General features: G+C 36.1%; 6 protein-coding genes and 1 long non-coding RNA gene across 15 annotated transcripts in view; 3 read left to right on the top strand and 4 right to left on the bottom strand.

Annotated features, from left to right (window-relative positions):
• The window catches only part of LOC110604723, an 8,788-nt gene extending 4,066 nt beyond the window's left edge, over positions 1 to 4,722 (bottom strand). Inside the window, exons 1-5 of one of the 3 annotated variants that reach the window (XM_021743003.2) lie at positions 4,523 to 4,722; positions 3,823 to 4,045; positions 2,875 to 2,998; positions 878 to 1,224; positions 1 to 750 (exon numbers count right to left, since the gene is read on the bottom strand). The exon at positions 1 to 750 is cut by the window's left edge and continues 994 nt beyond it. In XM_021743003.2, the coding sequence (XP_021598695.1) occupies positions 1 to 750; positions 878 to 1,224; positions 2,875 to 2,998; positions 3,823 to 4,045; positions 4,523 to 4,614 (1,536 nt within the window). In that variant the 5' untranslated portion in view covers positions 4,615 to 4,722. The remainder of the gene's footprint in view (positions 751 to 877; positions 1,225 to 2,874; positions 2,999 to 3,822; positions 4,046 to 4,522) is intronic. The other 2 variants (XM_021743001.2, XM_021743002.2) reach the window with 2 other exon arrangements.
• Positions 4,723 to 5,835: 1,113 nt separating this feature from the next.
• On the bottom strand, positions 5,836 to 11,355 carry LOC110605105 (CBL-interacting serine/threonine-protein kinase 23). Of its 2 annotated transcripts, XM_021743427.2 has the most exons (15): positions 10,447 to 11,355; positions 9,611 to 9,673; positions 9,330 to 9,401; positions 9,147 to 9,254; positions 8,949 to 9,029; positions 8,781 to 8,834; positions 8,569 to 8,694; positions 7,982 to 8,071; positions 7,759 to 7,878; positions 7,545 to 7,676; positions 7,128 to 7,244; positions 6,669 to 6,725; positions 6,507 to 6,581; positions 6,205 to 6,292; positions 5,836 to 6,061 (listed from the first exon to the last, which is right to left on the bottom strand). In XM_021743427.2, the coding sequence occupies exons 1-15, from the start codon at positions 10,630 to 10,632 to the stop codon at positions 6,039 to 6,041; spliced, it is 1,392 nt and encodes a 463-aa protein (XP_021599119.1). In that variant the 5' UTR covers positions 10,633 to 11,355; the 3' UTR covers positions 5,836 to 6,038. The 2 variants fall into 2 exon arrangements, with proteins under 2 accessions (XP_021599119.1, XP_043808508.1); XM_043952573.1 differs by lacking the exons at positions 9,611 to 9,673; positions 10,447 to 11,355 and adding an exon at positions 9,505 to 9,585.
• A 14,632-nt stretch (positions 11,356 to 25,987) lies between these two features.
• Positions 25,988 to 35,525, bottom strand: LOC110605372 (putative ALA-interacting subunit 2). 5 transcript variants are annotated; one of them, XM_021743896.2, is made up of 9 exons: positions 35,348 to 35,520; positions 33,989 to 34,170; positions 33,494 to 33,558; positions 33,331 to 33,405; positions 33,102 to 33,218; positions 32,514 to 32,584; positions 28,321 to 28,618; positions 27,301 to 27,590; positions 25,988 to 26,332 (listed from the first exon to the last, which is right to left on the bottom strand). In XM_021743896.2, exons 2-9 carry the CDS (start codon positions 34,065 to 34,067, stop codon positions 26,278 to 26,280), a joined length of 1,050 nt encoding a protein of 349 aa, XP_021599588.1. In that variant the 5' UTR covers positions 34,068 to 34,170; positions 35,348 to 35,520; the 3' UTR covers positions 25,988 to 26,277. The 5 variants fall into 5 exon arrangements, with proteins under 5 accessions (XP_021599588.1, XP_021599590.1, XP_021599591.1 ...); XM_021743898.2 differs by having other exon boundaries at positions 35,220 to 35,355; XM_021743899.2 differs by lacking the exon at positions 33,331 to 33,405 and having other exon boundaries at positions 35,348 to 35,521.
• Positions 35,526 to 36,491: 966 nt separating this feature from the next.
• Positions 36,492 to 39,065, top strand: LOC110604724 (pentatricopeptide repeat-containing protein At3g12770). The gene has a single exon (XM_021743004.2). The coding sequence runs from the start codon at positions 36,504 to 36,506 to the stop codon at positions 38,742 to 38,744; it is 2,241 nt and encodes a 746-aa protein (XP_021598696.2). The 5' UTR covers positions 36,492 to 36,503; the 3' UTR covers positions 38,745 to 39,065.
• Positions 39,066 to 39,263: 198 nt separating this feature from the next.
• LOC110605685 (p21-activated protein kinase-interacting protein 1-like) lies at positions 39,264 to 42,171 on the top strand. The gene is made up of 3 exons (XM_021744332.2): positions 39,264 to 40,001; positions 40,538 to 40,829; positions 41,812 to 42,171. Exons 1-3 carry the CDS (start codon positions 39,345 to 39,347, stop codon positions 41,886 to 41,888), a joined length of 1,026 nt encoding a protein of 341 aa, XP_021600024.1. The 5' UTR covers positions 39,264 to 39,344; the 3' UTR covers positions 41,889 to 42,171.
• A 2,593-nt stretch (positions 42,172 to 44,764) lies between these two features.
• LOC110605278 lies at positions 44,765 to 46,864 on the top strand. 2 transcript variants are annotated; one of them, XR_006349247.1, is made up of 3 exons: positions 44,765 to 44,902; positions 46,122 to 46,203; positions 46,403 to 46,864. It is a non-coding gene; the product is annotated as an uncharacterized LOC110605278 (long non-coding RNA). The 2 variants fall into 2 exon arrangements; XR_006349246.1 differs by having other exon boundaries at positions 46,122 to 46,209.
• A 249-nt stretch (positions 46,865 to 47,113) lies between these two features.
• LOC110605276 (endoplasmic reticulum oxidoreductin-1) lies at positions 47,114 to 51,670 on the bottom strand. The gene is made up of 10 exons (XM_021743719.2): positions 51,286 to 51,670; positions 50,808 to 50,930; positions 49,457 to 49,715; positions 49,246 to 49,356; positions 48,760 to 48,878; positions 48,491 to 48,595; positions 48,150 to 48,352; positions 47,770 to 47,893; positions 47,484 to 47,663; positions 47,114 to 47,415 (listed from the first exon to the last, which is right to left on the bottom strand). Exons 1-9 carry the CDS (start codon positions 51,445 to 51,447, stop codon positions 47,484 to 47,486), a joined length of 1,386 nt encoding a protein of 461 aa, XP_021599411.1. The 5' UTR covers positions 51,448 to 51,670; the 3' UTR covers positions 47,114 to 47,415.
• Between the last annotated feature and the right edge of the window lie 19,361 nt (positions 51,671 to 71,031).

Genomic DNA, 71,031 nt, shown 5'->3' with positions numbered 1-71,031 from the left:
AATGACTGTTCCCTCCACACTATCAACAGGTTGCATCATCAAATGAGGCCTGTTATCTGAGCTGCCACCTATTTCCAAGCTCCGTTTACGAGTAGGTCCGCGTGACTCATAAGAAGCAGCACGATCACCAACCTCACTGCCTGAAGGCTGACCTATAATTAAATCTCTTCCCATTTCCAAATGACGAACACTTTCAGGGATCGCTGCCTTGTCTGGCAGATAAAAAGGTAAGCTCCCTGCCATAGTAAGATTCAGATCAACTTCTGTGTTTTGCAGCAATTTACCCTTGTCTGTTGTTGCCACCTCATCACGGTCTTCTGTAGGTTCTTTCTCTGTATCATCAACAGCAACCCAACCACTTATTCCACTTGCTGCACTCACTCCACGTGTCAATGCCATTTTCTTGCTTGCATCTGGAATATCAATGTTGTTGGGAGCAAAACAAGCAGGTCGAGGAACAGTCAAGAAATCCAATATCCTCACAGTAGCACCACATAAGCTACAATCTAGTAAGGGTGACCTGGAATCACATCTCGACTCTGCTACCAGTCTATTCTTTCCAGTGTTCTTTGTGGCTGACGCAGAATGCGCTCTCTTGCTAGGACCAGGGTCATGTGAAAGATGGACTTGGGCCTGGGCAGGGCCAAAAGAACACCCATTCCGAGCTGATTGAGCTGAATGTTCTTCACAGTCTTGAACATTTAGGAGCCATCTTGGCTCCCACCCACAGAGACTTATAAGCTTTTGGGCCTGCAAAATGAATATAATGAGGAAATAATAAGACATAATTAGAAGAACATCAACATCTAGCTGATTGGTAAAGTTAAAACAAAGTCAGAACAATGACATGCAACAAAAAGAGCATAATGTATCTTACACGAGAATACAAATAGGAGGCCCCATCTCTGGAGTTTTCAAGTTCTTGTATGCCCTCTGGCTTAAAGTCCCCTTCTCCAAAAGTAAAATTCTGTGAGTAGGACAAAAATCGGTCGACCACTGGACCCCAAGAAACACGCATCTGCTCAACAGCAGATGCAGCAACAATAGGAAGAAACTGAAATTGCATGAGCCCATCACATCTGTCTTTATATCCCCCAATTAAAGCAGACTGAGGAGTTGGAGGGAACTGCACTAAGCTTTCAGGACAGCTGTTCCCCTTCCACGGACAGCTGGTTTTGTGGCCATCATCCAGCTGTCTGGCAAATACTTCACCAGCACTTTCAACTTCAAGAAGAAGAAAGGAAAAAGATTGATATAAAGATGCTAACATATGGGAACAGACATTGATCTAATAAGCAAATAAAATTTGTCTAAATAAGGAATGCATCAATTTGCCATGCAATCAACATCACAATCACAGAAAGAAAAAAAAAATCAGAACACACCACGGGCCTTAAAAAAGACAATTTAGGAAAAAAAGCATCCTTAATTGATTTTCTAAAGTGTATGCCACAACAATTTACCACTACCATTCCAAGCAATCTTATTGCAACATGAGGCTTTTATCCAAAGCTTTTTTTAAAAAAGAAGTGCTTCAAATCATGAAAAACAAGTTAACTTGCTCTGAGATTAATTTTCAGCTATAACAAATATTTAAGTGATTACTCAAAGTCAAGGTTTTAAATATAAATTGCAATCACAGTCACAGTCATGGGTATCAAAAATAGGTTGCAACAGTTAACAAAACAGCCAAGCACTATTACATAATGGCCATTATTTAAAACCATGCTCAGAATAGCAAGTGAAACAGAAATGACAATTCTCAAAATAAATGTTAATAAACCTGGAATGACCCAGTGAAGCAGCGAGTGCTAGCTGAGAGATTTGAGCCAAGAGTTCATGAGAGATCTTTGAAGTCACCACCAATTGAGCTAACTTGATATTTGTATATTCTTTTGCTCAATATATATTTGATTTCAGAATTTTCTTTATCACATTATTTCATGAAAAATAAGTTATAGTATATGAAATGCATTATAACTATTTTTATTTTTATGACAAATAAAAGGACCCAATTTTTTTATATAATACAACACTATTAATTTTAGATTTTAAATCTTAATAAAATGCCAAATGGTTTATGAAAATAAATATATTTATTCAAATTTTCTAGTATTATTTAATAATACACCTATAAAATTTAATAAAATCTATTTATTTCATATAAATTTATAATTTTACTAAAATTACACATTCAATGTATTCAAGATAATACATAACATTTAATTTCATTTTGATTGAATCTTAAACCCGTGAGTCTCTACCATTACCCATTCATAGGCAGGGCTTAATTTGAAAACCTTGATCAAGAAGATAGTTACTCATTTATAGAAGTTTTTATGCATTGGTTATAAATGTTGAGCTAAAAAGTAACAGTGTTGTTTAGAATTTAAATATTTTATATAAATTTAAAAATTCCGTTAAGATTTATGAAATCTTAATTTTTTTTAAAAAAATAAAGATTAGCTAATTAAATTTATTCTTTATATTAATAGGTATGGTATTTAATTATTTTTTAATGACCCACTGATTGAAACATCGTCCCACTGGTTGAATAAGTGAACAATCTACCTGGTCCCACAACAGCTCTAATAACTATGCTCCAAGCTCTCCTCTGCCATTCTACCTAAATTATCCCTTCATCTCTCTTCTGCATTAGACACCAAGGAAAAAAGATCTAGGCCTTTTCTTGTCAATTTATCTACTTAATCTATTTTCAAACCTTCTCTACTGTTCACAGATATATGACAGCTCCTACTTAATATCAATGTTGTGCATTATGAAGTTTATCAGACACACAGAACAATGCTGGCAAAACCAGTATGTGTTGTGACTGAGATTGAGATTTGAAGTACTGGAATTACACTAGCTAACCTTCAGTGGGCGTCCAGGATGGTAGCAAAACAAAACTCAGGCATGCACCACATGATTCGCATACAATTTTATCAATTTCAATATTCATCCAACCTCTTTGAGCACAAGCCAACGAACTAGCAATCTGTAAAAAATTAGAAAAAGGATAATCACGTGACCAGAATTTAACCATGTCTATTACTAAAAAGAGAAACTGACGCTTCAAACCAGAATAATTTAAGCTCACAACTACTTAAATCCGAAATATATATTTAATTGTGCTGTGAAATAGCAAAATCTCTTCTTTGGGAACAATGATCATACAACTCCAATGAAAGTGTTCTAAAATTGAGACTGGAGGAACTTATCATCGCTGTATAGAATACCACGAACACTTCCACTAAATAACCATTTCAGGTCTTCCAGTTATAATTCTTTTCATCCCCTTTCCACAGTGCATTTCCATTGGAAATTGGCTACTGCCATGACTCAAAACTAGTTTAGGTTCAGTTAGTTCAAACCATAACATGAAAGAGTTGAAGCACTTTCTATGTAACGAGAAGATGACTTTTGTAAGGCTACAATGAATCGCATACATTTATTGGATGCCTAGCTTAAAGCTTAGAGTTATCATTCTCGCAATTTCTCTATCATATTAAAGGCAACTGTGGTTTTTAAGCCTCCATCAAATAAATGTGAATGGACAAAATCGTTTGATCCCAGAATCTCTAGGAACTACATTTTTGTTCCTCTTTAACCAGCACCCAGCAATTACCCATTTCCTTCTTCTGAAGCACGTTTGGGTGGTAAGCATCCATGTAAATCAGATAATTAAACTACATGATGAAAAATAATTCTCAGACCACATAATTGCCTCAGATATTTACTCTTTTAGCAAGCTACAGAATTTTAAATGTCATGGAATCCCGACTTCAGTATACAACTACTGTTCATTAATTTTGGGGTTACCTTAGGCTTTCCAAACCAATTTGACGGCTTAAAAGTAGCCAACCGCCTCAATAAATCCCCCCTTTCCCATGGCCTGCATGAAGGCCTTGATGATCCAAGAACAGAACCACCAGCACTGGTGCTCAACGAGGTCCATGGTAATTGAGAGCCAACACCAGAAAGAGAGGCTGCTTTGGAAGCATGCGTATTTGCTGGGACAGCAGGCGAGGATGCCCCAGCAGAACTGGAGGAAGGCAACACGCATAAAGCATCTTACTTCATGTTCATGAGAACCAAAAAAGAAAAAAAAAAGGCATGCTTAAACGATAACATAATTGCAACTGATTCATTAGAACATTTTATCTTTCACTGCCAAAGTCTTCCATAAAACATTAAATTATAATAATCCCAATTATCTCAATAGTCACTACCCTATCAAGGTCCTGAGAAAAAAGTGAACAACAACAATCGAAAACGAAGCACAACGGCCATTATTTTGAGCTCAATGAAATTGAATGTAGCAAAACCAGAAAGCTTGAAAATTATTGTCCAAATTTTTTCCTCAGCTTTCCAAAAACCAAACATCCAAGTATCCCAAACGACGCAGAGGTAGAAACAACAAAATCAGAAAACCCTAATTTCAAAGAAGCGAAGTGATTTCAAACAGTAACAGCTACAGCCAGGAATAAGAGATCAAGAGAGAGAGAGCGAGTATATGCACCGGGGCAAGAAAGAAGGGAGACGAGTAATCTGGTACCTCGCAGCAGGAGTGGGATCCATGGTCCCTCCGGAACTGATAACTTCTTCTCTCATTGCGCTTCTTCAAAGGGAAAATTTTGGTTTTTCGGGTTTTCCCCCCGTTTCGAAGCGGAAAATTGGAGCATACGTGTCAATGGCGTCCCCCCTGCAGCGAGTATGGATTCTATCTTGCGTGGCGCGTAATACTTATGTCAGCAGTGAAACACATTTTATTTCTGGTTGAATTGAAAAGAAAAAAAACGTCGAATTTAACAGAATAATTCAATATTTTATTAATTTTAATTTAAAAAATATATATTAGTTTAATAAAAATTTTAAATTATAAAAATTAATTTTAAAAAATCAATTTCTTTAAAATAATTTATATTTTATAAAAAATTCTCTTAATTAATTTTTTTAATATTTTAAATGTTAAAAAATATGAAATAAACTGACTAAATATTTTCTTTTTCAACACTAAATATTATCATTATTATAAGTTGATACTTCAACGGTCTTTAAATTTTTTATTAAATATTTTTATTCCTAAATGTCCGTACTATAAAATACTAAATGCTCTCATAAAAGATGAGTGCATAATTATATTTGTAAAAGGATAGATTATAATTGAATTTATTAATTTTCATATTTTTAAAAACCAACTAAGTTAGTTTATAATTTTAAAAAATTAATAAATTAATCTCACCAATGAAAATATAATTAAATCACTATTATTACATTATTTATTTAATATAATTTATTGTGTGTATTTAAACTATAAAGAATAAATTATTGAAAAGTATGAAACTGTATAACTAATTTGATTGGATTTTTAAAATATAATGACTAAATAGATGGTTTAAAATGCAACTTTCACTTAATTATAATTAAAAAAAATAAATGAAAGTGTTAATAATGGTGAAATTTTGGGATCAAATAGCTATATATTTGAAATTTGATTGACGAAATATACTGAAATGAATTTTTAAAAATGGATTTTTTTTTTTTTGATAAGTTTTCAATGCTACAGGATTAACAATATCTATGGGTATCCATAATTTGGTAAATTTTTATCAATAAATTGGAAAATAAATTGAATTCTTGTTAATTTTATGCTCCCATTTTACTTTGAGACGTGGCGTCCGGATTCCAAACTAGAAATAAAAGTATGCAAATTAAATAGCAGTAGCAATCTCTGAAAACAAACTACGTAAGCCGGGATGCAATCATGCAAAAAGATCAAGGCAGGCCTTCATGGCCAACCTGTGTGTGTTTAACAGAGAGCGAGAGAGAGAGAGATAAGCTACCATACATTTATTTGTTCAAACCAAGCCAAACCGAGTCGAACTAAGGTCTCTTGTACAGGAGCAAGTTCTGGACAACAACATTTAAAACTATAACAATGTCTATGAAGTATCAACACTGCAAGCTAAGATACTGTCTTTACAAACCATTATATTTGGACTAGACAATTCAAACCACTAACAGCAGCCCACATCTCATGCCGGTACGACAGAAGAACCTGAAAGGTAGTAAAAAAAATGAATCTATTGTCCATAGACAACTACAATGAGAAGCAGCAGAAAGATTTCTTTGGCTTTCAAAAAGTTCATCATATAGATATGTGAAAGACTGCACATAAAATAACAGCTAACAGATACTAACCACTTATCTCAGGCTGTCCTTCTTCCTTTTCTTCGTCAATTGTTCTCCAAACGATATCTTTTAGTCCAGCTGACAGGTTCTTGTAGAACTGTAAGTTACGCCAATTGATTTCAGAGTTAAAGCTCATTTCATCAAAAGAAAACATGCGGGCACTCAAAAAAGAATTCCACAAGAAGGATTAGCTTCATAGGCATTCACTTGATTGATGTCAAAGTTAAGATTCTTTTATGTCTAAAATTTTCTCATCACCTACTGATGCCAAATTTAACATAGTCGCTCGACCACAACTACTTAACACGTACCTTGTGAAATTCTAGGGTGTCTCCACCAGATTTGCGAAGCTCAACCATATAAAGAGAAGGGGCCACCTCAAAGATCTGGAAGGAAAAAGAGAAACTCAATAATGAATAATGGTAATACCATAGAAAAATCATTTTCCATCACAGATAATCCTCAAGACATACTTCTGTTGCAATAGATAAATGACCCTTACGTCCAGTCTTCTCCCCTTGAAGCTTCATCTGAAATTGGGAATAGAAATGATTCAGAATTAACAAACTGCTTAGAGTTGGCCTAAAACAATAGTTGCAAAAACAGCTGAACTTCTGAAAATATTCTCATTTTCATCTTATATCAACTAACAAGCATCAAGCAAACTAAAAGTTACTAAGCACTAATTTCAACAGTACACTTTGGCCAGCAACAGACAAATAACAGTTTGTCCAGCTCACGCAAAATGGCTAAGCATTCAAAGAACTTTATTGAGTTGATCATATCCATAGCATCATTCACAATCCCAATTAGGCAGTAGCAAAGTGAAACCAATGCAGACAGGAAGAAACAGGATAGTAAGACCACTTTATTGGTAAAAGAGATGGATAATCAAACCACTAGTGAGATTGGAGAAGAGGACATAATCAAACCTTGAAGTTATTTTTCTTGACTTCAAAACCCAAAGGCGTCGCAGCTTCTTCAATTTTTGAGATTATCTCATTTGCTGAACGTTTGGATGTAAATCTAGTTTCCCGTTTCACAAGTCCCTGGTCATAACAGGAAAAATAAACTCTGATAAGTTTTTGTAATTGAGTTAGTGACTACATATGCAAACTGTACGATTCACCAAACATGGAATTATTGAAAAAAATACACTATGAGACACAATAGTTACTATTGAAAGTTCAGTCCAGCAACTGTTTCAAGATTTTAACCATGTCTACTCACAAATTATTGGTTTTTGTACTTTTTCTTTTTCTTGTTGGCAAAATTTCAGAACATTTCAAATTCCATTTATATTTATAAAAAAAAAAATGAAAAGAAAGCATTGCCTTTACAAAGTATACCATTTGCTTCTCAAAAAGACTACTGAGGTTGAGACCCTGAGATGTAGAGATCAGTTCAAATGCATTCATAGTTAAAGGCGCCACAGGCCCTATAGGAGATTCTCGCTTCTCCACAACAAGGTTCTGACAATCCTGTTCACAAAGAGAAAATCAAGGCTCAAGCACTTAGTAGGAGCAAAATAACAAAATGAACAACGGAAACATGAGATCTTACCCCTGATTCATTGAAGATAGAGTTCACATCATCAAGGCTAACTTCAGCTTGTTCAAAAGCAGGTGGCTTATATCCTTTCTTAAACCACTCATTTTCAATAACCTCAGCAATAGTAATACGCTGTTGAATACCATTAGCATACAAAGTAAATTTACAGGTGCCTGATGCAGAGATGCATTCTTTTCCATACACATACACAAAAGAATGCAAGAGAGGAACATACCGTCGAAGGATTTGGATCCAGGATTCTTTTGATGAGTTTTTTTGCACTTGAGGAAAACCATGGAGGACATGTGAAGTCTGCCTTAAATATCTGTAATCACATAGGAAACATATAATAAATTAAAGCATACGAGTAACAGACGTGCAACAGTATACTAGGTTGCCATTTCCTGACCATGAATAGTTCCTATTTTACAACACCTGATATGAACCTGCTAACTACTCTCCAATCTCACATATATTCAACAGCTGGTAAGAATTTGATAACAAAGTAACTGTACAAGTGATCAACAGAACTAGCTTGTGATTGGCTCATTTGGAAGCTCTCGGTCTCGAGTTAATTTGTACATTTAATGAGCTTGCTTCAGAAGAACTTTTAAACGAATATTTTCGAAGCAAAACTTCTGTCTATGCACACCAAATTTAGTTAAATTAGAGTTTTCGAAGTAGACATCATCAAGTGAAGAGTTTGCTCTTGCTTTAAGGCTAGGATAAACACTAGAAATTTTTTACATCCTTTGTTTGACTAGAATAAAAATCTTGTGTTCCCGACAACCTAAAGTTATAAGGAAGGATGGAACTAGTCACCTTTTTATAGAGAGCCACAAGGTTGGATTCTTCAAAAGGCAAGTAACCAGCCATTAAGACAAAAAGAATCACACCGCATGACCATAAATCAGCCTTTGCACCATCATAGCCTTTATTATTGATAACCTAGATAAGTGAAGCGCCTAATAATCAGAAAAGAGAACGAAGCCTAGATAAGGCAAGAAAGATGATTCACAATAAAACTAGCATACCTCAGGAGCAACATAATTTGGAGTTCCACATGTTGTGTGAAGTAACCCGTCATCCTAAATCACAAATGGAAAAGGAATGATAATGAATCTTTCCAATAAAATATTCAGAAGTTACATAATGAATGAATCAATGGTGAAGTATCCCAGTCATGAATTCATTACACTTACTCGAACTTGCTGAGGTAGTGCACTTAATCCAAAATCTGAAACTTTAAGAACTCCACTAGCATCCAGTAACAGATTTTCAGGCTGTAATTGAAAACCACGTTAACATTCTAATCTTACATAACAAAAAGACTCTGAAACCCTGCTGAAAAAATTCAGAGGGTGAAAGGCGAAAACCAGCAGGAAAGTAAAATCTTCCACCTTTAGGTCTCTATGGTACACGCCTCTGCTATGACAGTAATCCACAGCATTGATAAGCTGCTGAAAATACTTTCTTGCTTCATCCTCTTTCAACCTCCCTTTGCTTGCCTAACTCGAGGAAACAGCCAAAAATCAGAACAAGGCATAAGAGTTGGAAGTAATTCTTCGGACATATCCACTTACAATTTTATCAAAAAGTTCACCACCAGTAACAAATTCCAAAACGATATATATTTTTGTCTTGCTTGCCATCACCTACAACAGAAATATCTCTGGAAGTCAATTACATAACCATAGAACTGACAATGTCAACATGTGCATAAGTAGCGAACATTAAAAATAATAAAGAATTGCAAACCTCAGTGAAAATGTAAGAGGAAGATCAGCTAAATCAGAATCTAAGCTACTACATCAAATAACAAAGGTTGAAAACAATTAAAAATTTGTAAAAACAGACTTCAAACCTCATACATGCGTATCACATTTGGGTGTCTAATTAGTTTCATGGTCGAAATTTCACGTTTAATCTGCAAAGAGAAAACAAGAAAAAAAAAATCTGACATTAGCTAAAACAGCAGTTAAGCTAATCGCCAAACATATGAGATATCATTAGTATGATGTGTAACCATCAACACCCAGAAATATTTTCATTTGGTTAACAAGCTGAAGTTGATCTTTTTTTACTCTCTACTGTATTTTACAGTATCAAAAAAGATACAGCAGTTATTTCCTTTTTCTGAGTATTTGATGTCACAGTACTACTGTACTAGGTAGCTTAACCAAAATAGTTACCAAAAAAAATTATTTGTCCTCTGACGAAGCAAATTGATGGGACAAATTTAGACTGTCAAAAAAGAGGACAAATTCAAACTTAAATTTTTAAGTTTCCTTTTCCTTCGGTGGAGTTGAGAAATAATAATTGAATAAAATAATACAAAAAATAATGCAGAAACATCAAGCTTACCGTTTACCTAACAGGAAATAAATAAATAAATAAAACAGTAACAAAAGACTAGTCTTCTAAATTAATAAACTACCCTCCATGATTGCAAACCGACGATTCTACCTCGTCAAGTCGACTTTGCCCCTTTTTCTTTTCTTTTCTTTCTTTTTTTTTATCCTCTTCCCTAACTCATTTTCTCGATAACCAAACAGCAAGTCAGCAGCCAATAAACAACAGCTCCAAATAGACAATCGTCCAAAAGAAAAGGCAAAAATCATAGGATCCAACGAAATTAATGGGTAAGCTAAGAACAAAAACCATTCAAAAAACAAGATACAGAATACAATTAATTGATACCTGACCGATCATTTTATGCTTGAGAACTTTTTCTTTATCGAGAATCTTAATGGCAACATTCTCTCCGGTCTCTGTATTCCTAGCAAACTTCACCTTGGCGAATGACCCTTCTCCGATGGTCCTTCCTAGCTCGTACCTCCCGACGCGCGTCCTACTGCCGGTCGCAGCACTCCCTCGAGAAGCCATTTTCCACCCCTCTCTCGAAGTTTTTGAGTGTGTGCAAGATTCCAAATTCTCTCAGTCACTCTTACTTGCCCTATCTAAGTCTGGAATCCCCTCAGATTGAAGATTCCAAATCGCAAAATGCAAATCCACCGTCTTCCTCTATCAGTCCCCAAAGATCGTATATCAAAACCTCTTCTTTTTGCAGGGTTGCCACACCTGAGACTTTGCCACCCTCATCTTGTTCGAATTAAAGCGAAAACGACAACTAAATATATAAAGTAAAATCTGCAGTTCCTACGAGGATCAAGCTTCAAACAAAGAGAAAAATAGAATCTTTTAAATCTCGAGAATCAAGGGGAATATGTCGAGGCATAGAGGGAAGCAAAAATCAACGGTTGGATCAGACAAGAACCCCATTAAGTCGGATAAATCAACGGACTTGTTTAAAAAAACGAAATCTTTCTAGGATCGATTTTCAAATAGAAAAGACACGCTGCTTTTTCATGCCAGCAACTGTCATATGGCACTCTTGTTCTGAGTCTGTGTTGTTTTTTTTTTTTCTCAAGGAGGAAAATTTGTTGAAAGAAAATGATAGAGCAGAAGAGGTCTCGCGAAAGATTGGAGCTTTGGAGGAAAGAAATGTAAGACGTGAATCTGAAATCTAAGAGATGAATCTATGGAGTAGAAATGAGCAGGGGTTGTTGGAAAGAGGCGTTTTTTTTTTATAATACGATTATTGCAATGATTTCTGATTCGTTGCTATCTGAGGAAGGTTTTATTTGGTGCTTATTACATGGTACGGCGGTTATTTATGTATTGTACTATTCGTTTATTCTTTTTAATATTGAGATTATGGCAATAGAAAATTATTATTTAATATTTTTTAAAAAATATTAAATAAATTTTTACAGTTTTAAAAATTCAATTAATAGCATTAGTAATATTTATTTATATTAATGGTAACATTCTTGAAAATAATATTTTAATTTAATTTTTTAAAATATAGATCTATTTAATATATTTTTAAAAAATATAAAAATTAACTTATTAATTTCACAATATTACAATACTTAGTAATTTTTTACTATAAAAGAATCTTTAAAAAAACAAATTATCCATACTCGATATATATGAAGTTAATATAATATAAATACGCAAATTTTTATTTATTTTTTGTACTAAGTTGACAGAGACTTGAAAATGAATATTTTCTTTTATTAAATTTATTTTATAAATCCCACGTCAATATCGACACAATTGATTGTAGAGATAAGAGAGGGGGCTCCAAGCGAATCAAATTACTCGGTAACGTTTGAGAATTTAGTTTGTTTTCTAAATAATTCAAACGGCCAATTTAAAATTTTGTTAATATTTAAGTCATTAGATTTCATTTATTTAGTATAGATTTATTAATACGTTCGTTTAATTGAATTTATTTGGTGTTAAAGTTATTGTTTTTAGATCTAAAAGTTCATTAAATTTATAAAATAAGTCGAGCAATAATCATTTAATATTTAAATTTAATTTCACTTATTTAAAATTTATAATTACAGTTTCAAATTTTAACAATCGTTTAGAACTGTGTAGTACTTGATTTGAATATTTTTAAATTAAATTAACTTTTAGAATTATTCAATATTATGTGAATACGAATAATTTGATGAGTTAAGATTATATAAGCAAACAACGAATATGCCGTATTTAATCAGAATTCTCACTATAAACTCGATGAATAAAAACTGAATACGAAAATTTATGAATAGGCTACTTATTTTATTTTATGAATAAAATAATAATTATATATTATTATCGATTTGACTATTATAATTATTTCCATCTTCTTTATAGACAAGAGACGATCTACAAAAAATGAAGGCACTCAAAATTTATGTGAATCTATCGTAATTAATTGGACTCAATTCATTTTTTTTTTTTACTCTTTAAAATATAAATATTTTAACCGAACAAAACATGATTTTATAAATATTTAACTTAAATTTAATGCAAATTTAAAAAAATTTAATAAATTAAATCTAAACATTTTAAAATTCAATTAAACTTGATTTAGCTAGTCCGATGACTATTAACTTGATTTGATTACTCCTAACCTCAAAGCAACTATTCATTGGAAGTCCAACTCTAAAAGGTGATAAGAACTAAAAGAAATTTTAACTTTTATTTTATTTGATTTTAAATATATTTTTAATTACTTAATACATATATAAGTATTGTCTATTAATAAAAATTAAAAAAAAAAAAAAAGAGAGAGTGGAGGAAATAGAAAGGAAGGGAAAGTAAAATTGTGGACTAATTGGTGAAGTCTATTAAGGCATAGGAGCATTTATTCGAGACGGGATTGAATAGTCACCATCTTCTCTTCTCTTCTCTTCTTTGGCCAATTCCTGACTTACGTATCAAGGAGAATTCTTGTTTTCTTTGGGAAATGGGGTTGCTTTCTCTACTGCTAAATTAATTGAAACACGTTTTTTCAAATTATTATTTCATTCACACTCCAAATTTATTGATTTTAGGTGTTGAAAAATATTCAATCTTGAATACCATTCAACTTAACTGATTGAGATGTTTACCTTACTCCTTATCACTAATTAGTCAGTTCCGTATTATTTTGTCTGTTTATACAATAAAATTCATTAATTAATTTTTAATTTTAAAAAATATTTATTTAATTTATAAATTATTTGTGGTGATCGCTGGATTTTCTCACCCCGATCTAAGGTCAGACCCATTAAAACAATCCATAATCTGAAGGCTTCTAAGTCTCCTCCAAGAGTCAGGTTCAGCCCGCTCAGCTAGGGGTGTGCATCGGTTGGTTCGGTTCGGTATCGAATCGAACCGGCCAAAACCGATTTAACTGAATTGTTTCAAAATGTAAATCGAATCGAACCAAATAAGACAGAAAACCGAATCGAACCGAACTGGTTCGGTTCGGTTCGAAACCGATTTTTGAGCTTTTTTTCTAATTTCATTGAATTATATCTAACCAATTGAACTCTCCAAAATCCGAAACTGTTACTGCTCACCCTCTATTTCTTTTGTTTTTTTTTTTTGAATTTTCTAATTGGAAGAAGAAAAAGTAGTCCTGCAAAACACAATGCTTTCAGTATAGTAATTAAATCCACAACAGTCTTTCAAATTCACAAATAGAAACTAAGTAGAAACTAAATTAGACTTCAAATGTTTGATTGTACTCAACAATCTAAGGAGCAGTAATTAAAAAAAAAAAATTAAAAAAAGGGGGCTCCGTGGAAGGTTAAAGAAGCAGTAACATCTCCAAACATCATGTTCAACCAACAATAAGTTAGATCTAATTCAGCCAATAATATTGAATAAATTAATAGCTCAGTAAACCAACAACCAAAAGATTTAATAATAATCAGCAAAACAACAAGATTCTCTGGATAAATTAAAAGCCAAGGTAATCAATTTAACTGTGAATGGGAAAAAAAAAAGGTTTTATATACATAATAAGCATAATCTCGGTGTAAAGATTAAAGAACACATGAATTAGAATTCTAGTTTGACCTCAAAATGGAATTTCCATCGCTTTCCTCAATTTTCTCGGGAACCAAATAGAGATAGAAACATGCGCCAGGGTTATAGTGAAAAAATAAGCTGAGCTAAAACCTAAGAGCATATATTACCTCTCCGCAACAAATCTTATCAAAGATCCAACCTTGACAAGCGACCCACCCTTTCACAAAATCAATTGGCTGCGGGACTGAAGCGGCAAAGGATGGAGAGAAGAGACTGGCTTTGGCGAGTGGGTGGCAGGGTGGGTGGCCGGTGGGTGGCTGTGGGACTGGCGACTGGGGTGGGTGGCTGTGGCTACGGGACTGAAGAGAGATGAAGACGCGACGGATGGAGATTAGGGAGATTAGGGATTTGGTTTGAGAGAGATGAAGGTATCGATGCGGTGCCGCGTGAAGAAGGACGTGGGATGGGAAGTGAACTTAATTGATTATAAAACGCTGCGTTTAAGATTAAATTCGGTCGGTTCGGTTCGACCGAACTATTTTGATTCCAAAACCGAACCGACCAATCCGAATTTTTAAAAAATTAAAACCGAACCGAACCGATTTTATTTTAAAACCGAACCAAATTATTAAATTAAATCGGTTCGGTCGGTTATTTCGGTGCAAACCGAACAGTGCTCACCCCTACGCTCAGCTCAAAGACCAGGCTCCAGTCAGATTTTTCGATCAGGCCGGCCCAACTCTTTCGGTCCAATAAATAGATCTTCTCTGGGTCTAGTCTTAATCTTACCTTTCGGTCCAGCTCGGAACCAAGAAGGAATTCAGCTCATTCGCCTTGTGGGACCACTCACATGCGTGCTCGGAGAGAATCAGGGGCCGTTATACATGGAGTAGCGATCTGATTTTCTCGTACGTCCATATCAACGTGACAGGGACAGATGGTCCAATGACGTACATTCTGTTACACGTCACTAGCGGACAAAAGAAAACATATAAAAGGAGAAATACTCTCCTCTAACTCCAAGCCTTTTCTAATTTTACAGAACTCAGTGTAAAATCCTATTTTCTATATATCAGATCATCCATTTGCATTTTTCAGTATTAGACAATTCACATAATTTTTCAAAAACTTTTAATCAAACCGCGTTGATGAAAATTATAAAATCAAACTGATTGGGTTTATTTTTTGAATAAAACAGTGAATGTGCTGAATCCTAACTGGATAAGTTAAATAAATGGAAATAATGGATGTTCAAGTCTTCAACATGACATAAGCCTCTCATGGATGAGATGGGTGACACGAAGGAAAATAAATAAATAAATAAATCTCAATAATTGACAATAAAAAATAATAATTTATTACTCAACATTAAAAGCCACAAGTAAACGCTTGAGCAGCTTATAAAAAGAAAAGTAAACACAATATCAAAATTTATAATAAAATAAAAAAGTCGGTGAAGGTGCCGGACTTCTGAACCCTTTGGAATAATATATTAAATTATTAATTATCTATTAAATTAAAAAATATTTAAATTTGATCATTTATAAAATTCAAAATTGTAATAGAAGATTCTATATTTAATATAGTTTGAAAAGTTCTACAGATATAATTATGAATAATTATGGCAGAATATGAAAAATATACAGACATAATCTGATAGATGATGATCAGATTGTATTATCTTCCTTAAACTCGACACCTGTGTAACCACCAATAATCATTGTCATTAGTCATGAGAGAATATTATTTAATCAAGACTTACTGCTTTTGTCTTTTAGGATGATAATGTTATTTTTAATTTCAAGATTACAATAATTGAATTTTTTCAATAATTTCATAATTTCAATAATTTTAAAATGAGGTAATAAAGTTTTCTGTAGCTTAAAAAGAAAATTTAACCGACATTGATTTTGCACTCTTTCAATTTTCCTTGGAACATGCCTAGTTGTCGATATTGTACGAGGTGGAGATTGGAACAGTTGAATTGGGCCAGAGCCTAAGCCTTTAAACTGTTTGGGCCCAAGTAAACTAAGGAGTCTTCCCAAATAAATTACTATTTTCCTTTCTTTTCTTTTCTTTTTTTCTTTTCTAAAAATTTATAAAAAAATTATTTTGGAAGATTTATAATTTATTATTGAGTATTGATATTATTAGTAGGGCAGTTATTATATTTTTAAAAATCTATTAAAACATTCTTATTTTTTCTCTCCGTTAATAAAATAATATTTTCATCTATTTCTACAGTAAAAAATATAGCAAAAAATTAAATTACCCTTTTTTCTCATCCTCCTTCTTCTTTGTCAATTCTTTCATTCTCTACTTTTTTTTCTTTAGTTCTTTTTTTTTTTCTTTTTCTTCTTTAATTTTTCTTTTTATTATTTTTTTTTAAGAAGGAGAAGGAGGCTATTCTTCTTTTTCTTTAACATCATCATCATTATCTTTTTATTTTTCTTCTCCTTTTTTTTCTTATTTAGGAAGAGAATGAAAGACTATTTCGTTGATAAAAAAAAATGATGATAACATTTTAATAGATATGAGAAAAAATAAAGATATTTTAGTAAATTTCTGTAAATGTAGGGACTGATTTGTTAATAATAACAATATCAAAAACTAAATAAAAATATTTTATTTGAGGGCAAAATTGAATTTTAAAAATTTTCTCTCTCATCATTTATCTATTTTTAATGAAAAAAGGAAAGAAAGACTATTTCGTTAATATAGAAAAAAAATAAAAACGTTTTAATGGATTTTTAAAATTATAGGAACTGACTTGTTAATAATGATAATATTTAGAGATTAAATAATAAATCTCCAAATAATTTTTTAAGGTTAATTGTATCATGCAAGTATGGGATATTCAAATTTGTTTTTCAAACCCTAGTTGTGTTGTTTCTATTTGCATGGAGGAAGATTTTTCTCCATGTCTTGTGTGGACATTTGCTTAGTCACTGGAAACTTGTCGGAAATCACTAGTTCACAACGCAACGTGGTCTGTAGGTTGCCTACTACCATCAAGCATCCCCAGTCATCAGTGGATAATGGTTGGTCATCGGCAAGATTATAAAACCAGAAAACATAATAGGTTTATTTTGGTTAAATGTTCCATTTCACCATTGTATCGGAAAGTTCAATTTCAACCATTTTTCACTTTTTATCCATATTAATCTATAAATATCCTCAATTTAGCCAAAAATTGAAAATTTTGAATTAAATATCTTCATTTACGTCAAAAGAATAAGATATTCAATTTTTAAATTTTAGAGTTAAAATTTTAATTTATTGATTTGATCTAAATCAAGAAGTTCAAAATTTTATTTTCTTTATTTTTAGTCTAAATTGAATCTAACTCAAAATTTCTCAATTAATTTAGACAAAAACTTAAATATGGGATAAGTTAAATTTTTTAAATAATAAAGCAGCGATATTGAGTATTAATCTAATATATTTTTTAAATTCTCGTGTAGTATCTTTATTTATAAGAAAAGAATTCAAATTAAATTTTTATAAAATTATGTATGAATTTATTTAAAAAAAACAAAATCTTGTAAGTTAAAAAAAATCAATTCTTTCATTCTAAATAAAAAATATGATAAAAAAATTAAAATTAAATTGAATTCCTATAACAATTTTGATTCCAAACAAGAGAATACAATTCCAAACAAGGGTAAATGTATTCTGCAACCAAATCTTCTGCCAAACAAATGAAGCTGAAAGAAACAATTTTGGCAGAGGTGGTGGGCGAGAATTGATGGTGCAAATGGATGGTGGTTAGGATTGTAGCACTAGCCACTAGGGGTAGTATTATAGGCAGTGGTTATGGCAGCTATGGCGCAGCGGCAATGGAATGGGTTGGGGGGGGGGGGGGGGGGGCAGTGAGGTGGTTGGCCTACGGTGGCGGTGCTGATAATGGTGGCTTGGTGATGCTTTGCAATAGTATCATTCAATAATTGATCTCTTATAGTTACCTGATAGAGAATGCATCAAAGCTGAAATTTGAAAACTTTACGCTCATCATTCAACTGGGTAGATGTGAAAACCAAATTATTTCAAAATCTCAACTAGCTAGCTTGATGATTATTACTGAAAATTTTTTATTATGTACAACATTGAAATTACAGACTCTTCTGTTGCTCTGTTACTAAATATGAGCAACTCTTGGTCATCAAAACCAATTCCCAATCCACTCCCTCAACTGAAAAACAACAAAAGGGGAGAGAATTAAAGACCCAAAAACAGAAAATTAAAAGCAAAAAAGCTTCCTTCAATTCTTCAACAAGGAATTCCAAGAAAGTTCTCAGTTTTCAAAGATTGAAAAAGATCTCTGAACCCCTTTAGGAAAGTACTTGGAGTTAGAGGCGGCGGCGGCAGCAGCAGCAGTAGCAGCAGCACTAGAATTAGCTGAAGAAGAAGCAAGAGATTTGCCTGGGCTAACATCTCTCTCCTCTTCATTAATTGTATCCATCATCTTTGATGCTCTATGCCTCATTACAGTAATGTATTGTGGTGGTGCAACCTCTAGAATAAACTTTGCTAAGCGTGAAGTAGCCATTGTTTTCAATTCTTCGGCAGGCTGAAGAGCTTAACAAGAGAACAAAAGCTGAGCAAAGGCTTGGTTTGAGATGTGAATGAACTGAAGCTATGGGTAAGATTTATAAGGAGATGCTCAGGCTAAAATTGAGTCACTGGTCCAAATCAAAAGAGGGCTAATTGAAATTTAGCATTATCAGTTACTGCCGCAACCCACTTTTAATATTAATTGCAGAGGCTTGACACTTCTATGATAATTTCCAAAGATAGCTTCGTCGTGGGTCCTTGTTTCTGGCATGTGTCACACCTTGTATGGAAAATTGGATTATCTCAAAAGATATGGTTTTTGTTGTGATTGATTGATTCCAAATTTGCGCTTTTCTTCGTTGAAGAAGGAGCAGCCTGTTGCTTGCCATCTGTCTGTTTATTTATTGTGATAGAAATGAGAAGCTCTTGTAATTTTTCTGATTACTTGCTTCGGAGGGAGACATGTTCTCACATGAGGTCTGATTTGAACAGTGAAGCTTAGCCGGAAATTTCTTCATAAACTTTCTTGTCTTTTCAGGGAAGAAAAGGCCATCTTTGGCTGCCTGGGATTCTGAATTCATGCATTGGTGGGATATATATTCACCATAGATATTAACTTTATATATTAAATAACATATATTTTAGATTTTATGGCAGATTTGAACCGGATCTAATATTGCGACGAGGGCGAAAAGTCTTATCATAAAATTCGAACAAAAATTTCATTGTTTAAAAATTAATTTTATATTTTAATTATTTTTTAAATATTTTTATAATTTCACATATTAAATTTTTTTTTCTATTATAAATAATATTTTCTTAGATATTTATAATATTTTTCAATTTTTTCAAGAGTTTCAATAAAATTTTTCGGCTTGTGATCTTTCACTTCTATTATTTCATTTTAACCAAATGTTATTAATTAAAACACCCGATAAAATCTGATCAGTTCTATATTATTAAATTTCACTTAAGTTTAATTTTATATCATTTAGGGTGAGGCTTGTGGAGAGTTTGATCATTAACTATTTGCATCTAATCTATATATTCGTTTATGAATTTTTAGTTAAATATACACAAATTTCTTTGTCAAATGATATCAAGTTTATATTAAATGCAACCTAATATTTAATATTGATTTCTTTTCGTTTTATGTTTGGAAATTAGAAATTTATAAAATTTTAATTCAATTGATTTTTGAAATAGTTCTTGCATTTAGAAATATTATAAATAAGACAATATAATACTTTTAAATTAAAAATTTATTTTTAGAAAAATAAAAATATGTTTAAATTAAAAAATTTTATTTTAAATAATAGTCTATATAATAATAATAATAAATTTTTATGTTTATATTTCGGATCATATAGAGTTATTTAAAAAAAAAAATCATATAGAGTTATTGGAATTTGATCTAACCAAGACCAGCCCTTAAATCTCTCTTTTGCCTTTTATTCATGGCAATTAAACACTTGTGTTCTAAGATCATGAGCAGCAGCCAAGGCCAAGGACCACAACAGTTTTTGTTATATAAAGAAGTTTCCCTTGTTCAATTGAGACTTTTCTTGATTTTGTTATTTTGACTTGGAAAATTGTTTTCACATGAGGCTGCAAGAGCAGAAAGCAATGTTTCTACTAATATTTTTCTTGAAAAAATGCATTTTTTTTTTTATGTTTTAAAATTATATTCTTAATCATATCCTTTCAAAACCCTAATTAGCTTGAAAATATTTATCTCAGATTCCTTCTGCTTTCTAAGACAATTACAAACATGGGAATGAAACTAAAATTATCTACCTAAATGTATAGTTATCAGATTCTGATGACAACTTAGTATGATGGGGAGGATGGTAACCTCCAAAAACAAAATTCTAGTTATGAAGTTTTAATTAATATGTTATGACATATAAGAATGAGTAGTATTAATTTAAATCAAAATAATCGATCGAATCAAATCAATTTAGTAATTTAATTCGATATTATATTCTTAAAAAAACAGTTATTTTGACCAAACAAAATTCAATAAAATCAAATTGAATTTATTTATTTGTAATATTATATCATTTTGATAAAATAACGAAATCAACACATTGATTAAAATTAAAATATTTGAGTTAAATTTTAAAAAATTAAAAATTAAATATAAAAAAATATATATATTAAAAAGTCTAACCGATTGAATTGAATGACTCATATCAAATCAATTTTTTTTCTATTTTAATTCGATTCGATTTTTATAAATATTTAAATATATTTCGATTCAGTCAAAACTGATTCAATATTTATTTTTAACAGATACAAATATAACGTTTTAGTTAATTTTTTAATTAAAATTTGTTGTTTAATTAGTTTAGAATGGTATCTCCATGTTGGATATCCCCATATAAAGGCATGCACTGAGGTTACCTTACCTAGCTAATAGCTACACATGAAGACATGAAGGTTTTTGAACATGGAAAATTTTGTTTACATTTTTCTTGCCTACATGCTAGGCTATACAGATAGTGGGTCATTTCGTCTCTTTCATCATAATAATGATGGTATATATTTTAAATCATTCGATTATTTAAAATTAATTAAATCTCTCAAATTTATTATTAAATCTTGCTGATTAATTTTTGAATCTAAATTATCCATTAAGGGGAAGAATATGGTAATGAGAAGCATGCAAGGATTTGAAGAGGTGACACCATCTCTTTTCATAGCTCCTAAGAAATGTTCAACTTGTCCAAATTTGGAGACATAAGGATCGGAGAGATTTTGAAGTTGTGCGGAAGAGGCTGATGTTTTTTTTTTTAAAATTGAGAATCGGAGATTAGAGAATTAGAATTTGAGATCTCTTAAATCTACTCATATGCACTTACTACTGGTTTAAATCTGTGAGTGCGAAAATGATGTTCTTTATTCCTTTTATTCTTTTTTTTATTTATTTTCTGTCGATGAATAAATAATTACTAAAATTTTATTTTTTTTAATTTGTCATTTACTCGCTAAAGTGATATTTTTCTTGCTTTTAGATGTTTCAAAATAAATTATTAAGTTGATTATCATATCACAAGATATAATTTCCTTTTTTGAGTATAAAATTTTATAAAATAATTTTAATGCAGACGGAGTTTATAATAAATTTAAAATATAAATATATAGACTCTATTTAATTTTTAGATTAATTAATATACACGAAAGTAATTAAATTATTTTTTTTTAAATTATTAATTTCAAAAAAGTGTATATCTTTATCATATATTTCCTTAAAATTTTAATAAAAAATTAAAAGAAAATAAAATTGAAGAGAGGAGTTGCTATCAATGAGAAAATCTCACGTGGCTTTTCTGAACTTATAATTTTATAATTTTAAAACTAAATTATTAAATTAAAACTCATTAGGTTCGTTATAAAAAGATTTTCAGATTAAGTTCATTAATTTCTTACTTACAAATTATCAATATTCAATGATTTTTCAATCAATTTTCATAATTTAAAAATATACATAAAATAATTTAATTTTAATTAAAATAAAAAATTAAGATAAATTACAATTTAATTTTTAAATTTTTAATATAATTAATATATCAATTTTATAATTCCATTATTAATTAAAAAAAATAAACATTTTAAATATCTAAAATAAATACTTAAATCATTTTCAATATAGATAAAGAATTTTATATTGTATAAACTATACTTTGATATTTAAGTTTTAGCATAATTGACATATCAGTTTTTATATTTTTAAAATTAAAATTTTAAATTTTTTTATATTTAATTCATTTAAAATTACAGTTTTTTTATTTATTATAGACATTAATTTAAAATTAATGAATGGTAAAGTTTTTTTTAAAAGTATAATTTATTTCTAAAATATATTTTATAAAAGTTTATAACTTAGTTAAAGATTATTTTTTATCACTTAAAAATAATTAAAATTGTAAATATTTTTTAAAAATTTTAAAATTATATGTATTAAAGTTTTTTTAGCGAATGAAAATTGAAAAATAAAAAATATTAAAAATTAGTTAAATGAGATATTATAGACAAAAACTGATAGAGACTTAAGTGTTCTTTTAAATAAAAATTGAAGGATCAAAATATTTAAATTATAATAAATAAGGATAAACTGATTATAGAGAAATTTAAGTATATAATTTTAAAATATATTAATCAATCCATTAATTATACTAAAACTTAAAGATTCAAGTGTAATTTATCTATTTAAAAAGGATAATAAAGATATTTTTATACTTTTAATGGAAAAAATAGATCGAGAGGCCTCCAATTTAGACGGACTGATTATGGAGAGATTTAAATGTTCAGTTTTAAAAATATAGGGATTAATCTATTAATTATGCTAAAATTTAAGGATTAAAATATAATTTATCTAAAATTAGGTCAAAAATAAAAAATTATATAATATAAATCAATTTATTTCTTTTTTCCTTTTAACATAGCAAAATGAGTTTTATTGTATCTAATATATATAATTTAAAGAAAAAAATTGTGTAAACTAAATTCCTATGAATTTAAAAAATAAAATTATTGTGAAGTCCGCAAAACTCATTAAACTCTATATATTTAGGTTTTTTTTTTTTTTTTTTTTTTAAGTTTTTCTTTTAAATTAAAGAATTGAATCTTCTTTCTTATCATGTTTATAAACATTAAAATCATTAAAAAATTTTAAGTTTTTGAAAAATTTTAATAATATTTATAAGTTTCATCAAATTCATACGCTTTTTTTTTTTATTAATCCTTACGAAAATATTTATAAGTTTGATCAAATTTATACACTTTTTTTTCTATTAATCTTACGGAAAGATTTCTAATCATGAATTCTGATATGAAATAACTAATCTTAAATTTTAAAACAGGTCTTGAACGGAGCCTAACTTTTATTGTCGAGATATGATGAATACTCACGATAATTTTTTGAAAAAATAATTTGGATATGCACGATTTTTAAAAGTGTGACGAGAGTTGCAGGACTGTCACAAAATTCGATATGAAAATTTCATTATTTAGAGTATCAATTTTATATTTTAATTATTTTATATTTTAATTATTTTTTTATATATTTTTATTTGTTTAGAGGTTCAATTTTATATTTTAATTATTTTTTTATATATTTTTATAATTTTACATATTATAATTTTTTTATTATTATAAATAGTCCTCTTGACTATAAAAATTCATTTCTCAATAATTAAAAAATTTTAATAAAACTCCTCGTATTTTAATTTATCCTTTTTATTATGTCGTTTTAGACAAACGATATTAATTAAAATTTCTGACGGAATATAAACATTAGGATATGAGATTCTCGTAAAACAAACAAATAAAAGAAAAGAGAGAAAGAGAATAAAGATTATTAAATATTAATAAGTTAAGAATAAATTAACTATATAATCTACAAAAAAGCATGCAGAAACAGATCATTATGTACAAAAGAAATGATGAAAAAGAAAAACAAAATGATCTGTTGAAAATTTAGCCAATCACCCATCTCAAAAATTGCATGTGAAGAACAACACATGAAGGTTGCTGCTGCTGCTGTTGCCATCTTCCTCCATGCATTGCGATCTTCTTATTATACCAAAAATCAGAAACTTGTGATATACATATATATATATAGATTCATGAAGTAGCATCGACGTATTTATTAACCAAAAAATAGAATGCAAGAGCCAAGATAACAGGGAGAAGAACCACAACCCTCTTGGGAACCACAACAGCTTCAAGATTTTTGTGAGAATTATATTTATTATCGTTATTAAGACAAACTTCTTCAAAGATGGTTTCTAGCTTTGGATAACTGGAAGATTTCCTGTGAGAAATCAGAAGAGTTGGTGCTACTTCACCAAAGCTATGCACGTACCTCATGCCCTTCACCATTTGCTTGCAAAAATAATTTGAGATTATTGGGTGAAGGGTATTGGAGGTTTTTGCTAATAGACTTTTTGAGAGAGAAGGACTGCTATATGTGGTACTGCTTTTGGGTGTCCAAGCCTACCATGAGCCCTTTGCTTATAAAGGAGGAAGCAAATTTTTTCTTTGCTAAATTAAGAAGACAACATGGAAGATTTGAATCTGTCTCTCTTTAGGATGTTACAAAGTTAGGCTTTGCATGGTCGACCGCTTCTTCCGAAACTATTTTAAAAACAAAGCATTCATGCACTTTTCTGGTGTAATGTTCCTTAACGGTACAAATTTATTTAAATTGAATTTATTTGATATTATGAATTCACATAAAATTATCAAAATAGAAAAAATAACTTTTTTTTTAATTAAAAAATTATTTTTTAATATTTAAATATAAAAAATATAAAAATATATTTCCTGAAATAAATAGAGGCTAAAATATGAAAAAAATTATTGGTAATGTTTAGCAGATGGGAAGTGTCAATAATTGAAGGGACGGATCATTAACGAAGCTTCAAAAATCCACCACACGATTTGGTTAAAACTTCAAATCGAGATTCCCTAAGGAAGAAGCAATTAGGTAAGACTTGTGGATAAGCCATACGAAGCTACTGTGTGATTTTTCATGCTCTCTATCTATCTGCAAAATTGGCTCTCCGCTTGGCTTCCATGCATCCAGGAGAAGACACAGAGACCCACACCACCACCACCACAACCTCTCCCTTGGGAGAGACACGTGATGCATTCCACACCAATTGTAGGTGGCACGTGGTGCTCCTCATTGCTAAGAAAAAAGAGGGTGCCTTCAGGCTTAGGTCGCCAGTCAACCTCTTGTTTTCCCATCATTTTGGAGTAGGACCCCCGTCCCTACGAGCTTATCCGTAACTTTGGGGTCAAATTTTGACCCAACTTATCCCTCCTAATTACCAAATTAGAATGGAAGTTAATGATACATTATTGGAATTCATCTTATAATAATATCAAAATTTTATAAATGATTTAATTAGTGAACCACAATTTATTTCTCATTAATAATCTATATTTTAAAAATTTGAATACATCAATAAAATATATTAATTTTTTTTAAAATATCAAAATTCATAAATATTAACATAAAAATCTTTTTTTCCAATTAATCAGTTATTTATCTTAAATGAGTTTAGATAATAAATACTTAACATATAAAATCTAAATCTTAAATTCATCGTAAATATTAATTTATAAACTTTGAACTGTTTTAAACTTAAACCATGTACATTAAATAGAATCGAAATAAATAAATATGAGTTTTCAAAAATATTAAACCTATTCCAAATAAATCCTAATGATTAAAGAGTTTCTAATCTATTTCGAGTCGGTACGATTTACTCATATGAATGGATTTGAAGCTGATCTTTTTCAAAAATTTACTCTAGTGGAGTAAGCTATTCATTCCCATTTAATATATTCATAAAACAAAAATAACAATACAACATTCATGTGGTGTAATGGGGATGATCATATGAGATCAGCTTCCTATGAAGAGTATGTATGTATACAGATTACAGAGTAATCAACAGGAGATTTTAATTCTTTTGAATCAAATAAGAACACGAGTACACCTTTGGCCTGAGGTATTTTGATATCACTCCACAATTTCAAAATTTACACGAATCTATGAGATAGCAACCATCATTAAATAACTTGAATTTGAATGTCATCTTCTCAACTAGAAATTCCTTTTCTATTCCAGGATAAGTAAGTTGTGTCTCCAAACGGCCTGCAAATAAAGGTGCAGCACATACAGACCAAGATAAAACTTCAGCAGGAAAAAAAAAGGAAACAAGAAGCAGATGATAATAATTCTACTGGAGATCAATGAAATCAGTATTTGGCGATTGATCAAATATATTAGAACAATGCATATGGAAGTTTGAAAGTATGGAACTCCAGAAAACTAACAGTTTCAAATACATTATATTATAGGCCGACATGGAAGAGAAACAATCACACCAGACATATATTTGAGGCAAAATGAAGCAAGGCAATATTTAGTTATGTAGGCTTATTTAAAACATAAACATAAATAATAGGATTTAAATTGTAAATTATGTGGTAGAGAGGGCCAAACCCATTAAGAAACCACATGTTCCAGAGATGGAAAGGTGTTGGAATATTCAAAGAAGAAAAAAATAATAATAACAATAATAATAAAACAGTTCAGGTGTAAGAGAACTATTAGCAAACATCTGATAATTGTAGATTTGGGATGACCAAAGCATGCTACATTTTTTTTTTCTTTTCTTTTTTCAGAAACAAAAAAATTGAGTGCTACTAATATCCATATGGTTCATCCGACTAGTTTGGGATTAAGACTTAGGTTGTTATTATTGCTGTTTGGATCCAGGAGAGGAAGCTGGGAAGAGAATGGAAAATTTCCAGAATTATTCATGGTGAGGTGGTGAATACAAGACCAAATAAAAGAACACAAACACTACCACCTAACCAAAAAAAGAACAAAAACGGGTATTAGGAATGAAATCCAAGAAACTAATTTTTATTAGAAGAGTATACATAGGGAGATCAAATTTCTGAATGGCATGTGCAAAAATGAGGCTAGAGGAAAGTAGATTCACATATATTACATGATAGTCATAAAATTCAAAATGCCATGGTTTAATTTCAGATGTACAGCAAATGCATATGCAGTGATTTGGGGTAATTATGATGGGAAGCAATTACTATTACCTTGGGTTTTTCAAATGAAGCAATAAGAAAACAAGTGAGAGTATTATGGCAGAAGAACCAACAAAGATGTAGGCAACACCGAGGAAGTCATTCCTTCCTCCTAACCAGCTTGATGTGGAAATAACAAGCTTCTTTTTCCCTCCAAAACTGTATGTATTGTAATTATTCATCACCTCAACAACTATGACATTGTCTGCTTCCAAATCTTCTTCAATTCTACCATACATCTTTCGGAAGCTAGGAAGGGCAGAAGTACGCATCCATACAATAAGATCCTCTTGTTCAGCTAGCTATTAACACAATGCACCCCGCCAGAAAGCCAACAAGAACAAGAAAAGAAGACAACAGCCCAAGTGTTAGAAAAAGAAAATGTTCAAAGAATTATATCAAACAATTAGTTGAGGAGACTTGATCAAGATGAACCTGAGAAGTTGAACCATAAAAACCAAAAAATTGTTTTCAGCATATCATGTAAATACAACACAATAAACTGCACGGCATGCAAACTAATGTTGCGCCCAAGCAAGAGTAAATGGAGTCCTCCTAGATTTTCATATTCAGTTTAAGTAAACATGCAGATATGTATGATAGGTGTTCAATCCCTAAAAGAGGGGGAAAAAGAGCAGTTCCATCAAGTAATGGGTTTGGTAACCATTTCCTTCACTATCACCACTTAACAATTATATTCAGTGTTATAACTGGTCTGGCACGTTCCATTACCTTTTGGCATCACAATGCAACAATATGATCTGCGACCAGATTCAAACATTATAATGTTTTGATGATGCAAACTAATTGTTTATTTTCATTTTCCAATACTCTATAGATAAAAGGACAGTTAAAAGGGAAGAAAATACAACTGATGACTGTAGGATAGTTGTTCTAAAGGCTACAAGAGAAGATGACAAATTGAAATAACTGAGAGTAAGGCTGATGCTCGAAAGCTGTTAGTTTTTTCTATTATACTCCAAGAGGTGTGAAAAGCAAACTAACAAAATACCACACACTATTAACACTCACGGGGGTATTAGGATCTAGCTTTCCACCACCAATCAAGCTCCCATTCTGGAAATTGAATGGATATACATGCTTCCCAAATTTGTGATTTCGGTCACTTTCCCATGCAATGTTCTTCCTGTTGACCCTCAATTTTCCTGTCCCACGAGTAAATGTGTATGTGTCATTGAACAAACTCCATGCAATCAGCCCACAAGGGACAATAGGAAGACCATTGTTGGACTCTTCAGGTTTACAGGAGCTTGTGTCGTTGTATTTTAGTCCATGTAAGAGCTGCTGATCACTTCTACTTTTGACATACCTGCAAAATTTTGAGGAGCTGTTCAGGCAAAGTTACACGATGCTGAAACAACAATTGAGATTATTTAAAACAAAGAACTCCATAGATACCAAGCCAAAAAAGCAACTAAATTTCAAAGCGATTATGTAAATGGCCTAGATTCATAGTAACCGTGTGCATAATTAGGGATATGATTAAAATATAATTAGACTATAATTAGAGAATTAATTTATTCTTGTAAGTAATATATATACCAAAATTGGCTTGAGGGGATCATCAAGCATCTTTCTCTAAAATTCTCTGCTTCCCTCTCCTTTTTTATCTCTGTTTCATAGTATCAGAGTCAAGAAACTTCACCTTCTACAGCATCTAAAGTCATGTTAGCTAATGGTTCACAAACTCAAGTTAAAGGGGTAACGTACATCTCCTTCCTTCTATTCCCTTGACTAATGTTTTAGTTACCCCTGAATGTCCATACAGTCTAATCTCTGTCAGTAAATTGACTAAAAATCTTCACCATTCACCATTTAGTCATCTTTACTGCTGAATCTGTGGTTGTGCAGGACCGGAGTACTGAAAAGATGATTGGAGCATGATATGAATCACAAAAATTGTATTATTTTTCCACTTCTATCTCTCCAACTGCTTTTGTGTCTACCACTTTCGCTGAACTCATTCATGGTCGTTGGGGACATTCAAGTCTAAACAAGTTACAAAAATTGGTTTCTAGTCTCTCTTCCTTGCCTTTTTTAAAATGTGAATCTTGTCAACTTGAAAAGCAAACACAGTTTCTTTTTCCAAGCGAGTCAATAATAGAGCCACTTCTTTATTCGACATTGTTCATTCAGATATTTGGGGTTAAGTCGGGTTAGTACAACTCAGGGATTTCAATATTTTGTTACCTTTATTGATGACTATTCTTGTTGCACTTGGCTTTTTCTGATAAAAAATCGTTCTGAGTTGTTCTCTATTTTTCAGAAGTTTTATGTTAAAATCCATAATTAATTTGTTGTTCACATTAAGATATTGTGAAGTGACAATGCAATAAAATATTTGTCTTCCTCATTCACTAATTTCTTGTCTACTTAGGATATTACTCACCAAACTTCTTGTTCTCATACCCCACAACAAAATGGGATTGCCGAGCGAAAAAATCGGTATTTGCTTGAAACAGCCTGCACCTTACTCCTACACCACAATGTTCCGTTACATTTTTGGGGGAAGCTGTTTTTACTGCCTATTACTTGATTAACCAAATGCCTTTCTCTGTTTTGCAGCATCAAAGTCCTCATTCTGTTCTATTTCCTAACTAGAATTCCACCCAGTTATCTCTGCATATTTTCGAATGTATATACTTTGTTCATGATCATACTCCTGGCAAAGATAAACTCCAGTCCAAATTAGTTAAATGTGTTTTTTCAGCTATTCACGGCTTCAAAAAGATTACAAATGCTATGACTCTGCTACTAACAGATATTTTGTGTCTATAGATGTCACATTTTTTGAAACCTCCTTACTTTTCTTCTAGTCCAGCACACAAAACCTTTGTTCCTAGAGTTTTGTCCATACCTTCGACTCTTATTTCTCCTTTGCCTCAAGTGTGTCCATCTCCCACTTTTATGCCACCTCTTCAGGTCTACACACGTCGGCATCACCCATCTGCTAATAACAATGACATTCCTCTCCCTGATGTAGGTATTTCTAATGACTCACTTCCCGTTCCATCATCATCTACTTCGGTCATGCCTTCAGCAGCAACAACCACCCCTCCTCTTGCTCTTCGAAAAAGTATTCACTCTTCTCGAAATCCTCATCCCATTTATAATTTTATGAATTGCCATCGTTTGTCTCATTATACTTTTGTTTCTGCTATATCAGCCGTCTCTGTACCTAAGACAGCTAGAGAAGCATCGGACCATCCTGGTTGGTGTAATACCATGGTTGAGAAAATGACTGCTCTTCATAACAATGGAACTTGAAAACTGGTATCTTTACCACCTAGCAAGTCTACTGTTGGTCGTCGATGGGTTTACACAGTTAAGGTGGGACCTGATGGTAAAATTGATCGCCTTAAAGCTTGTCTTGTAGCTAAAGGTTACACACAGATTTTTGAGCTTGATTACAATGATACTTTCTTTCCAGTAGCCAAAATAGCTTCTGTTCACCTTCTTATCTCATTGGAGGTAATTAACTACTTAACCCTTCATCAACTGAACATTAAAAATGCCTTTTAAGCTCGCCAAAGAAGTTTACATGGAGCAACCTTTAGAGTTTGTTGCTCAGGGAGAGTCAGACTTAGTATGTCGTCTTCGATGCTTTTTGTATAGACTAAAACAGTCTCCAAAAGAATGGTTTGGGCAATTTAGCATTGAAATTCAACAGTTTGAAATGTCTCGAAGCAATTTTGATCATTCCGTATTTTTTGTCAAAACGGTGATAGATGCATCTGATTGATGGTCTATGTTGATGATATTGTCATTACAAGAAATGATCATGATGGAATCTCTCCGCTTAAGCAACATTTGTTCAGTCATTTCCAAACTAAAGACCTGGGAAAATTGAAGTATTTCTTGGGGATTGAAGAGGTACAGTGTAAAACAGGTATTGCGATTTCTCAATGAAAATATGCTTTGGATATATTAGAAGAAAAAGACATATTAGACTGTAGACATGTAGACATTCCCATAGATCCAAATGTCAAACTTGTTCCTGAGCAAGTGGAGCCACTTAAAGATCCTGCTAGATACAGAAGATTAGTTGGTAAACTCAATTATCTCATTGTCCGCTACCAGATATTTCCTTTGCTGTAAGTGTGGTTAGTCAATTTCTTCAAACTCGCTACCTTACAGTAGTCACAAGGATGTAGTCATTCGCATTCTTAGATATATCAAAAAAGCTCTAAGACAAGGTCTACTCTACGAGGACAAGGGTCACTGACAAATTGTTGGCTATTCTAATGCAGATTGGGCAAATTCTACTTCAGAATATTATATTGTATTATGATTGGAGGGAATCTTATATTCTGAAAAAAGTATAAAACAAGGTGTGATTGCAAAATCAAGTGCAGAAGCAGAATATCGAGCTATAGCTCTAGCAACATGCAAACTCATTTGGTTGAAGTAACTCCTTCAGGAATTGAAATATGGCAATACTGGCCAAATGAAGCTGATATGTGATAATCAAATTGCTTTTCATATTGCATCAAATCTAGTTTTTTATGAGAGGACGAAGTATATAGTGGTAGATTGTCATTTTATTAGGCAAAAGATTAAGTCGAGATGCATTTCTACTAGTTTTGTCAACTCAAATGATCAACTATCAGATGTTTTCATAAAATCTCTTTGGAGTTCACAAATCGAATATATTTGTAACAAGCTTGGAGCATATAACATGTACGCTCTAGCTTGAGGGGGAGTTTTGAAATACTTTTTGTAAATAGCCTAAATTTGTAGTGATTGTGTGCATAATTAGGGATACGATTGGTGTGATATGATTGGAATATGATTAGACTATAATTAGGGAATTAATTTATTCTTATAAGTAGTATATATACCCCAATTGGTTTGAAGAGAATCATCAAATATCTTTCTCTCAAATTCTCTGCTTCCCTCTCCTTTTTCATCTCAGTTTCATCTCTATTTCAGGTTCCACCATTAGGGGAAAAAAAGGTAGATTAAGGTAGAATGTTTTATGAAAACTGCAGGATTGTCTCAATGGTTCCTTTAATCAGTTTATGATACTAAAAGTTTCCTGCAAAACCTAATGGTAAAAGGCTAGTACAAACAGTAAGTGAAAAGATTAAAATGCATGCAACAAAAATGAAGGAGCTAATCAATGCTAAAGAAACTAAAGGAAAATTTTGTGCAAATAAACCAATCATACCACTAAATTGGAGTAGAAAGGAAAGAACTCTGACCTCCGGTGATTTTGATAATAATTATCAAGCTGATAGTATATGTAGATTGGAGCTTTCATATACTTCGGCACCTACATAGCGATTTACAAACCAAATCACCAAAAGGTATTGATGCTGCATAGAACTTACTTGGAAAATGTCTGATGATGAGAAGACTAGTCGGGAAAAGTAGGCCCCCAAACCCTTGTTTTGATATTCTTAAATAGGAATTGCAAATTTTATCTTTTTAGCAAACAATTATGTAATATCTTATCATGCTGGAAATGCTTTCAGCATGTCTTTAGGATTTTTTTTTTCAAAAGAATTGTTTGTGTTAATATGATTCCTTATTGGTTTAGGATAGCATTAATCCTTTTCTTTTTGGTCCAAATCCTAAGAAGTTTAGGATGCCTCGTGTGATGCTTATTATTCAGTTATAAGTCAGGTTGAAATTTCCGCAAATGTTACTCCTAGATAGTGTGATACTTATGAAACATTATGTGTGATGCCTTGGGAAGCTTCATGTATCTCATATGATAACTATGTTTGGGCTTCAACAATAATGACAATTTGTACAGAGACAAGTTAATGCCTGAGAAAAAGTATAACCTTCAAGAAGCGAGTGCAATTTTTGGGAACTGATGTATCCTTGATGTACGACACCTTGTTTCCTTTAAATGACTCAGGTACACAATCTGCATCATATCGGTCCACGATTTCAACAACCTAAAAGACGATTGAATTCTCCACTTAATAATGGAATTCTTTTAAGTTTCAATGCAAGTAGAGGAAATGAAAAGCCTCATAGCAAGCTAATGCAACTAGAAAAGGTATTTACACCACGAGAAGTACGAAGAGTGACAAGCCCAATGGGAATAAAAACAAAACCCAGCAACAAAAATGTAGCAATAACCTGCAAAGGGAAAGTCAATCCTACATAAACAACTGACAATAGTATATGAAAGAAAGATTCAGATATATATTGCAGTTTTCACACTCACCCATGTTGGTGTTAAGACAGGTTTACAAGCTGGAAGACTTTGCTGTTTGAACTGATAAACAAAATCTGCCAAGCAACATCAAAAAACAGAATAAATGTTCAAAGAGAAAATGAGAATTTGAGAGGGAGAAAAGGAAAAGTATTCTTAAAGACCACTTCTATGTTGCAACTGTCTGCCTATCAAATGTCCAACTTTGAGACCTTTAATAGAAAATGACTGAACAAAGAATTCATTTATGACCAGGAAGACTATAGGCATGGGCAGCAATGGGACTGAATAGAGAGTGATGATCAGTTCTTTTAAAAGAAAAGCAGATAAAGTTAGTGATAAAGTAAGCACAAAACTAAAATGGAACTATGACTGTTTTTGGCTGAGTTCATTACTAAGTTCCTTTATCTATTTAAATAATTAAAATTGGGACTCCTCCATGGTAGAAGTGATCTCCAACACCACAGTAATGCATGTTTTTTAGGGGTAAACAAGTAGGCTAATCACCTTTAGATTGCCCAGAATGTATTGGAATTGACCGAACTCTTGCGGAATCCGATGAGGTACTCCCACCATCCACATCCATCAATTCTGAACTTCAGCAATAACGTGTAAATATCCAAATCCTTTGAGACCAATCCTTGATGTCCAACAGTGCTCACGCAAGAAGTTCACTGTATCTATATGAGCTGCAAAATATATATATTTTTTAAAAGAAAAGTTACTATCTGTGCTCATTCAGGCCAAAGGCAAACTTGATAGCTTAAGTTTCAATTTCTATATCTAATTGCCAAGCAACCAAGAGAAGAGGGAAGTGATAAAATCTTGTGTTTTCAAGTGAAACAGATCCAAAATTTTGGCTGATTTAAGTTCTGGCCCTGAACTTGAGGGTCTGTTTCTTAGGAACAGGCATCTTAGAAACCAAAAATCATAAATTCAACGTCTTATATTTCCCCCCTCCCTCAGTGTTTTTTGGCACCAAAACAAATAGGGAATAGATGCATTCTAACAAAAGTAAATAGTCAATTGTTCTCCTTCTTTTTTTTTCTTCCATAGGTTTACTTACCTAAAGTCAAAATTTTAAAAATTAAAAAAAAAAGTAAAAAAAAAAATAAATGAACCAAGCCAAATAGTTTGATTTTGCTTAGTTGAATGGGTACCCAATAGGTTCCGAAAGAAGTGAGAAAATTCAACTAATCCTTACTTTCACAGTTTCAGAAACTTATTTCTATTAGTGCACAAACAGAAGTAAAGAAAACTCCGGAAGCTTAATGTACTACATCTACATTCCAAATAAGCCCTACAAAATATCACACAAAAAATCCACGCACTTTAAAAGTGTAAATTCTTATGTGATCCATGATAGGTTATTATTATTTTTTGGAGGGTTCCAAGTAGTAATCTAAGCATATAAACTTGCTTCAGGATTTCAGCTTCTCTTATTGCAAGCCCCCAAATTTAAGTTAATCTCAGCAACGATACACACCAAAACAGCTCTTGATCTCTGAATTTTCAACATTAAGAGTTCAAATTTCAAGCACCAGTCGTTCAAATTTCCATAAATTCATCATACAAAAAGAAGAAAAAGTCTCCATAGACAAAAACTAAATTATATATAAGCACAAACCACATATAATCTAATAGATTACATAAACACACAAATGAACCACAGATTCCAAAATGAAGAACACCTTCGCATTTAATTCAAATGAGCAAAACAACTAAGCTCGATACTCACATCAGTCACGAAAGAAATAGCTCCCAAGAAATAAAATTCTCTCCTTTCCGTTTGCAGTTTTCTTAATAGAAAAAGCGAAATTAAAGATAAAAAAAATGCTGGAGAAAACAGAGAGAGAAGATGAATACCGTGAAGTATAAATTAAATGTCCTGAAATAAAAATGAGAATTTGTTAGGGTCTGTGATTTGGAGAAGAAGCGAGGTATTGCTTTGGTCGAGAATTTTGGAATCTGGGTTTCGTAATTTTCAGATATTTTCGTCTACCTTCCGTCTTTAGCAAGGCGGGTGCCCAATCAAATGGCATGCATTAGAGACTACGACTTGTCATTCGACTCGACGAAATTGTTATTTGGCCAACGATATGTCGTTTATTTGACGGCAGCTCGTTTTTTTTGTTTTAACCCTTGAGAATGGTCCCCAATTCCAATCAAAGGTATGTTTAGTTCATTTCTTATTTTTTTTTCTCGTAAGATATGATATTAAAGTAAGCATATTTTATTTATTTATTTTAATACGTACTGATATTAATTGAATTTTAAATTCGAAATATCTTAATTTTTGGAAGATTTCAATATTAATACGTTAAAATTTTTTATTATATTTAATTTAATTCGCTTAAAGATTATTGTAATTGAATTTTATTAATGAATCATTATAAGAAAATTAATAATGAAAATTTATAATTATAATATTTTGTGTTATTTTAAAAATTATAATATTTTTTCATTATCTTTTTAGTTGGCCCTATTATTCGTTTTTTACTTTTAATGTAATAAAATTAAGGTATAAAAGTTTTACTGATTCAAAATTTAATGAGTTAAAAAAATAAAGGTTTTAAAGTTTTTTTAATTTTTAAAAAATATTACTTTATTTCAAAAAAAACCTTTATCCAAATAAATTTAATATTTTTAAAAAATAATTTATATTACAATTATTAAAGTTTAATAAAATTCACAACTTAGTCCATGCAAAAAATTTAATTCTTAACTTTTTATTTTATTATTAAAATAGTTTTTCTATTAATTTTACCATTAATCAATTATTAATAAAAAAATTAACTTAAATTTAAAGAATTAAATTATTACAAATATTAAAATCATAAAAATTAAATTATTATACATTATTAAAATTATAAGGATTACATTGTTATATAAAATAAAATTAAAATATAAAAAATTTAATAAAATAAAAAAAATTTAAAAATTTTATTTTTTATTATAAAAAATAAAGATTAAATTATAGATTTTGAAGGACTTTGTTATAAATTACCCCCTTTAAAAACTCATGGGTATCAAAAGAAGCTTCTTCCCAAACACATTGCCTGAAGCGCGCTGCCAAAGTCTATCCTGGTTAACTGCCATGCTCCAAGCTCAATGGTCAAGCAACTTTTTTAACCCAATTATCCCTCAATTCTTACACCAAATCAGGCCTTTCACTGTCTACACTTCCATCCTTAATCTCTGCGAAAAGCCCCAACACCTTCAACAAATTCATGCAAGATTTATCCTCCATGGCCTCCACCAGAACCCCACACTTTCTTCCAAGTTGGTTGACTCCTATGCTAATCATGGCCTCCTTCACATTTCTAAACAAGTCTTCAATTCTATCTCCAATCCCAATACCCTTTTGTATAACACAATTTTGAGAAACTTGGCGAAGTTTGGGGACTTTAAAAGTACGCTTGTTTTGTACCAGAAAATGGGAATAAATTCCATACTCCCTGATGAGGAAACATACCCAGTTGTTTTAGGTTCATGTTCTTGCTTGTTGGACGTCGTAAATGGAAAAGCGATTCATGGGCATATTGTAAAATTGGGTTTTGAGTCATTTTATTTGGTAGGTACTGCTTCTATGGAGATGTATAGGAGTTTTGGTGATCTTGAGAACGACAGAGAGGTAATTGACGGAAAGTCCATTAATGATTTGGATTATTGGAATTCCTTTGTTTCAGAGACAGCTGAAAATACGAAGAGAAGTTTTTGGTTTTACGAAAGAATGAGAATGGAGAAAACTGATTCCCTCTCCGTTACTATTGTTAATTTCCTGAGGTCAACCGTTCAAATGGGCTCATTAAGAGCAGGAAGGGCTATTCATTGTGTGATTGTTGTGTGTGGTTTATGTAAAGATTTGTCCTTGAATACTGCCCTACTAACAATGTACTCAAAGTTGAGGGGTTTAGGTGATGCAAGGTTAATATTTGATAAAATGCCTGAGAAGGACTGTGTTGTGTGGAATATTATGATATCTGCATATTCTCAAAATGGTTATCCTGAGAAATCCATAGATTTGCTGAGATATATGTCGAAATCTGGGGTTAGAGCTGATATGTTTACTGCACTGCCTGCTGTTTCCGCCATTCGGCAGTTGAAATCTATTGAATTGGGCAAAGAAATGCATGCTCATGTGATGCGGAATGGGTCCGATTGTCAAGTTTCAGTTCCTAATTCTCTTATTGACATGTACTGTGAATGTGATTGTTTAACATATGCACAAAAGATTTTCGAATTGTTGTCAAATAAGACTGCAGCTTCATGGAGCTCATTGATTAAGGGATATGTAAAACATGATCAGTCTCTTGATGCTTTGTCTCTCTTCTACAAGATGAAACTTGATGGACCTAGGGTGGATTTCATCACAGTTATCAACATCTTGCCTGCTTGTGTGAATGTTGGGGCCTTAGAGCAAGTAAAATACCTTCATGGATACTCCATTAAATTTTGTATGACTAAGCTAGCATCCGTTAATACAGCTCTGCTTGTCAGCTATGCGAAATGTGGATGCATAGAGATGGCAAGGAAGATTTTTGATGAGGAGACAATCAACAAGGATACAATAACTTGGAATTCAATGATCAATGCATATGCGAAGCATGGAGACTCATTGCAATGTTTCAACTTATACAGACAAATGAAGCAATCAAATCCAGTACCAGATGAAATAACCTTTCTTGGGCTATTGACAGCTTGTGTTAATACAGGTCTTGTTAAAGAAGGACAGGAATTTTTCAAAGAGATGATGGAGACCCATGCTTGCCAACCCAGCCAAGAACACTATGCTTGTATGGTTGATCTACTGGGCCGTGCCGGCCATGTCAATGAAGCCAGGGAGCTCATAAAGACCATGCCCTTCAAACCAGATGCACAGGTTTGGGGTCCTTTGTTGAGTGCCTGTAAGATGCAGTCCGAGACTGAGCTTGCAGAGGTTGCAGCTGAGAAGTTGATATCTATGGAACCAAGAAATGCTGGAAATTACATATTGCTGTCAAACATATATGCTGCGGCAGGAAAGTGGGATGGAGTTGCTAAAATGAGAAGTTTTCTTAGAGATAGAGGTTTGAAGAAAACTCCTGGTTGTAGCTGGCTAGAAATAAATGGATGTGTACATGAGTTTCGAGCTGCTGATCAATCTCATCCAAAAGCGGATGATATACATACTGTGTTAAGAAAACTAGAATTGGAAATCAAGGAAGCAAGAGAAAAGTTTGAATTAACTATCTTGAATGCTGAGTTTGTCCATTTTTGCTGAATTTCTTGATTTTTTGTTTATTTATGGTATTTTTCATATTCAAGAATCATTGAGATTGTCTATGGTTTGAGATTATTAGTTGAACCAAACTCGCTTACAAAATTTAATTAACGGCCTTTGATTTTAAATCCTTCCTTTAATACAAACGTAAGTATTTTTCACAAAAATTATATGCTACTAAATACATTATTAGGTAATACTTAGCAATAGAATTAAAAATTTGGCACTTTATCTTTTCTAGTAGACTAAAACTCTCATTTTTTGGGTGTATTGTCCATTCACTGCCTGCTGATTTTGTACAATTTAACAATTTAAATGTTGAATTTTGAAAAATAAAAATAATAGCTAAAGCTTTTTTTTTTAATTAGGAAGAGTTAAAACATGGTTAACGAATTTAGGGGATTTTTTTTAATCACCAGGAAAAAAAAAACTTAAAAAATTAGGAAAAAAAAATTCTAATGGCATTTTGGTAATAATACGTTATTCTCTTGAACTGGAACAAAACCCCTTCAAAGTTCCAAGCTTGATGTTCCATAGGGTTTATCAAAAACCCAAAATCAGAAACCCTCGTATTTGACGTTTTCAGCCTCCGCCATCACCATGAGTCTAATTGCAGGCTCCTATGAGAAATTTATCTGGGGTTTCAAGCTCAAACCCTTAAAACACAGCGATTCACAGGAAACCTTAACTCTAACCCCACTTTTCTCCTACCCTGCCCACCTCGCCCCCATCACCACAGTAGCCGCCGCCGGCCCTGCCGCTGCATCCGGCTCTTCCGACGATACCATTCACATATACGACATTCCTTCCGCCTCCTCCCTTGGCTCCCTCCACCAACACACCTCTTCTATTACCTCTCTTTCCTTCTTCACCCCTCCCTCCCTTTCCTTTCCCCGCAACCTCCTCTCTGCCGCTGCTGATGGCTCCGTCTGCATCTTCGATGCCGACCCCTTTGTCCATTTGAAGACAGTATGGGCTCACAAGAAGGCTGTGAATGACTTGTCCGTACATCCATCTGGGAAGTTGGCGCTTACGGTGGGAAGGGACGAATGTTTGGCGATGTTGAATTTAGTGAGGGGAAGGAGGAGCTTTTATTGTAGGCTGGGGAAGGAGGCGAGTTTGGTGAAGTTTGATTTGGGTGGAGAGAGATTTTTTATGGTGACAGAAGAGAAGGTTGGGATTCATCAGGCTGAAGATGCCCGGTTGGTGACTGAACTCGAGTGTAGGAAACGGATTCTTTGTGCTGCTCCTGGAGAGGTTAGATTTTGTGTTTGAATTTTGAGTTTCATTGCTTCGTTTTTCTAAAAAGAAGAATCATGAAGATATTTGAGTTCTAATTTTATATGTAATTATTATGCAATTTATGCTTGGAATTGTAAAATGGCTATGCAATTGATGATTTGCCTTTTAACGTGATCAATCTTCTTGAGCTGCCATTTCTCTTGGCTCAGTAGAGTGTTAGATAATACCGTACACCCTATTAAACCTGGATTCTGAAGGCAAGATTCTTGTTAACTTTGGACTTGAAGCCTCTCCAATTCAATACACGAATTCTTTAATTTCTACAGCTTCCCATTTCTATTAATTTTTTAATGCCAACTTACCGATGCAAGGAGGCTTCCAAGATGATACCTTTTTTCTCACAATTAGATAACTGTGCAAGCTATATCATTTCCTACATAGTATCCAGGCACAAATTGTATCAGTTGCTTATTGGACCCATCTCATGAATACTTATCAGTTGATTATATCTCCTCTATCAATTTACAGTCAATTTTTTGAATTTTGAACAGAATGGACTTCTGTTTGCTGGTGGTGAGGACCGGAACATTACAGCTTGGGATACAAACAGTGGGAAGCTTGCATATTGCATTGAGGATGCACATTCTACCCGTGTGAAAGGTATTGTTGTGCTTACTAGGAATGATGGTGATGTGAATGATCCATATTTATTGGCATCAGCATCATCAAATGGAGTTATACGAGTTTGGGATGTTCGCATGGCTGTGAAGGAGAAGCCAAATCCATTGGCTGAGGTCAACACAAAATCAAGGCTCACTTGTCTTGCTGGATCATCTCTTAAATGTGAGTGCTGTGCTTGCATGATCAATGCTTTCTTTCCAGTTGAACGCATTCTGTTGTTTTATGTAAATGCCTATGCTGTCATATTTGTTAGCCTCCATTTGTTTTACAGAAAATGTTTTCTACATTTTTTAACGTTTGGAACACTCAGAAAATTTGTCAATAGGAAATATTTTTTTTGGTTAAAGGGAAAATATAGTCAGTTTTAAGGAAAATGACTTCCTTTTTTTCAAAAGAAGTCGTTTTTTGGATTTTGAGAACCTTATTATCACTATTATATATAAATTTATTAAAATCTTTTATTTTTTAAATTACAATCAATGGATGCAAATAAGCTATTTTCTTGGAAAACATTTTCTAAGGCATGTGTAACTTATTTTCCACAAACAAACGTAGCTCTAATGGTTGCTTATTATCTGGTTAAAATTATTTCCTTTCTTGTTTTCCTTCTCTCATAGTAAAGAGAATGTAAGCTTTTGCTGAAATCAAGTACTTTCTTCAACTTGTATGTCCTTTTTCTTGTTTCAAGTACTTTCTTCAACTTGTATGTCCTTTTTCTTGTTTGTATCACTTCTTGCTTTTAAAATGTACTCGCATTTTAGTTGGATCAGGGGTAATTACATTTTGGGGTCTAGCTTTAGTTTCTGGTGCTCGAGTTAAAATGCTGAGAATACTACTCAAAAGTAATTACATTTTGGGGTCTAGCCTTCTATTATCATGGAAGGATTTTTTGGGATTGCAGATCTCTGTATTTGCTTTTAAGAGTGCCTAATCCTGTCTTAGCATTATTATTATTTGAAAAAAGAAAACTTGGGTCCCCTGGAATCTGAGACATCTTCTCCTCTTTTACACGATACTGTTGACAATGAATTTTGTTACTAAGTGTCCTCTTCTACAAATACCTGAGAACAAAAGAGAAGGCCTTTTGGTTTGTATATTCCTGAAAATCAGAACTATTTCTTATCATTTCTTTCTTTTCTTGCAGCTCTTAAAAGACCACAGGTGGGAAACAGCAATCCAACAGAAAAGCATGACACAGCTGGGGAAGGATCACAAGAATAATGAATGCAGAATGGATATACCTGTGGGCGGATCACCAGAGTAATGAATCCTGAATGTGGGAACTTCCATATTTCTGGGTGTGACTAGAAACAAAATTCCTAATGGAGCCGTGTACTTTGATGGTTCCACCTATCAAAAACTACAATTTTGACAGGAGGAAAAGCTTGTTAATGTTATTTTTTTTAGGAGTATGTCATACTTGTTAGTGATATACAAAACCATCTGTGTATCTTTGATATTTGTTGAACGTTCTGATATATACAAGAAGATCTTGTTTTCCCAACTCGTGACTCGATCCTTAGCTTGCTACTCTATGGAATCATGGATTTGAATGACCTTTGCATGGCTAAACGTAGGGACTTTTTCATTTTTTTCCCCCCAAAGAAGGTAGAATTCCATTGGTAAGAGGCCTCCAGGGCCAACAAGATGCAGCATACAAAGAAATCACGTCTAGATACCTAACTTTTTTAGAGAAAAATCTCTCTAAAAATTAGATAGAAGATCTGACCATAAGATTTTAAAACATGTTTTTATCTAAAAGAATGAGAATTAAAAGAAATGTGACATTCCTGAAAAAAAATCAAATGTATTTTGTGAATACATTAAATTCTTTGACTACATGCTCATGTTGATCATAAGAATGAGTTGTAAAAAGGGATTTATAAATTAAAAAAATTTGCATTAATCGTAAAATATATCTTAAGAATTTTAAAAAACCTAATATCAATATTATGTTAATTTTTTTTTCAAAAATATGTACATATTAAAATACAAATTTATAAGATGACTTCAGTTCAAATCAAAACAAAATGAGAGAAAAGTAAAGTTATTAATTTTAAAAATAATTTAGTTATGAAGCAATATAAATGAAAGATGTATTAAGAAATATATTTATTATTTTAATTATATTAATCTATTTTTTAATTTAGAATAAAATAATTACATCTATTAAATGGAAATTTTTAATATTTATGGTAAATTGAAAACTCCATTTCAATATCAATAATATTAATAAAATAAAATTTTATTTTGTTAATATTTTAAATTTTCATTAATATATGATCCACATAAAAATGAGAACGACAGATATAATAGAAATGTTAAAAAGTATATTATTGAAATAAAATAAATTGTTTTAAAAAATTATTAATCAAATAAAACTTTGGACTATAGTAATTTATTATTAAATTTTTAAATTTAATTTAGTCCACTCACTATAATCAAAATAAATTAAAATTATTCAAAATATAATCTTGTTTTTATAAATATAAATTAATAAAAATGTTAATTTTTTTATGTAAAAACATTTAAATTTTTTCATTTAATAATATTTTTTTTAAATGATGAAGAGGGAAGAACCTAGAAAAAAGTTTTTTTTTTTTTTTTTTTTGCAATGCAACTGGTATATTGCATTATAAGTGTCAGTGGCTACAGCACAAGAAAAAAAAATAAAAGTATGAATCCTGACAACCATTTCCTAGTCCAAGTTAAATGATAAGAAATGTATAGCATATTTCATTATTATTATTATTATTATTATTATTATTATTATTATTATTATTATTATTATTATTGTTATTGTAAAAATAAGTCTAAATTAAATTATTGTAATTTTATTTAAGAAATATATAACTCCAATTTAAATATTTTAATTAATTAATTTTTTATATTTTTATTAAGCACTATTGGTAAAAAAATCATAATTTTGTATTTAATTACTATTATAATTAAAATTTTTAATTTTGAATAATAAAATATCTTTTTAAAATTTATTGTAATTATAATTAAATTAAAAAATTTTAAAACTTTACATAATTACTATAACCATAACTTTTAATATTATATTTAAAATTTTTAATTTTTTATAATTATAGTTAATATTTAAAATAATTTTAATTAATTTTAAATTAATGTAAATATTATGTGATATATTATTTATTTATCTTTTTAAATATTTAGTTAAATATAGATAGCTAATTTTTTTAACTCTAATTAATTATATATCTAAAAATATTTAACTCTTATTATTATAATCTCTAATTTTTATCATCTAATTAGTCATATATTTTAATAAATATTTATGATAAATAAATAACTCGTAATAATAAATTATTATTATTATTATTATTATTACTCCTGAGAGTGTTATTATATTTATATTTTCTCCCGCGGATGAAATCTGAGGAGACTGTAGAGAATGGAGAGTCGCCCAATTATTAGCTTCGTTATGTTAGCGGAGATGGACTTGCTTTAGTAACCGCAAACCAATCCCTTTAAACTAACCACCTCTATCCAATGCCCCAGCACCAGAAATCACCTCCTCCTCCGGCTGCCGCCACCGCCGCTGACGCTGCAACAGTGCAATCCGATCTGCCTCCACCTCCTCCCTTCGATCCCAGTCGAAGTATATTTTGCTTTCTTTTGTTTTTTCATGGTTTTGGGGGCTTTTTTTGTTTTTCCCTTTTAGGGTTTCTTTTCTGCTTTCTATCTATTCATTCGTTGCAATATATTCCTGAATGTGAAATTGGTCTACTGGCTTCAACTTTTGTATAAATAACTTTTATCTTTATATGATTTCTTCTTTCAGTGAACAAATTACTGAATCCCTGTTGTATATATAACATGAACTTCTAGCCTGTGATGATGGTGTTTCCTGGTTGAAACGTTTATTATATATGTGCATATGTACTTAAATGGCTTCATTATCTTCGTGTGAGACTTGAATCGGTTATTTTAATAGCTAACAAGTTCTAAGTTGGTGAGTTGTTTGATTGAATTTTTGCTGGAAGGGATTGAAGATTACTGTGCTTTTCTGGAATCCAAACTTAATGCTGTTTTGTTCTTTGTTTTTGACAATGAAAATGTTTTTGTTACAAGTGATCGGTATCATCAAAAGGAAGGCTTTGATAAAAAAGTTGGCCGCAGTTTACCATGCTGAGTGCCTTGCCTACTGTCAGGAACTTTTGGAATTGCAAAAGAAATGGGAAGAGGTCAGGATAATGCCATCTTACTTTGTATGTGAACTACTCGTTATGATATGTTCACAACTTGATAAATCTGCATATACTACATACACATATATCTGGTAGAGAACTTTCTTATTAGAAGAGGTAAATTTCTCTTTATTAGAATTACCCAGACAAATTGGATAATGAACTTTGCACTTTTCTTAAGTTGATAAGTTGAAATTGGATATAGATTGATAAAGTAGATATAATTCTAGCATTCTTCAATTCTGTCATAACTAAGTGATAACCTTGTTAAGCAATTGGCAAAACTTTTCCTTGAAATTGAAAAGGTACGGATGCAAATTAGCAAAAGTGGGAGATTTCATAATGTTTAAGAGAAACTTGTGAAATTTTAAGAGGTGAGAGATTTTTCATCTTGTATTATGTTAGGAATGGTACAATCACAAAATCATGTCTAGCCACACCCAAATTCATGGACGATGTCAAGTCTTTTAATGTAATATATCAACATAACTGGATAGTTACAGCAAATATTTTCAAAAATTTTCCTTTCTTCTGGTTGATAACCCTTTAACATGGTGTTCCCCAGTCACCCTTCCCCTATAGAAAAGGACTATCAAATAGTTATTAGCGCAAGATTATTTCCTGCTTTCCCTTTCCAACCATTTTTGGTGCTAGAATTAGAAACAACTATAAAAAAAACTGCCTTAATGCAGTGTCCGCAAGAATAATTTTTTCATGGGATAGTTCCTTTTATGTTTTTGGGTCTATGTATCAGGATACCAAGGATTAGTTAACTATTGTTTGTATTTATAGTTAGCTAAATGTAACTAATCATTAGTTCTGTTAGCTGGATAGTTAGCTAGTTAATTGTGCCAGCCCATCCTAGCTCAGTGTCTTGCCTTGTATACAAGTGTACTTGTTGAACTGTGTAAAGCAAGTAATTCCATTTCTTGCTCACGAGATTGTTGTGACACTGTGAGGAATGGAAGGAGGCAATTGCATATAACAAATAGACTGAAGGTTTTTACCTGGAATGATATTGTGTACAAATCTCATATTAATGGCTTGTCTACAGTCATAGCGTTTACCATGCCTGTCTAATGAAGACTTGTCAGGTAAATGCCATTGTTGTGGATGCCATTGTTTTTTATCGATATAAGTTGGCATGTTTGACTGGGTTGTAAACTCATGATAAATTTTACACGGAATGGTGAATTATCATTTCAGTTTCTTACTACTATTGTCTTGAATGTGCATGCAGCCATTTGTGGATTTAAAAACCCCTGATGATACAAGGAAAGAGCAAACAAAGCCTCCTAAACGTCTAAAGAAGTCCCGCTAAGGTGGATGTAAGATTTGCTTTTAACCTCGATTCTCCTGTAAAATTTGGAAATGCGTCAAATTTCTTTTAATTATCTTTGCTAAACTTGGATTGTCCCGGTCTCCCAAGAATATCATGCTTCCCCATTTTGCATATTCTCCAACATTTCTCGGTTCAGCTGTATCACCCTGAAACTCGTGGTTGATTTTTCCTGTTTACAGATGTGCAATGACACGTTCCTGGCATATAAGAAGCACTATTTCAACTACTTGATATTAAATGGAAAAGGCAATGAACCAAATCCGTCAAGATTTGATGTTGCTATTGGTGCTGTATTGTGGGTATCGTTGAATTTTCTGTTCAACTAGTAGACATTAGTTCTGATTCAAGCTGATCACAGGAGTGACATATGTATCTTTATAGAGGGTATTATATTGTAAAAAAAAATAACCTTGACAGTTGGTGTTTCCGAGCACCTTCATTTGATATCATAAATCAACGGCTTCAAAGCAGTAGATAGTTGATACACCAGCTATTGTGTAGGATACAAGACTGGAGTTCTTTTTAGTTCCATGTTTGGGCCAAGTTGGTTTTAGTACCTTACGAGATTGGAGAACTGGTTATCTCAGTTGCAGAATGTTCTGAAATGTTAATTTTGTAATCAATTATTATTTTAAAGTCCAGCTTATAATAGCCAGTTAGCCACACTCTTTATCTCTAATACCATTTATAATGATGACGGATCACAAACTTAATTGTATTAGTATGAAAGTCATTTTATCATAAGCAGTAGTATATGCAGGTACCCATAAAAAGCTTGTATGGACCAAATGAGATATCATAATGGCTGCAACATTTGGATGTGTTTATAACTTGGGTATGATAAGACTACTACCACCTGCATTCAACAAGATAACAAAATGATAATAAAATAAAACACAACAAACTCCAGGTGGTCATAGCTCAAAGATTCTATTTTAACGTTTTTCCTTTTCATTAGGAGGACGGTTTCAAAGGGTCTAACACAGAAAGGCCCTGGGCAACCAGCTTACATGAGGAAAATAAATACAATTCGCCAACACTATATTTGTCGAGATTACTCTTTACTTTACACATCTGTTGTATTCTGTCCACAGCAACTTTTCCCTTTTAACATTGATTGTGGCTTCCTAATCTATCTTTTGCAAGTATGTTTGGCTTAATTGCTGAGTTCTCACCAATTGCTTACTATTTGCTGCAAGAAATAAAACAGTGAGTACGACTCAGAAACATCATCAGCCAAACATATGAAATTGTAATTACCTATGATCTAAATAACAATGATTGCATTCTTTTCCACAGGCTACTTGGAGCAATGGGTGGAGCAATTTGTCCTTTCATCATTTCAAGGGCAGATCCCATTTCATGGACCAGCTTGACAGATTCTGATAGTCGATTAAGGAGATTCATCAGGGCAATCACTTCATTCCTTTGCAACTGCAACTGAAAGACAATATTGTACGCTTCAATGGCAAACTAAAAAATGCATGCTAAATTTACCAATGATTAGTAGCTTAAACAATGCATCAGTAATTGATAAGATACTTACAGTCTGACCCAAGTGATCCCAGCCATTGTCAGAGAAGAGGATTTTCAGTGCAGTACCTAGACCAAGAACCTGAAGCTTTCCCCAAAGTCGGCACTTCTCGCAGCCTATACAGTCCATCAATGCACTGCAATGCCAATAGGTCTAGTTATATCATTTCCACATAGGCAGGACAGTCTACAGACAGTAATCAAAAGGAAGGCAGAAACCAGAGAAAAAAAATTATGATAATTTTACCAATTCTACAGTGGAGAAAGATTAACAAGTTACTTAAAGGAGAAGGTAAAAGTCCTAGATTGGCCTTTCTACATTTGATGTCAAAAATTTACAGCTTTTGATAGGGTAAGCATTTCAAAATGAGAGCTGACAGAAATTGAGAAAACCTAATGTTTCTGAATTCTCCTTGAATTTTCTGTTTCAGTTCAGGTCCACGTTGACCCTTCCACAACTTAGCTTCATCAAATGGAAGCGGGCATGCTGCTTGAAGTTTTGGATTATAGAGTAGTTGTCTCATCAAGGAATGTGCCTTGAGGTCCTCAGTAGGGTTACCAGTGTCATATTCAGCTTGTTCCAAATAATCTGCAGCCTGAATGCATTACAACGTATCCATTAGATATAACAGCCTTAAAGATGCATAACAAGATTCTGCCTATGTAACTTATAATAGATAACACATAAAAAAAAAAAAAACATCCCCATCTAGTTGCCTATCATTAGCACTCACCTTCATAACAGCTCGGAGAACAAAAAGGTACGTGAAGTATAGGTTTCTAACACGATCAGGGTATCTTACAACTCGGTCATACATCAATGTATCATTGCGTCCCCACTGCAAACATGAAAATGGAAACAAGAAATAATAGTTAGATCTTCAATAAATGGCAGTGCATGCCTAAGAATTCCTTTTGAAAGGCAAGCAAACATATGAAATGGCCATTGCAGGTTAAGTTCATAGATAACACAGGTTGAGGAGCATGCAGCTAAATTTTATACCAGGTTTTTAGACTCATCAAGTAGATAACGATCCGCTATATGAATTGAAATAGAGGAGTGAAGACCAGATATCAGCTTGTACAATATCCTTTCCTCTTGACACAACTCTTCAGATGGATCTGCACATGATAATGGAAGAAAATAATCAGATGATCCTGTAACCATCAGCAAGAAAAATTTCAACCACAAAGAGTCCTGAAAAGTACAATCAGGATAAAAATGAAAAAAACAACTTTTTAAGGCAAAAAAACAAAAAATATTTAAGCATAGGAAAGAAATGCTGGCATCTTTTGCTTGACAGCATGTTGTGCTGCAACTTACATTGCCTGTGTGTGCAGTTCCTTTAATCACAAAAGTATATTAGCTAAAAAGATTATGAACACCTTTTGCTTTATCTTATGCCAGAATAAGAAAATATGAAACAAAAGAGTGGGAAAGCTAAGAACTTTGGTTGGATGTGTACACTCAGAAGAGAAGACAACTTACATTTGGGGCAGTTCTCAGAGTAAATGGCGTCCCATATCCTTCTAGCTGATGGACCAGAGTAGCCAGTGTATTGTTCAGGGTTCAACTGAAGATTCACATATGTCATCTCAGCTGCAAATGAAAATCCTTTATTATTGCTGCAAATGAAAAGAATTATACACACTCCACAAAAAATAATAATATAAATAAAAGTAAAAGAAAGATAATACACCATTGTCCGTCTCATCATCGTTTGTCCAGGGATTATCTATGTCTGTCCATCCCCTAAATGTTTTACTGTCAAGGGTCCAATCAACTGCAGCCTGAGGCTTTCCTTCTTGACATTGAAGTTTATCCAATGGAAGACCTTGATGGAAAGGTGCCCTAAATGATTTGGGGAATTCACTTTCCGGGCATTCACATATGCTGCAATCTCTCAAGTGGCACATGCCATCGTCAGGCCAGAAAGGGCAGTCACACTGCAACTTAACCTGCCATACAATTGGCCAACAGGCTTTCAATTAAAAATATATGCCAGTGAGTAGTGAGTACCATATATTTCTAAATGCCAGTAAAATACAAGGAGAAGATATAAAAATAGATATAAGCATATTCGGTCAGGATTAAGAACGTTGACTTGAAGTAAAATTCATAATTAATGCACCTGAAACTCATTTCATATTGATGTGACCAAATTTCAACCAAATACAAGGACAATACAAGAATTCTGATTCTCATTTGATAACTTGAACGCAAATAATCCACTTAGGAGAAACAAATTGGTCAGTTGATCTTTATATGAAGGACTGCATTTTGATCGATAGACTACATTACAACTGTAGCAATAATAAGATATATTTCGAAATTGAAATCATGATCTATTATATGCAAATGATTTAATAAAAAAATATTAAAGTTGTGACAAGTTGATGAAAACTTTCCTAAATGTAAATACTTAAGTTCTAACTAACCAATCAATCCCAATCTTGACATAAACTACCATTGTAGATTGTAGAAAATTAACATCATCCACAGAGTCTATTCAGATAAGATTGATCATTGTGAAATGGAAACTTTAGATTCAAAAATTAGAAGCTTCATGCGGCAAAAACTCATACAAATCATTCAAAGATGTCTAACAACTCAAAAAGATTATCTCTACATTAATTGAGGTACAGATTTAACTTATGATCTCATAATTTATATAAGTTGGACAGAAAGATGACATGGAGGGAAATGGTACCCAAGGATTTATAATTTTTGGATATTCATACTAACTTGGTGTCTAACAGAGCTAAATGGCAAACAAGGATCTATATAGCTGACCCTAACTAGTTTAAGATTAAAGTTTAGTTGTTATTGAATAAAGAAAACCTTGCAATAAATAGCAAGGGTTAAGTCCTTTCATTTTCCCTTCTATTTGCACCCTACAGATTAAACTTCCCATCCAAAAAAATAAATGACTATGCACCTATCTTTCTTTCATGCATAAGCTCCTATTATAGGAGAGCCATTGTGTTCAAAATCAGCTCCTTTATCAAAATACACCAGCTACTGATTCTACCAAGAGGCATTCAACAAACCTTGAAATATCGAAAAAATGGGGTTTTCACAAGATCTTGGAGAGATGGATATAACAATTCTTCATTAAGACGGTCCACTGTCTCATAGTCGCAACAACAGTCCTCCACCATGCCACTATACCTCTGCACAGAGCGAATAAAACAATATCATCTGACGACATAACAGAAACAAGCCCAAGCAAACTGCAACAATGCTGATCATGACAGTCAAACGGTGGAAGCATCAACTCGCATTACAATCAAAATAAAAATGCAAATTACAGTCCATATCTACCCCATTACATAAAATATGGAATTGAGCAATCTATATCAACAAGTAATAAATCTTCTTTATTAACTATACAAAAAAACAAAAACGAAAGAAGTCAAATAGATAAATTCAAGTGAATAGTCATTCGAAATATCCTTAAAAAAACTTTCTCAATTTATTTTCCTTCGTTTCCTCGAGAACCAAACAAGGATAGAATAGAAAACGAACCTGAGGGCAGCTACAATGCTGACCAAATTGAGAAATCTTAGAGGTAGTAATCGAAGCTGTAGTTAAAGCAACAATAAGAGCAATGACGGCACCAATTATAACCCATCTCCATGGCTTTCCCTCAGACTTGCTCTCCTTCTTCTCACTTTCCGATCCCACCATTCCTCGAGATGAACGAAATGCAAGAAACAACCAATCCTGATTTCTAAAATCCTTAACCTGGCCTGATTGGTTGTTGAAAATGCAAGAGAAAAAGGAGCTGATTTCCTCAAGAAGTAAAACAGGTCGCCATAGGAATTTGGATTATAAATAAAGAAAAAATGGGAGGAAAATGGTGGGCGTTCTGGTCGACGGTTTGCAAATTCCGGTGGGATACCGCAACTCTAGAAGGCGGCTATTTATAAACTGGGCTCCAGACTTTGACTTTAGGCGTTGCCTCTGGCCCAACAAAATTAATGCTGCAGACCAAATGAATCCGGATTTTGTTAATGAAGGGTAAAGCCGTTAAATTTTTTATAATTTATTAATTTAATTAGTTAAAAAAAATCGTTAATTAATCTATTATTCAATTTTTTTCGTTATCATAATTTTGAATTTTTCATTTTATTTAAAGAAAAAGTTGGTTTAGTGTTTCTTATATTAAATAAGAGAATATTATATTTGCGAATAAAGAACAGTTGTAGCTTTATTTTAGTCAATATTAACGATAATAATTAGATAAATTATGTTTTAATCAAATTATCAAAAATAAGAATTTCCTTATTAAAGATAATTATATATCTAATTAGTAGTTGCTTAAAAATAATAGTGAATATTAATCATAAGAATTTATAAAATAGCTATTTTTATAGATACACATTATTTAAATATAATTTAAATATAATTAAAATTAGGACTATTGACTAAAAAAATCACAACTTTAAGTTACAGCTAAAATTTTTATTTTTGAATAAAAAATTCTTAATTTTTAAATTTATTATAAATTTAGCTAATTATTAAAACAATTTATCAAATTGAATTGAAAATTTTAAAATTCTACGTTTAATCACAATACAGCTAAAACTTTCAATATTAGATTAAAACTTTTAAATTTTTTTTAATTATAGCAGATTTTTAAAATAATTTTGATAAATATTTAATTAAATATATACTGATGACCGCTGGATTTCTCTACCCCGATTAGGGGCCAAGCCCTCGGTCGCGGCCCATCGCTCAGAAGCCCACACACCGTCTGCGCTGACAGGTTAGGTCCATTCGAGCCTTGATATCGGACCCCTCTGAATTTCTCAACCAGGCCGGCCTCGCCTTCATTGCACCTTGGGCCGATCTCCTTTGGGCCCAGCTTTGCTTCTATCTTCTGGCCCAGCCCAGAACCAGAAGGAAGACCCATCCGTCTGCCTCGTGGACCCCTCCACACGCGCCCGGAGAGGATCAGAGACCGTTACGCATGGAGCAGAGATCTGATTCCCTCGTACGTCCATATCAACGTAGCAGAGACAGGTGGTCCAATGATATGCGTCCTGTTAGCACGTCACTAGCGGACAAAAGGAAACATATAAAAGGAGAAATACCCTCCTCTATGTTTAAACTTTTTCTAGTTTACAGAACTCATTGTAAAACCCTATTTCTCTGGATCTCAGATCATCAATTGGCACCGTCTGTGGGAAACGAAGGAGATCTTTTCATCACCGGAGTTCCACTCTTAACAAAACCCACTGAGATCCACGATAGCTAATCACAATGAAAGCAACCTTAACATCCCAAATGACCTGAGCTCTGCCCAAGAGGGGCAGCAGTTCTCCTTTTCTAGCCCTACAACACTAAACAACCAAACACCCATTCCTCTCAATCCCTCACCAAGCTTGGCAGGAAATGCCCCCATCGCTACCTTATCCAACCAAGACCTTCAAACCATGGCCCTCCAACTACAGAACACCGCCCACTGATTGGGGCAGATAATGCAACAAAGGGGCCTCAACACCCCGATGAATACACTCCCGGTGGTAGAAGAACCCCAAACCAATGAGCCCCAACCTATCCCCGACCGCCTTCAGACCAGCAGCCGCGGTACTGGGGAAAGGGAGAAAAGAGCCGGAGAAGAGGAAGAGCCAGAGGCCCAAATCCATGGAAGGAGGGTAAGGGAGATGATAGAAAATGATGAGGCTGACAACTATTCCGCCGGGACAACCAGGTGGACCAGAAGTGAAACAGAGGAGGAGGAATACCGCCTGGAGAAGAAGCCTAGGCCGGAAGATGAGGACGTGGACCAAAAGCTGCAGAAGTTGAGAGAGCAGCTCTTGGCCGAGCTGGGAAAGAAGGATCAAAGCCAAACCTTCCTGCCCACTTCTTCACCTTTCTCGAAGTGGGTGCAGCAGGAGACTGTCCCTAAGAAGTTTATAATGCCATCAATGGCGGCTTATGACGGAGCTGGTAACCCGAGGGAGCACGTCATGAACTACAAGACCTTCATGGAACTGCAAACTTTATCGGATGCCTTGATGTGCAAGGTATTCCCAACGACGCTCTCGGGGCCAGCGCGAGCGTGGTTCAATAGCCTGGAGACTGGAAGCATTGGAAGTTTTGGAGATCTGGCCACTCGCTTCATTAGCCGGTTCATCGCCGGGGTGCCAGCGGATAGGAAGACGAGCTATCTAGAAACAGTAAGGCAGAGAAGGGAGGAATCGCTTAGAGAGTATGTAGCTCGCTTCAATACGGAGGCCCTGCAGATTCCCGAGCTCGATGAGGGAAGGGCGGTGGAGGCCATGCAAAAGGGGACAACCTCTGCCGAGTTTTTTGGCTCATTAAGTAGGAAGCCTCCGACCTCACTGGCCGAGCTGATGAAGAGGGCTGAGAAGTATATAAGGCAGGATGACGCTTTGGTGACAAGCCGATTCGCCAAGGGAGTGACAGGCAAGGAGAAAGCCCCGGAGGAAAGGAGGCCGGAGAAGCATGAGAAGAAACATGGCAAAAGGCCTGAGCCTTACAGACAACCCTGGGAGCGAAGGGACCAAAGACCTCTTCCCCCTCAGGTCTCAGAGCAGAGGCTACTCCCTTCATGGGTTCCGGAGAAGCCGACCCCACTTAATGCCTCTAGAGCCGAAGTGCTCGTAGCTGTCCAAGACAAGGAATTCTTACAATGGCCCAAACCCCTGAAATCGGAAGCCGACCAGCGAAATCCCGACAAATACTGTCAGTTCCATCGAACTCATGGTCACGACACCAATAACTGTTTCCAGCTGATTGCGGAAATTGAAAGGTTGATAAAGAGAGGACACCTGAAGAACTTCGTGAAGAAACCGGAGGGACAGAGACCTCAGCCCAATCTGGCAGTCCAAACGCCAAGAAGAGCAGGAGTTAACCCTGTAAATGATGGGTCCAGTGGGACCATCAATATGATCGTAGGAGGCACAGGAGGTCGGATGAGCCGAAGGGAGAAAAAGAGGAGCAGAGAGGGAGAAAACAGCAGTGCTGAGGTCATGCAGATTGTCGAACACTCTTCAACGACCATCACTTTCTCCTCGGAGGACGCTCAGGGTGTTCAGATGCCTCACGATGATGCCCTTGTCATTGAAGCTGTCATTCACAACTACCGGGTAAAGAAGATCTTGGTGGATGACGGAAGCAAGGTGAACCTTCTGCCTTACCGAGTCTTCCAGCAAATGGGAATTCCTGAAAAACAACTGGTTCGGGACCAAGCCCCGATTAAAGGGATTGGAGGAACACCAGTGACGGTGGAAGGGAAAGTAAAGCTAGCCCTTACTCTGGGAGAGGCACAGAGGGTTCGCACCCACTATGCGGTGTTCCTGGTGGCTAAACTCCCCTTGAGCTACAACGCGATCCTGGGAAGACCTGTGCTGTTTGACTTTGAGGCTGTCACCAGTATCAGATATCTGGCAATGAAGTTCCCAACAGAAGCAGGGGTGGGGATTGTTCGGGGAAGCCAGGAGGAAGCAAGGGCAGTATACCTAGCTACGGTGGCAGAGCCGAGCCCAACAGAGGAAAGGCTGGATTCAGAAGTTGTAACGACCCGGAAATCCGACCCGTTACCGGCGCTAGGATCCAGATCGGCTTAAGGCCGCCGGGACCCGTAGCAAGCCTACATACCTCCTGTAAACCTGTGGAATCCCATACATAACAACATATACATAATCTGTAAAAATTTTTCTTTTCTCTTATCCAAGCAAAACCTGTGCATGCATAAAATCATACATAAACCCCACACTGGAGTCCTCATCAAATACTCCAATGGGGTATCATCATCATACATATCAGCTTGGATAATCATGGTCATTAGCATCATTACTCAATAAACACTCTGTACATAATGGGGATTCACACACCTCTAGGTCAAGCACTACTATAATCCTCAATACATCATCAAATCATTCATTACATTACATTACATGGTCATAAATTCTTGTTACATCATGTTCATGTCCACGACTATCTATTACAACATACATGACTTAACTTCACTCTAGCCGACTTCCCGATCTATCCTGTACCTGCAACTCTGGGGATAAAGGGAGTGGGGTGAGCTACTAGAGCCCAGTGAGCAGAATAATAAAACATCAATTTAAATCATGCTTTCATGTATGCGCCATAACACAAACATTTCACAACAAGGATGAACTTGTCACCATTTAGCCCCTATCTTTCTTACTTATACATGCCGGGGGCGTAGAGCCGTAGCAGGCACACCCGGACTACCATAATCAATCATAGCGCCAGGGGCGTAGAGCCGTAGCAGGCACACCTGGACTCACATAGGCTATCATAACATAAAAGGGCTAATGGATCACTCAACATTCATCCACATCAACAACAAGGTATGCAATGCAACATATTCGTGAATTCTAATGCAATCAACCTGATATATCTCATGGCATTCATGATGCGTGAATCATGCTAAAACATTTCATTTATTTACTTTAAAACGTAAAGAGAGTTATTCCACTCACCTCTGGCTAGCTCTGAAGAGACTCTGAAGCAGCTGGCTCACTGCTGGGGGTCTCGGTTCCTCAGGTCCGAACCTACACAGGTGGACTCAAATGAGGGACCAAACATACATGAACATGACTCTAAAATACTCCCCAAAAACCCCCTAAAACATCCTGAAAACATCACATGAAAACATGCAAGAAATGGCTGAACAGGGCACTTTCGGCGGCAGGTTCGGCGGCCGAAAGTCCCTCTGCAGCCGAAGGTCATGCAGGTTCGGCGGCACCTTCGGCGGCCGAACCTCCCAGACAGAGACGAAACTTGAGTTTCGGGGGCAGGCTTCGGCAGCCGAAACTGCCTCCACAAGGGGGTTCGGCGGCCGAAAGTCACTTCGGCGGCCGAACCTGAGTTTCTGCCGAAGGGCAGAAACTTGGTTCCCTTGTGTCCACAGCCTCCAAAACGCCTCAAAACATGCATAAACTTGTTTCTACACATGCATACACATCATACAACACACCTAGGGGTCTCAAACTATAGTATACCCCAACTACAACACTTCAAACAACACATTTCCAACATACATTGTTCAAATCACAACATAAACCCATAAACCTAACAACAAGCCTAAACATGCATTCTACCCCATCAACTTGCATAAAACTTTCATAAAACATAAAAGAAGCATAGATCGAAGCTTACCTCTTGAAGATCGAGAGGAAGAACGACCCTAGCTCGGAAAATGGAGGGATTTAGCTCCAAGACTTCCAAGCTCCAAAACTTGTTTCAAAAGCTTAAATCTTCAAAACCAAGGGAAAACAAGTGAAAATCTTGAAAGATTTAGAGGAAGAACATCAAAAATGGGTGAGGGGCGGCGGAAAGCTCACCTTGGCCGAAAATGGGGAAAAACTCGCCCGTTTTCGGCTAAGGGACCCTTTTATAGTGGCTGGCCAGACCACGTTCGGGGGCCGAAAGTGCTTCCGCATGCATGCAAGGTTCGGCGGCCGAACATGAGGTTCGGCGGCCGAACTTGGACTTCCCTCACTCAAGCTTTCGGGGGCCTAACATGCCTCCAAAACACATGCATGTTCGGCGGCCGAACTTGACTTTCGGCGGCCGAACCTAGGTTTTTCTCCAAAGGTTTTTCATGTAAAAAATTCATTTAATTTCTTACTTAAAAACATGAAATACATGAAAACATTTCATAAAATCATAGTTTTTACCCTTCTAGAGGTTTCCGACATCCGAGGTCCCACCGGACGGTAGGGATTCCGATACCGGAGTCTAGCCGGGTATTACATTCTCCCCCCCTTAAGAACATTCGTCCCCGAATGTTCCTCAACTAACATACAAAGCATGGCATCAATCATAACATAGAACATAGCATACAATATAACATACATGCAACACATAGCACAACTGACACTCACCTCAAAACAGATGGGGGTATTGCTGGAGCATGGACTCCCGTGTCTCCCAGGTGCATTCTTCAATATTGTGGTGGTTCCAAAGGACTTTCACCATCGGGATTTCCTTGTTCCTCAGCTTTCTGATCTGAGTGTCAAGAATCCGCACTGGCTGCTCTACATAGGTGAGATCCTCTTGGATCTCTACATCAGGCTCACTAAGAACCTTGCTCGGATCTGACACGTACTTCCGTAACAGAGAAACATGGAAAACTGGATGGATTCTCTCCATCGAAGCAGGCAAGTCTAGCTTGTACGACACATTACCGACCCTCTGAAGCACCTCAAAAGGACCGATGTACCGTGGAGCTAACTTACCCTTCTTCCTGAACCGAACCACTCCTTTCATAGGAGACACCTTGAGCAAAACCAAATCCCCCTCCTGAAACTCTAGCTGTCTTCTGCGGATATCTGCATAACTCTTCTGCCGACTAGCAGCAGTCTTGATCCTCTCTCTGATTATGGGTACCACCCTGCTGGTAAGCTCTACTAACTCCGGACCCGCAAGAGTCCTCTCTCCTACCTCCTCCCAGCAGATTGGTGATCTGCACTTCCTCCCGTACAAAGCTTCATATGGAGCCATCCCTATGCTAGCATGATAGCTGTTATTGTAGGCAAACTCCACCAAAGGTAGATGCTGCCTCCAAGAACCGCCAAAATCTAGCACACACATTCTGAGCATATCCTCTATTGTCTGGATGGTCCTCTCTGACTGTCCGTCCGTCTGTGGGTGGAATGCAGTACTGAAGTCTAATCTGGTACCCATAGCGTTCTGCAGACTCCGCCAAAACCTGGAGGTGAACTGGGGCCCTCTATCTGACACTATAGATACCGGGACCCCATGCAGTCTGACAATCTCATCTACATACACTTGCGCCAACTTATCCACAGAGTAGCCACTCCTGACAGGGATGAAGTGAGCAGATTTGGTGAGTCTGTCCACAATCACCCATATGGAGTCTAATCTGTTGGACGTCGCCGGTAACCCCACTACAAAGTCCATGGCTATGTTCTCCCATTTCCATTCTGGAATCGGTAGTGGATTCAACATTCCAGCCGGCTTCTGATACTCTAGTTTCACCCTCTGACACACATCGCAGGCTGACACGAACAGTGCCACGTCCTTCTTCATAGCTGGCCACCAATACACTCTCTTCAGATCCTGATACATCTTGGTGGCTCCAGGGTGAACACTATACCTGGTATTATGGGCTTCCCCCATAATATCTCCCTTCAGACCAATGTCATCTGGCACACATAATCTGTTCCCGTAGCGGAGGATCCCCTTATCATCAAATCTGAACTCATTACTCTGGCCTGACTGAACCGTTCTGGCTATCCTGACCAACTCTGGGTCCTCATGCTGTTTCTGAGCTACCTGCTCCAGAAACACGGGTGTCACTCTCATCTGAGCCACTAAGGCACCTGTGCCAGACAACTCCAACTGTAATCCCTCACTCATAAGTCTGTGGAACTCCTTCACCACCGGCCTCCTCTCTGTTGAAATGTGGGATAGACTGCCGAGTGATTTCCGGCTTAAGGCGTCTGCCACAACATTCGCCTTGCCCGGATGGTACTGAATCTTGCAATCATAGTCACTCAACAGCTCTACCCATCTCCTCTGCCTCATGTTCAGTTCTCTCTGACTCAGGATGTACTGCAGGCTCTTATGATCTGTGAAGATCTCACATTTTACCCCATAGAGGTAGTGCCTCCACATCTTGAGTGCAAAGATTACTGCTGCCATCTCTAGGTCATGTGTGGGGTAATTCAGCTCATGCTTCTTCAGCTGTCTAGAAGCATAAGCGATCACCCTCTCATTTTGCATTAGCACACAACCCAGTCCCACTCGGGACGCATCACAATATACTGAGAAGTCATCATCACTTTTTGGCAGAGCTAACACCGGTGCTGAAGTCAACCTCCTCTTAAGCTCCTCAAAGCTTTCCTCACACTGATCGGTCCATAAGAACTTCTGATTCTTCTTTGTCAATTTGGTCATAGGAGCAGCAATCTTTGAGAAGTCCTGAACGAACCTCCTGTAGTAACCTGCTAAACCCAGAAAACTCTTGATCTCGGTCACTGAGGTGGGTCTAGGCCAGTTAGCTACAGCCTCTACCTTCTTGGGGTCTACTTCAATACCCTGTTCTGACACAATGTGCCCCAAGAATGATATGCTCCTAAGCCAAAACTCACACTTGGAGAACTTGGCATACAAGCCATGCTCTCTCAAGGTCTGCAAAACTGTCCTCAGGTGATGGGCATGCTCCTCTGCATTTCTGGAATACACTAAGATATCATCTATGAAGACAATAACGAAGTGATCCAGATACTGACTGAATACTCTGTTCATGAGGTCCATGAATGCTGCAGGGGCGTTGGTCAACCCAAACGGCATTACAAGGAACTCATAGTGCCCATACCTGGTCCTGAAAGCTGTCTTTGGTACATCTTCATTCCTTATCCTCAACTGATGGTACCCTGATCTCAGATCTATTTTGGAGAAACAACCTGCTCCTGATAGCTGGTCAAATAGATCGTCGATCCTCGGCAAAGGGTACTTGTTCTTGGTAGTGACCTTGTTCAACTGTCTGTAGTCGATACAAAGTCTGAGGGATCCATCCTTCTTCCTCACAAACAAAACCGGAGCACCCCAAGGTGAAGTACTCGGTCGGATGAAACCCTTATCTACCAGCTCTTGCAACTGTTCCTTCAGTTCTTTCAATTCAGCGGGTGCCATCCTGTAGGGAGGGATAGAGATCGGTCTGGTACCAGGCATTAACTCAATCTCGAACTCTATCTCCCTAGCAGGTGGTAACCCTGGCAGCTCGTCTGGGAAAACATCTAAGAACTCACTCACCACAGGCACTGAGGCGGGCTCTCTGACATGACTATCTAACTCCCTCACATGAGCTAGAAACCCCTGACATCCCCTCCTAAGCAACCTACGAGCCTGAAGAGCTGAGATCAGACCTCTAGGTGTACCCCTCTTGTCTCCTCTGAAGACGACCTCTGACCCATCCTGATCTCTGAATCTGACTACCTTGTCTCTACAGTCCAAGGTAGCACCATGGGTCGATAACCAATCCATCCCTAGAATGACGTCAAAATCTGTCAAGTCTAGAACCACGAGGTCGGCGGAAAGGCATCTTCCCTCTATGAAAACTGGACTACATTGGCAGACTGCCTCTGCCACTGATGGGTCACACTTGGGTCCACTGACCCATAGGGGACACTCTAACCCAGAGACCATCAATCCTACCCTCTCCACGACTCTCGGAGCAACAAAAGAATGAGATGCACCCGGGTCCATTAAGGCATACACATCAGAACAACCAATGATGAGATTACCTGCCACCACGGTGTTGGATGTATTGGCCTCCTGCTGAGTCATAGTGAAGATCCGTGCCGGAGCTGATGGACCTTCACCTCTGTATCCTGCTGATGAAGAGGCTGACCCTCTCCCTCTGCCTCTGCCACTGGCCTGTGTTGCGGCCGGAGCTACTGGCTGCACCACACTGCCGGAGGCTGTCTGCTGAGACGGCGCTGCAAAGGCTGCTCTAGGACAGTCTCGAGCCAAATGACCCGCCTGTCCGCATCTGAAACATGTGTTTGTCCCTGCTAGACATACTCCTTTGTGTGGTCTCCCACATCTCATACATGCTGTAACCTCTGCACCAGAGCTTGAGCCACTGCCTAAACCCAGACCTGACTTGATCTTGTTCCAGAACTTATTCTTCTTAGATTTTCTGTGGCCTCTGTCCCACTTCTTACTGCTTGCAACTGCTGCACTCAGAGAAGAAGAGTCTAACCTTTCCCCACCTGGGGTCTTGGAACCAGAAGACTGTGCCACTGACTGTTTTACCTTCCCCTGAACGATGGCACAAGCCTCCATTCTCCTAGCCATATCCACTATGGCATGGAAACTCTCCCTCTCTGCTGACTGTATCAAAGAGGAATACCTGGAGTGCAGCCTCATAATATATCTACTTGACTTCTTTTGATCCGTGTCCAAATTCTGCCCAGCATATGGCAACAACTCCAGGAACCTGTCTGTGTACTCCTCCACACTCATCTGATCAGTCTGCCTCAACTGCTCGAATTCTATTATCTTCTGCTCTCTGGAGCTCTCAGGGAAAGCCCATCCTGCAAACTCATTTGCGAACTCCTCCCAGGACATACTGTCCGCTCTCGGGTTCACATAGTTCTTAAACCAACCACGTGCCTTCTTGCACTCCAGTGTGAACCCAGCCATCTGAATGGCTCTACTGTCATCAGCCCCTATCTCATCTGTAATAGTCTTGACCCTGCTCAGATACTCGAATGGGTCATCACTTGCTCTGTACTGAGGAGCACCCAACTTCATGTAATCGATCATCTTGACCTTGCTCCCTCCAGATGAGGTAGGTTTGGGTACTTGTGTTTCCGGGACAGTAGGTACTGGTGGTGGTGGAGGTGCAACATCCCCTGGGGTAGGGTTTGCTGTACTGGTATAGGGAGGTGGAGGTGGGTACATGGGATACTGAGAGTATGGTGGGTAGTAAGGTGGGTATGGCATATGTGGAGGATAAGGGCTAAAACTGGGGTTATCCGATGTACCTCCCATCGAATACCCTGGATGGTGTGAATAGGGTGGGTAGTGATGTGGCTGGACATAACTCGAGGCCTGAGTGCCTCCTTCTGATTCTCCCATGCCCTCTTCCGGCATACTCACACCAAGATTGCCATCCCTTCTCTGATCTACTTCCATATCCTCAGACATTCCTCCCTGCACTGTTCCCCTTACTGATCTGCTTCTACCCAGATCCAAAGACCTTCTTGGGTCTCTAGCCACTCTGTCTCTATTGGACCTACTGGACATTGCCCTAGGCAAAGCTGAAGGACGGGCATCAGCGCCCTCGTCCTGAGGTGGCACTCCAGTCAATCGTGCAGATCGACGAGTTCCTCTCATTCTATTTTCTGAAAAACAGCACATAGCATAAACAATCATTAGCATCACATGGTTCATGTGGAAACACATGAACCCTCATCACATACATAGCATCACATCATAGCATTTATGCACATGCATATCATCATGGCATATCATATCATCATATAGACAGGACTCTACATCCTATCCTAGTGGACATGATTTTCCTAGTGTGCTTGACCTTCTAGAACATCTATGAGCCCGACACTCTAGGTCCGACCATATGAACCTAGGGCTCTGATACCACTCTGTAACGACCCGGAAATCCGACCCGTTACCGGCGCTAGGATCCAGATCGGCTTAAGGCCGCCGGGACCCGTAGCAAGCCTACATACCTCCTGTAAACCTGTGGAATCCCATACATAACAACATATACATAATCTGTAAAAATTTTTCTTTTCTCTTATCCAAGCAAAACCTGTGCATGCACAAAATCATACATAAACCCCACACTGGAGTCCTCATCAAATACTCCAATGGGGTATCATCATCATACATATCAGCTTGGATAATCATGGTCATTAGCATCATTACTCAATAAACACTCTGTACATAATGGGGATTCACACACCTCTAGGTCAAGCACTACTATAATCCTCAATACATCATCAAATCATTCATTACATTACATTACATGGTCATAAATTCTTGTTACATCATGTTCATGTCCACGACTATCTATTACAACATACATGACTTAACTTCACTCTAGCCGACTTCCCGATCTATCCTGTACCTGCAACTCTGGGGATAAAGGGAGTGGGGTGAGCTACTAGAGCCCAGTGAGCAGAATAATAAAACATCAATTTAAATCATGCTTTCATGTATGCGCCATAACACAAACATTTCACAACAAGGATGAACTTGTCACCATTTAGCCCCTATCTTTCTTACTTATACATGCCGGGGGCGTAGAGCCGTAGCAGGCACACCCGGACTACCATAATCAATCATAGCGCCAGGGGCGTAGAGCCGTAGCAGGCACACCTGGACTCACATAGGCTATCATAACATAAAAGGGCTAATGGATCACTCAACATTCATCCACATCAACAACAAGGTATGCAATGCAACATATTCGTGAATTCTAATGCAATCAACCTGATATATCTCATGGCATTCATGATGCGTGAATCATGCTAAAACATTTCATTTATTTACTTTAAAACGTAAAGAGAGTTATTCCACTCACCTCTGGCTAGCTCTGAAGAGACTCTGAAGCAGCTGGCTCACTGCTGGGGGTCTCGGTTCCTCAGGTCCGAACCTACACAGGTGGACTCAAATGAGGGACCAAACATACATGAACATGACTCTAAAATACTCCCCAAAAACCCCCTAAAACATCCTGAAAACATCACATGAAAACATGCAAGAAATGGCTGAACAGGGCACTTTCGGCGGCAGGTTCGGCGGCCGAAAGTCCCTCTGCAGCCGAAGGTCATGCAGGTTCGGCGGCACCTTCGGCGGCCGAACCTCCCAGACAGAGACGAAACTTGAGTTTCGGGGGCAGGCTTCGGCAGCCGAAACTGCCTCCACAAGGGGGTTCGGCGGCCGAAAGTCACTTCGGCGGCCGAACCTGAGTTTCTGCCGAAGGGCAGAAACTTGGTTCCCTTGTGTCCACAGCCTCCAAAACGCCTCAAAACATGCATAAACTTGTTTCTACACATGCATACACATCATACAACACACCTAGGGGTCTCAAACTATAGTATACCCCAACTACAACACTTCAAACAACACATTTCCAACATACATTGTTCAAATCACAACATAAACCCATAAACCTAACAACAAGCCTAAACATGCATTCTACCCCATCAACTTGCATAAAACTTTCATAAAACATAAAAGAAGCATAGATCGAAGCTTACCTCTTGAAGATCGAGAGGAAGAACGACCCTAGCTCGGAAAATGGAGGGATTTAGCTCCAAGACTTCCAAGCTCCAAAACTTGTTTCAAAAGCTTAAATCTTCAAAACCAAGGGAAAACAAGTGAAAATCTTGAAAGATTTAGAGGAAGAACATCAAAAATGGGTGAGGGGCGGCGGAAAGCTCACCTTGGCCGAAAATGGGGAAAAACTCGCCCGTTTTCGGCTAAGGGACCCTTTTATAGTGGCTGGCCAGACCACGTTCGGGGGCCGAAAGTGCCTCCGCATGCATGCAAGGTTCGGCGGCCGAACATGAGGTTCGGCGGCCGAACTTGGACTTCCCTCACTCAAGCTTTCGGGGGCCTAACATGCCTCCAAAACACATGCATGTTCGGCGGCCGAACTTGACTTTCGGCGGCCGAACCTGGGTTTTTCTCCAAAGGTTTTTCATGTAAAAAATTCATTTAATTTCTTACTTAAAAACATGAAATACATGAAAACATTTCATAAAATCATAGTTTTTACCCTTCTAGAGGTTTCCGACATCCGAGGTCCCACCGGACGGTAGGGATTCCGATACCGGAGTCTAGCCGGGTATTACAGAAGTCTTAGAGGTCAGGGACGAGAAAACAGAGGCCAGGACGGAGCCGGTGGGAGAACTGGAGACTTTTCCCTTGTCAGAGGCAGAAACAGATAAAGTCTATAGTCTCAACGCTGGCCTCACCAAAGAGCAAAAAGCCGAGGTCATGGCCCTGGTCCGAAGTCACGCGCCAAGTTTCGCCTGGAAGCCTTCTGACATGCCCAGAATTGATCCCAAGGTGATGACCCATAAGCTGAACGTCCTCCCCGAAGCCAGGCCGGTGAAGCAGAAGAAGAGGGTGGTAGGAAAGGAGAAGCAACAGGCCACCAAAGAGGAAGTGCAGAAGTTAGAAGAGGCAGGCTTTATTAGGGAAGTCATGTACCCGCAGTGGTTAGCTAATCCTGTACTAGTCAAAAAAGCCAATGGCAAATATAGGATGTGCATAGATTTCACTGACCTGAATCAGGCTTGCCCTAAAGATTGTTATCCCCTCCCTGATATTAATAAAATGGTCGATTCTACGGCCGGCTTTGATTATATGTTGTCTTTGGACGCAATGTTTGGTTATCATCAAATCTCAATGGACAGGTCGGATGAAGAAAAGACCTCGTTCATAACAGAAGACGGGACTTATTGCTATAGAGCCATGCCTTTCGGATTGAAAAACGCTGGGGCAACTTACCAAAGACTGATGAACAAAATCTTCAAAGATTAGATTGGCGGAAACGTAGAAGTTTATGTGGACGATATGGTGGTCAAGAGCCTAACTTTCCAACAGCACGTGGCAGATTTGAAGGAGGTATTCAGAGTATTAGATCAGTACAGAATGAAGCTGAATCCAGCAAAATGCGCCTTCTTCATCAGAGGAGGAAAATTCCTAGGATATATGGTGAGTGGGAAAGGCATCGAGTCCAACCCGGAGAAAGTAGAGGCCATATTGAATATGCCAGAACCGACCTGCGTAAGGGACATCCAGAGACTGACCGGGAGAGTAGTGGCACTTAATCGATTCATGTCGAGGTCGGCAGAAAAGTGTTTACCATTTTTCAAAAAGTTGAGAAAAGTGCCAAACTTCGAATGGACAGAAGATTGTCGAGAGGCCTTCAAAGAACTCAAGAGTTACCTCAGCTCACCTCACGTGCTTAGTAGTCCCGTAGAAGGTGAAGAACTTCTGATATACCTGGCAGCCTCTGAACAAGCAGTCAGCTCCGTATTGGTAAGGGTGGAAGAAGGAGAGCAGAAACCTATTTTCTATGTCAGCAAGATGCGTAAAGATGCCGAGGTCAGATATTTGAATATTGAGAAGATAGCATACGCTCTACTACTAGCAGTTCGAAAGTTCAGAGTTTATCTGGAAGGCCACCAAGGAGTAGTAATGACAGATCAACCCTTGAAGAAGATTCTGCAGAAACCGGAGACCTCAGGCCGGATGCTAGCATGGTCCATTGAGATTAGTCCTTACTGCCTAGAGTATCGACCTCGAACAGCTATAAAATCTCAGGCCCTTGCTGACTTCATAGCAGAGTGCACATTCAGTGAGGAACAAGGAGAATCATCTTCAGAAGTGTCGGGGAAGGAAAGAAAGGAAGAACTTTTCCAAAAGTTCAGCTGGAAGTTATATGTAGACGGGGCTTCAGGCGCCGGGGGCAGCGGTGCTGGAATAATGCTTAAGGGGCCTGGAGAATTTAAGGTTTGCTATGCCCTACGCTTAGCATTCAAAGCCTCCAATAATATAGCGGAGTATGAAGCCCTAATAAACGGGATGCTAGTGGCAATGGAGGTAGGGGCAACCGACCTCGAAGTAAATAGCGACTCACAACTGGTGGTCAATCAGATAATTGGGGCATATCAGGCCAGAGATCCAACCATGCAGAGCTACCTGGCAAAAGTAAAAGCTATAGAGGCTGAACTCATAGATCGGGGAGTTACCATCAAATTTCAAAGAATACCTCGGGAAGAAAATGAGAAAGCAGACCTGCTTAGTCGGTTGTCCAAAGAAGAATTAGAATAGCTCCCCGATGAAGTGTACATACAGCACGTCCATATGCCAGCTTTTAACAAAACAAACACGGTATTGCAGGTGGAACAAAACCCGACTTGGATGACCCCATACCTAGAATACCTGGAGAAGGAAAAGCTCTCCGAGGATAAAGATGAAGCCAGAAAGATAGCAACTCGTGCTGCCAACTACCAAGCAATAAGGGGGGACCTTATACAGAAAAGGGAAATCCAGCCCGTGGCTCCAGTGTGTGGGCCCGGAAGAGGCTACAAAGGTGATGGAAGAGATACACAGGGGAATGTGCGGAGCTCAAGAAGGGGCAGGGACATTAGCCAATAAAATATTCAGGCAAGGGTACTACTGGCCCACTGTTAAAAGGGAAACAGAAGTGTTTGTCCGAAGGTGCAACGTATGCCAAAGATTTGCCAACGCCATCAAAGTCCCAGCCACTCCTCAAGCCAGCATATTCAGTCCATGGCCATTCTCGCAATGGGGAATAGACATCCTGGGACCCTTCCCCAAGACCACGGGGCAGAGGAAATTCGTAGTGGTAGCTGTAGAATACTTCTCAAAATGGCCAGAAGCGGAAGCAATAGTCGCGATCACAGCTCGCAAGATGATAGATTTCGTATGGGGAAACGTCATCTGCAGGTTTGGCATACCGAGAGTGCTCATATCTGACAATGGCAGACAATTTGATTGCAGCACCTTCAGAGCATTTACGGCGAACATGGGCATATGGCACAAATTCTCCTCCGTAGCCCATCCTCAAACTAATGGTCAAACAGAGGTTACCAACAGAGCTATCCTCCAAGGATTAAAGAAACGGCTGGATGGAGCAAAGGCGAATTGGGCAGAAGAGCTCAACAGTATCCTGTGGGCACTCCGAACTACCCCCAGAACATCCACCAAAGAAACACCCTTTGCACTGGCTTACGGCACAGAAGCCGTAGTCCCAGTCGAGCTGCAAATCCCCACTCATCGAGTCCAATTTGTTAACGAGAACACTAACGATGACAAGTTAAGGAGCAACTTGGACACTCTTGAAGAAATTAGGGAGGAAGCTCAAATCCGAACTGCTGCTTATCAACAATGGGCAGCCCGTTATTACAACCAGAGGATCAGGGAAAGAAGTCTAAAGGTAGGGGACCTAGCCCTAAGAAACTTAGAAGCTACGGGAAAAAGAGCAGCAATGGGCAAATTGGCACCGACCTGGGAGGGCCCATTCAAGATAACAAAAGTGGTCAAGCCAGGAGTATATCGAATTGAAGATATGCAGGGAAACCCTGAGCCCCATGCCTGGAATATCCAGCACTTGAAGAGGTATTTCCCTTGAAATATTCGTAAAGAAAAATATTGTACTCTGAAAAGCACAAATGAATGAAATAACACTATTCTTTGCACAATGATGTTACCTCTATTATGAATGTTGCTTCTCTTTTAAAAAAGAAAGAACAGAGCATGAAGACCGGGATCTCCTAAGAACTCCCGGGAAAACAAAGAAGATCGGGATCTCCTAGAACTCCCGGGAAAACAAAACAAAAGCCGGCGAGGATCTTAAAAGACCTCCCGGAGCATGAAGACCGGGATCCCCTAAGAACTCCCGGGAAAACAAAGAAGACTGGGATCCCCTAGAACTCCCGGGAAAACAAAACAAAAACGACCGGCGAGGATCTTAAAAGACCTCTCGGAGCATGAAGACCGGGATCCCCTAAGAACTCCCGGGAAAACAAAGAAGACCGGGATCCCCTAGAACTCCCGGGAAAACAAAACAAAAACGGCCGGCGAGGATCTTAAAAGACCTCCCGGAGCATGAAGACCGGGATCCCCTAAAAACTTTCGGGAAAACAAAGAAGACCGGGATCCCCTAGAACTCCCGAGAAAACAAAACAAAAACGGCCGGCGAGGATCTTAAAAGACCTCCCGGAGCATGAAGACCGGGATCCCCTAAGAACTCCCGGGAAAACAAAGAAGACCGGGATCCCCTAGAACTCCCGGAAAAACAAAACAAAAACGGCCGGCGAGGGTCTTAAAAGACCTCCCGGAGCATGAAGACCGGGATCCCCTAGAACTCCCGAAAAACAAAACAGAAATGATCGGTGAAGGACTTAAAAGCCTCCCGGTGCAAAAATTCCCAATATCATATGCAGGGACAACTCATAAAAACACGGCTCCGATCTCACGCGAAAGACGAGTCCTAAGCTACCAATGAAAAACCAGACTCCGACCTCCCGAAGGAGCTCGGGGCATAATAGCCAAGAGTGCCACAACCCCAAGCTGACCTTAAAAAGTAAGCTCGGCACTACATCGACCTCACGAATTGACCGCTGGCGCCGGACTAGCTAACCTAGAGAGCGGTCCAAACAGCAAAGAGCTCGAAAAATACTCAAGGGTATAAGAAGCGTTACAGACTGTGGGCATAAAAGCCTAGGCAAAGAGCAAAGAGCCGAGCTCCCAGCTCGGATAGATTCGCAACATGTAATACTCAAGCAGAATAAGGCCAAGTATAGAGGAAACAACAGAGAACCGAGCTCCCTCTATGAAAAGGCCCATAAAGGCAGAAACGTATAGGATGATAACTGAAGCCATGCAAATACAAATAAGGTACAGGGATTTACTCCCTCACTAATTATGTAATAAGTACTGAGGAAGTAAAGGGGCAATCCGAGGAAACTCTAATGACACGAAGCAAATAAAACCTCAGCTCCAGCCCCTGCAAAGATAGAACTAAAGGCAGAAAGACGAGCCCTGCTCATCATCGAGACAGGTACATGATCTGACTTACTATCATTCAGCAAAGGCTGTGCACCCGGGCTCACATTAATAAAGTAACAATGCAGAACTCACGAGTGCAGCTAGCCCAGCTCGGAAAGAGCTTACGGATAAGAATGCCTTGTGAAAAAAGAAAAAGTTTATAAGTCAGAGACTAAACCCTTGGTTAAAATTTTCAGCCTTGATTAGCTGAGAGACAAGAGATGAAAAACGATGTAATCAATTCTCTACAAAGTTTATTAAGCACAGCTTAAGTGTTTCTTGTCAAAATCTTTAAAACCTAAACAAGTCAGACTGTTTAACAGAATAAGTGGTCCGATGAGGCTAAAACAACAAGCAAAGTAAATGCAAGTGAAATTTCATTAGAGCATATTACAACTTATTCATCTGATGAGGTCGAAGGAAAAATAGTCCTTAAGGGACTTACATTTCTAAGAATGTCATCGCCTACATTATCTTTATTTACATTCACATCTGAAGGAGATCGGACACCCTCCAATTCAGATTTCCCAACGCCCACAGTAGGCGCATTCTCCAGCCCTGGGCCGAGGTCACCCCCTTCAGGCTCGGGGTCGTCTCCTTCAGTTCCGAGGTCCTCCATATCATCCCCATCCAGCTCGAATTCTTCCTCAGGAGACCCAGCTACAGTACGAGAGGTTCCTCTAGGCAAGGGGAAATCATCTTCTCCATATAACACATTCTCGCCATCAGAATCCACTTCGGCAACTCGAAGTTCTGCCAGAGGAGTATCAGGAGCATGTCTGGCTTCTCTTAAACCTCGATTATAACCAGTCCTGAACATGCGGAAAGCTTTCTGCCAAATAGCAACTGTTGTCCCTTGAGGCAACCCAAGAGGGGGGGTGAATTGGGTTTATAAAAAATTTAATGGCAAAGACAAGAAATTAGAAGAGAATAAGGAAGAGAAAAATCAACACAAAGATTTATAGAGGTTCAGCTATCCAAGCCTACGTCCTCTCCTCAAGGTCCACTTGAGAGTTCAACTCCACTATCAAATCTTCTTTGGGTGAAGATCAAAACCCTTACAATCTTAGAGCAAGCCTTTGCTCTTTACAAATCTCTTTTTCCACTCAAGAGCAATTATTTGCTCAAAGCCACACTCACAACAACAGAATCTCTCAATCAACCTTTACT

The sequence above is a fragment of the Manihot esculenta genome, chromosome 17 (genome assembly GCF_001659605.2).
Source record: "Manihot esculenta cultivar AM560-2 chromosome 17, M.esculenta_v8, whole genome shotgun sequence".
Lineage (NCBI taxonomy): Eukaryota > Viridiplantae > Streptophyta > Magnoliopsida > Malpighiales > Euphorbiaceae > Manihot > Manihot esculenta.
This window is presented reverse-complemented; position numbering and strand designations above follow the sequence as displayed.

Bases quoted from the DNA above. Each gene is read 5' to 3' on its own strand.
- LOC110605105 (XM_021743427.2), bottom strand. From the start codon at position 10,632: ATGGCTTCTCGAGGGAGTGCTGCGACCGGCAGTAGGACGCGCGTCGGG. The intron at 8,072-8,568 runs GTGACTAGTTCC...ATGTGATTACAG, and splicing joins TTGTGGCTCTCTATAAAAAG to ATATTTAAGGCAGACTTCAC. The intron at 6,293-6,506 runs GTACGTGTTAAG...CGTAACTTACAG, and splicing joins ACACCCTAGAATTTCACAAG to TTCTACAAGAACCTGTCAGC.
- LOC110605372 (XM_021743896.2), bottom strand. From the start codon at position 34,067: ATGGATGTGGATGGTGGGAGTACCTCATCGGATTCCGCAAGAGTTCGG. The intron at 33,559-33,988 runs GTGATTAGCCTA...GTTGCTTGGCAG, and splicing joins ACATTCTGGGCAATCTAAAG to ATTTTGTTTATCAGTTCAAA. The intron at 28,619-32,513 runs GTCAGAGTTCTT...AAAATTTTGCAG, and splicing joins TATTATCAAAATCACCGGAG to GTATGTCAAAAGTAGAAGTG.
- LOC110604724 (XM_021743004.2), top strand. From the start codon at position 36,504: ATGGGTATCAAAAGAAGCTTCTTCCCAAACACATTGCCTGAAGCGCGC.
- LOC110605685 (XM_021744332.2), top strand. From the start codon at position 39,345: ATGAGTCTAATTGCAGGCTCCTATGAGAAATTTATCTGGGGTTTCAAG. The intron at 40,002-40,537 runs GTTAGATTTTGT...AATTTTGAACAG, and splicing joins TTTGTGCTGCTCCTGGAGAG to AATGGACTTCTGTTTGCTGG. The intron at 40,830-41,811 runs GTGAGTGCTGTG...CTTTTCTTGCAG, and splicing joins TGCTGGATCATCTCTTAAAT to CTCTTAAAAGACCACAGGTG.
- LOC110605276 (XM_021743719.2), bottom strand. From the start codon at position 51,447: ATGGTGGGATCGGAAAGTGAGAAGAAGGAGAGCAAGTCTGAGGGAAAG. The intron at 47,894-48,149 runs GTTTTCTCAATT...TTGGCATTGCAG, and splicing joins GGAGAATTCAGAAACATTAG to TGCATTGATGGACTGTATAG. The intron at 47,664-47,769 runs GTAAGTATCTTA...ATTGTCTTTCAG, and splicing joins GGGATCACTTGGGTCAGACT to TTGCAGTTGCAAAGGAATGA.